Source organism: Neoarius graeffei, chromosome 9, assembly GCF_027579695.1.
Source record: "Neoarius graeffei isolate fNeoGra1 chromosome 9, fNeoGra1.pri, whole genome shotgun sequence".
Classification (NCBI taxonomy): domain Eukaryota; kingdom Metazoa; phylum Chordata; class Actinopteri; order Siluriformes; family Ariidae; genus Neoarius; species Neoarius graeffei.
The window spans coordinates 53,982,180-54,054,268 of NC_083577.1; the positions used below are offsets into that span (position 1 = coordinate 53,982,180).

At 41.3% G+C, this 72,089-nt stretch overlaps 3 protein-coding genes across 5 annotated transcripts; all 3 read left to right on the plus strand.

The window, feature by feature from the left end:
* Nucleotides 1-1,566: 1,566 nt before the first annotated feature.
* asmtl (acetylserotonin O-methyltransferase-like) lies at nt 1,567-12,505 on the plus strand. 3 transcript variants are annotated; one of them, XR_009655370.1, is made up of 15 exons: nt 1,595-1,679; nt 3,210-3,317; nt 3,392-3,523; nt 3,648-3,695; nt 3,779-3,843; nt 4,020-4,084; nt 4,158-4,266; nt 4,690-5,050; nt 7,304-7,475; nt 7,616-7,800; nt 8,608-8,737; nt 8,878-9,018; nt 9,579-9,701; nt 10,050-10,185; nt 12,096-12,180. XR_009655370.1 is itself a non-coding variant. In XM_060929792.1 (14 exons), exons 2-14 carry the CDS (start codon nt 3,225-3,227, stop codon nt 12,308-12,310), a joined length of 1,839 nt encoding a protein of 612 aa, XP_060785775.1. In that variant the 5' UTR covers nt 1,567-1,679; nt 3,210-3,224; the 3' UTR covers nt 12,311-12,505. The 3 variants fall into 3 exon arrangements, 2 of the variants coding, with proteins under 2 accessions (XP_060785775.1, XP_060785774.1); XM_060929792.1 differs by lacking the exon at nt 10,050-10,185 and having other exon boundaries at nt 1,567-1,679; nt 12,096-12,505; XM_060929791.1 differs by lacking the exon at nt 10,050-10,185 and having other exon boundaries at nt 4,798-5,050; nt 12,096-12,505.
* Nucleotides 12,506-17,165: 4,660 nt separating this feature from the next.
* On the plus strand, nt 17,166-32,009 carry slc25a6 (solute carrier family 25 member 6). The gene is made up of 4 exons (XM_060928759.1): nt 17,166-17,346; nt 29,938-30,424; nt 30,544-30,684; nt 30,840-32,009. Exons 1-4 carry the CDS (start codon nt 17,236-17,238, stop codon nt 30,995-30,997), a joined length of 897 nt encoding a protein of 298 aa, XP_060784742.1. The 5' UTR covers nt 17,166-17,235; the 3' UTR covers nt 30,998-32,009.
* Nucleotides 32,010-58,294: 26,285 nt separating this feature from the next.
* On the plus strand, nt 58,295-61,471 carry crlf2 (cytokine receptor like factor 2). The gene is made up of 6 exons (XM_060928760.1): nt 58,295-58,612; nt 59,439-59,572; nt 59,772-59,925; nt 60,071-60,176; nt 60,267-60,345; nt 60,491-61,471. Exons 1-6 carry the CDS (start codon nt 58,531-58,533, stop codon nt 60,761-60,763), a joined length of 828 nt encoding a protein of 275 aa, XP_060784743.1. The 5' UTR covers nt 58,295-58,530; the 3' UTR covers nt 60,764-61,471.
* The last annotated feature ends 10,618 nt before the right edge of the window (nt 61,472-72,089 follow it).

Sequence of the window (72,089 nt, forward strand, 5' to 3'; positions counted from 1 at the left end):
ACTTGTAGGCCTACATGTTGCCTGCCTGATGCGTGCTTCTGCCCAACTTGCACGACAGATTACTTGTTGAAAAGGCCCCTTGGATTAGATTGGCCGCGAGCAGACTGAAATGCATGTTAGAACGCTCTCACCTTTTTTGTAAAGCGTCTTCCAGATCCGAATGGGTAAGGGCAAGTGAAATGGTATAAGGTCTTTAATAAAACTCAGTGTGTGCTTTGACGCATGCATTCGGCAATTTAGGTCGTTTAACAGAAGCAGCAGTCCAACCTTGGAAACCCGCAGTCCTCAATGTCACCACACATGCTGGCTTTCGTTGGGTATACCCAAAGGGGTGGCTAAGACATCTGTCAAAAGTTACGGAGTTGCATTCCTCAAGAAATATTACGGTAGACCAAGATTATAACATTGAAATGGCATGTTTATTATCACGTAACAAAATGTTGTAAACAGTATTATAGAAATAATTTCATTCATTCATTCATTCATTCATTCATTCATTCATATTGTTTCGGTAGAAAACTATGCAATGCAAAATCGTTTAAACACCAGAAAACCAGAAAAGTGCTGGGCCTCAAGATTCTAGATAGAACGTTCGGACGCTTTTTTTTTTTTAGACCCCGGCGAGTATTCGGAACCGGCCTTTATTTGTCACAACACACGCGTATACCCGGCCGTTAAAGGGAACTCGGCGGTTAATTGGAACTCGGCTATTATTTGGTATTTTACGGTATGTGAGTTGTTGCAACTATGTATGCACTGCTGTGCACCTCAATAAACCGAATGGTAATTAGTCTTTTGATTTTTCCGTGAGGTTTGCCTTATGCAAAGAAAGACAGCATAGATGTTTTTTCCTCCCTATAAGTGGGGGGGACCGAACGAGGTGAAATTTAAATCTGGGTGGGACGAATCCCACCCGTCCCACCCTCTATCTGCACCCATGGGTACACCCTGGACAAGTCGCCAGGTTATCACAGGGCTGACACATAGACACAGACAACCATTCACGTTCACACCTACAGTCAATTTAGAGTCACCAGTTAACCTAACCTGCATGTCTTTGGACTGTGGGGGAAACCGGAGCACCCAGAGGAAACCCACGCGGACACGGGGAGAACATGCAAACTCCACACAGAAAGGCCCTCGCCGGCCACAGGGCTCGAACCCAGAACCTTCTTGCTGTGCAGCAACCGCGCTAACCACTACACCACTGCGCTCCCCACTTTGGAAGTCTGTGATTCACGTTCAGTAGCTTTCGGTCCACTAAACAAACACAACTGGGTGTCTGGGAAAATTATTTTTATGACCTAAACTTGACAAATCTGAAAGACAGTCTACCTTTAAAGGTTGTTTTTTTTTTTTTTTATTGTGAGATGAAGTTACTTCAAAAGGTGGCTTTATTCTAGCCTGTTTTTTTTTTTTGTTAAACTAATCTTTACAAGGGGTGCCAATAATTGTGGAGTGCACTGTACATCAGTCAAGACATATGGCGATATCAAGTTTCTGGAAGAGACTCTCCAGTTCAATTGGTGGCGCTAATGTACTCAAGGTAGTTTGCCAACGCCAAAGAAGGAGCAGCAGAAGAAGGAGAGGCTCGTCTCGTTCACGTCATTGCGAGGGAATTTCGTGGTGGACGCAAAACAAAAAGACAAACAAAAAACTGCAAGAAGAAAGTGGTGCAGGTAAATAACGAAAACATGAACGACTGCTTCTTGTTTACGATGCTGTGTTAAAGAGGAGCATGTGAGCCCTTAACCAGTTGTAGGTTTAAAATCTCTGCAAGGTTTTGAATTGTGTGGTAGAGTCGGCGCGTAGTCGTTGGCAGATATACAGCACCTCTATTAAAGTGCTATATTTTAGCTGGATTGCCTTTTACATTACTGGTATTTAGTAGACGCTGTTCTTATTCAGAAGAACGTACAGCATACCCAGAGCAGCCTGGGGAGCAACTGGGGCTTAGGTGCCTTGCTTCACCCATTCCTGCTGGCTCAGGGAATCGAACTAGCAACCTTTTAGTCCCAAACCTGCGTCTCTACCCATTAGGCCATGGCTATATGGATTAAGTTAATCAACAATATGATCTGATCTCAGTATATAGACTTGGTGGGTTCAAGACATGAACCTGCTCTCCTGGACCATCGATCGCAGACACTTGCATGTTTAAAAAAGGTAGAGGATTTATGGACTCCTCTCATTCATCCTGTTCTACAGGGTCGCAGGCAAGCTGGAGCCTACCGTATCCCAGCTGACTACGGGCGAAAGGCGGGGTACACCCTGGACAAGTCGCCAGGTCATCCATCACAGGGCTGATGCATAGATGCAGACAACCATTCACACTCACATTCACACCTACGGTCAATTTAGAGTCACCAGTTAACCTAACCTGCATGTCTTTGGACTGTGGGGGAAACCGGAGCACCCGGAGGAAACCCACGTGGACAACGTACAAACTTCGCACAGAAAGGCCCTTGAACCCGGACCACCTTGCTGTGAGGTGACAGCGGTAACCACTACACCACCGTGCCGCCCTGATTTATGGACTTTACCATTAAATATGACCGACTACTAATCAGCATCTCATCTCATTATCTCTAGCCGCTTTATCCTGTTCTACAGGGTCACAGGCAAGCTGGAGCCTATCCCAGCTGACTATGGGCGAAAAGCGGGGTACACCCTGGACAAGTCACCAGGTCATCACAGGGCTGACACATAGACACAGACAACCATTCACACTCTCATTCACACCTACGGTCAATTTAGAGTCACCAGTTAACCTAACCTGCATGTCTTTGGACTGTGGGGGAAACCGGAGCACCCAGAGGAAACCCACGCGGACACGGGGAGAACATGCAAACTCTGCACAGAAAGGTCCTCGCCGGCCACGGGGCTCGAACCCGGACCTTCTTGCTGTGAGGCGACAGCGCTAACCACTACACCACCGTGCCGCCCTGATTTATGGACTTTACCATTAAATATGACCGACTACTAATCAACATGCTGCATATATTCCACCATCTTTGACAAAATTGCTAATTTTAGATCTCTTCCTGACGGTTTGTAGGTTTAGGCTTCATGAGCCAGAGTACTTGGGGGTGGAGGTGGTGTGCCGCCCCCCCCCCCCCCCCCCCCCCCCCCCCAAAAAAAAAATAACAGGAACTGTGTGACTATAAAGTGCTCAGATCTCTCATTGAATGTCCTGGTTCTCATGTTAGACCTCTGAAGACAAAATGGTGTTGAACCCAGTCATATCCAAGCTGCATGGAAAACTTGTTGTTTTGGCCAGTGCATCTCCACGACGACAAGAGATTTTGATCAACGCAGTAAGTTTAAAACAGTATCACAGTAAACAATATAGCAATGATCAAGAAGCATTATTTACTCTGTCTGTATGCAGGGTTTACGGTTTGAAGTGGTGCCCTCTTGGTTTAAAGAGACTTTGGACAAAGCCTTGTTTAAAATGCCCTCTGAATACGCAGTCGAGACGGCAAAGCAAAAGGCCCTGGAAGTGGCTCGGAGGATGCCACTTGTGAGTCTGTTATTTCTGCTCCCAAAATTAGACCCCATTTTGTTGTGTCAGGTTAATGTTGTCAGGTGTTAATGTGTGTGTGTGTGTGTGTGTGTGTGTCAACCTTCACATGTCCTGGGTGTAGAACCACCTGAAAAAACCAGATATAGTGATTGGGGCAGACACTGTGGTGGTAAGTAAGGGTTTGTTTTGTTCAATAAAATTTGATGAATCATTGGTTAAGATCCTAGTAATTGCATGTTTTTCTGTTTCCAGACAGTGGATGGTTTAATTCTGGAGAAACCTGTGGATAAGAAGGATGCCTACTGCATGCTGTCTAGGTGCTTTTGCCTTAACACAATCATGCTAGATGTAAAAATGTCTCGTACTTGTGTAATATCTGTCTAATATAAGGTATTATACATGTATCTGTTTTATAGCATTTTATACAGTTCTATTACAGTCTTGAGCAACGGTTTTTAGTTGTTTGTTTTTTATTCCATCTGTAAATTTACAGATTGAGTGGAAAAGAGCACAGTGTATTTACAGGAGTGGTCATAGTCCTCTGTCATGAACGAGAGGGTATGTTGTGTAATCTGAATATTTACCTGATTGATATTTCACAAGGGGTCAGCTGTGGTGTTTTCAATTTCAGGAAATGAAACCGAGCACGAAGTGGTGGACTTTTATGAGGAGACAAAGGTGAAGTTTGCAGAGCTGTCTGAGGAGATACTTTGGGAATACATTAACAGTGGAGAGCCCATGTAATTTTTATTTTTCAGCTGCCATACTTGCTATTGATTTGATACAATATAGATTTAGTTTGGTAACAAGACACCAAACGTTGAACTTTGAACCTGTGTCCTTTAGGACAGTTCAATCCTTATGTTGACTTTCATTTCTTAAATAAGATAAAATGTGTAATATTTTGTTTGAATAATTTGGTTACAATATATTGTAACCATGCTTTAATGATTTCTGATGTCAGCTTTTTAAATGTCATGTAATTAGCTAATTTACTGCCACTCTTTGTAAGTAAAAGCCACATACTTTTGTCATTTTATAGGTGACTGCTTTAATATTTATCTGCTAAGACATAATGCTGAACCACAATCATGTGTTTAGTTAAATTGTAAAAAGGCCTTTTGTAAAAACAGTTCTGTGTTCCTGTGCTGCATCTTTGACAGGGACAAGGCTGGTGGTTATGGGATCCAGGCTTTGGGTGGCATGTTTGTGGAATATGTGCAAGGAGATTTTCTTAATGTGGTGGGATTCCCACTAAATCACTTTTGCAGACAACTGGGAAAGATTTACAACAGCTCGCTTGAAAGCCCCGCTCATAAGATAAAGTGCAAGGACGTGGCAGTATGTGATGGGCCGTGCACTTCTGTCAGCTGCCTGGATGAAAAAACTGTGCAACCGGACATCAGCAGCTTCAACCACTCTGACTTGGTGCACAATGTGGTGGGACCTGAGGGTACCAAGAGCAACACTGAGGACTTCCCTCACAGCATCGTAGAACTACTAGATGGATTTAAAGCTTCAAAGGTTTGTAGCATATTGATGTTTGTGATTAACAAGTGGCTAAATGTATAAATAAAATTCATTTGAGGTTTGCATGTTTGTGTCGGGTACGAGGTAGGCGGATGTAAATGCAGAAGTATGTTTATTTACAGTGATCTATATACGTCGGTGAAAACAGACACGCAGGCAAATAGTCCAAATTGGCAGGCTAAATCCAAAATGTAAAACATGCAGAGTCAGGTGAGGTGCAAATGGGATATCAGAGGCAGAGCGAAAACAAGAACAAGGAACAGGCACAGGAAATCGGAAACACGGGTAGTAGGGCTCGGTAATGTGTACTGACATAGTGTAATACTTAGCACTGATTGTGCATCAGCACAATACTTAAATAGGTGCACATATAGCTCCTTAATTAAATTCAGGTGCGTGTCGTTAATGGTGCGCATGCTGGAGTCTGCTTGATGTGCACGCAGCCCGGGGCATGCCTTCAGGTGCACGTGCCACAGTGCGCAGGACTGACAGAAACAACACCACACACACCCACCCACCCAACCGAAAGAGCTCCCTCTGGGAGCAAAAATCCATCCTACTTGGCTCTGGTGGGGGCTCGGGTTCAGGCTCAGGACAAAACTTGGACTCCTGACTTGCACTGGTTTCGGGCTCTGGAGATGATTCTGGTTCTGGACTGGGCTCGAGCTCTGTACTGGACTTGGGCTCGAGGTGTGGAGATGACTCCGAACTCTGGATTGGACACAGGCTCTGGAAATGACTTGAGCTCTATGCAGGAAGCACACTTAGACTCAGGACCTGACTTGGACCCTGGACTTTGCTCGGATCCAGGACTTACAGTGGACTTGAGCTCCAGGCTGGATTCAAGCTCTGGAGATGACTTGAGCTTTGGGCTGGAGTCTGGCTCCAGCTCAGGAGATGACTCAGGCTTGAGCTCTGGATTGGGCTCGGACTCAGGGCTGGTAGTGTGCTCAAGCTCAGGGCTGGACTCAGAGCTGGTAGTGTGCTCGAGCTCAGGGCTGGACTCGAGCTCTGGGCTGGACTCTGGCTCAAGCTCAGGAGATGACTCAGGCTGGAGTTCTGGAACTGGCTTGGACACAGTTCTAGCTGGAAGTGTGCTCGAGCTCTGGACTTGACTTGGACTTTGGACTGGACTTGAACTCTGGGGATGACTTGGGCTCAAGGCAGGAAGCAAGCTTTGACTTGGGCTCCAGGCTGTACTTGGGCTCAGTAGAGTATTGTCCTTTTTCTTCCATGAACCATAAGCTATACATTTCCCCTGATGAATGCCTTGAGTACATCCCAAACAGCAGCCAATCTTTCTGTTGTTCCTCTATTAATATCTAAAAATACCCTGATATCCTCACCAAATTTTGTAGCAAACTGTTCATCCTGCAATAAACTTGTATTTAGTCCCCACCTCCCAACATTACCTTTAGTAGAACGTAAATTCATATGTAATTCGACCAGTACATGGTCTTATTGCTATAACTCCTATATTGCAGTCTACTACCAGGTCAACAAGCGAGCCAGCAACCAAAGAGAGTCTCCAAATATCTACCAAACCTAGTTCCTCCCGTAAAGTATCTATAGCTGCTCCGTCTCTGGGGAATATGCCTGTTCTGATTTTACTGCGATCCAATTGATCATCTAATATTTGATTGAAATCTCGTCCGTCCGTCCCCCCCCCCCCCCCCCCCCCCCAAGATAATCTGACCATCTGTATCTCCCAAGATTTTATTGACCTCATGAAAAAAGGATGCAGTTTCTCCATTTGGCGCATATAGGTTGCAAAGTACTACTTTAACTCCATTAATAAGTGCTTCCACAACTAAGATCCATCCATGAGTGTCTTTAAATTGATTTCAATATGGCTGAACATTTTCTCAATACCGATTTGAGCCAGATTGGCAAATATAGCAGTGTATGTCAGTCCACCATCAACCATTTTAACTTTGGCTCCAATGATGCCAGTTTTCTGATGCCTTTGAGCTATTTCCCTATATCTTCCTTGTTAAAATGCTTGTGTCTAACCCTGCTAGTGACCTATGAATGTGTAGAGAAGTGAGATTTTTGTTTTTTTTTTAAGGGTGCCTTTTTATTTTACTTTTTCACATTTTCTTATTTTACTTTAAGAATGGAAAATGATAATACTGAAATCTACTTCTTTCTGCAAAACAGTCTGTTTTGTTTTCCTTTTTATTTCATAAAGAATATGGATCGAACAGATGTTACATAGATTGTAATTCTTGATGTGCTCTCTGCCAGACTTTGTTCACAGCATCCAAACTAGGTGTGTTTGATGTTCTGAGTGACTCTGGCCTTACAGTGGAGGAAGTAGCCAGTCGAATCAATGCCTCTTTGCTGGGCACTGAAAGGTTACTGGATGCTGCTGTATCCTTAGGGCTCCTACAGAAGCTCAGATGTGACGATAAGTCTGGTGAGTCTTGGAAAAATAGGTTAATAATGCATAAGCTTTGCAGCTGATCGTCAGTCAGTCACCTGTGAAGTTACGTAAAGAAGCTGTATTGTCATGTTGCAGCAGTGAATGCTGTTTGTCCTGATTTATACTGTGTACAGTGTATAGGAACACAGAGCAGGCCAGACATTTCCTGGTATCAGACAGCCCCCTGTCTCTGCATGCATACATCCTGCACTGTAACGATATGATCTGGCCGCTCTTCACCCACCTAGAGAGTGCTGTCAGGGAGGGCACAAATCAGCACGAGAAGGCTCTTGGGACGAAGTCTGAAAATGTGTTTCAGGTAGATGATGATATTAACATAGCTGCCAACTACTACGAATAAATCGTATTTATTACGATTTGTCATTTTGATTACGAAAATACGAATTTACTACAATAAAATACGATTTTGCCAATTTTCATGGGTCATTTTCAAAGTCTATCACCGGTGGGATTCGTATTTGATAAAACACTGCTTCGTTCCAAGCGGCAGATACTACGCTAAATTTCACTGGCTATTGCTTGTTCTCTCAGCCAATCAATGATGCTATTAGATCATCCATGGCACGCTATCGTCTGGCCTTTGTTCACGAAGTTTCTGAACAAAGCATGGCGTTTCAAGCTTTTGTTATGAAGATGTAGCGTAGTACTAATCTCTAAAGAAAGCATGGCTAAGGGGAAGGGCCAGCGCTTCAAGGACTCGTACCGAGAGGAGTTTCCCTTCATTTCTAAGTCAGGTAAGGGCGATCACTACGCATTTTGTGCTCCATGTCGGCGAGACATTTCTATCAGTCATGGCGGGTGTTCTGATATCGTAACACATGTGAAAACCTCCCTTCACAAGGAAAGTACGGACAATGTTTCAAAGACTGCAAAACTAATTTTGTTTTAGTGTGATTTTTCAGGGTAGTTTTGCTAGAAAGCTTTGGCGGCAGGGGGGGCTTTGCCCCCCCGACCCCCCACCAACACTCAGTGCCCAACCTTGTATTACTATTTACAATTTCGGAATGTTGGCAGCTATGTATTAAGGTTGATAATACAGTATAGGCTACAGTACAATAAAATAAATACAAAATATGCATTTTTTGAGTTTCCTTTTTTGTTAAAGGATGACTGTTTCAAAAAGGAAGTGAAAATGCGCTTTATGAATGCCATGCACAGCATTGCTAAAATGACTGGAAGAGATGTGGCCATAGCATTTGATCTGTCCCGCTTCAGAACAGCTTGCGATGTTGGAGGTAACTGTTGAATGAATATATATTTTACAGTTGAAATTAAATTAAAAAAGATGTGCTGCTGCATTCCTGCTATTTAGATGTTAGCCACACTAAGGATTTGGTCCGGGTTGTCATTGTATTTCTGTATTTTATTTTCACAGGCTGTACTGGTGCCATGGCATACGAGTTCACCAAAGCCCATCCTGAACTTTCTGTAATCGTTTTTGACTTGCCAGAAGTTATTGAAATGAGAAGTTGCTTCCAATCTAAAGAACAAGATAGCAGAGTGTCATTTGTTGCAGGTCAGTGCACGTGTGCATACCCTAAATATTTTACACCAATAAGACATTGTGTGTTATAGTCGACAGATTTAACAACAGTTTGTAGCAGAAATGGCCCAATAGTGTAGGCCTGTCTTAAGATAATAGTGAAAAAAATCTAAATCTTACTTCAAAGATTTGCATTTCCCTTTCTGTATGATACAAATATTCTCTAATAACCATTTTCCACCCCTTGGCTTTATACCTGCTTCCAGTTTCTTTAATGTTCTCTGTACAACTGAGCAATGTTTCCCCATATTCTTCCGGACATCTGATTCAGCTCTTTGCCTATGTTTTGGACTGTTCTTGTTTCTTATTTCTTAAATTTCACTTCATGTTTAACTTCTTGGAATTCTTTTAATTGTATTTAAATTGTTAGCGGTCCATTTTCTTTTTTTTTTTTTTATCCCGAAACCATGTGGGATGCAAACCTTTGCATGTAATTGTCTGAAAATTGTGTTGGCTAAGTTATTTGAAGTTGTATGAAAGTTGTATCAGGTTACTTCTATGAAGATACTTTCATTGTCCCTTTCTTTTTGTAGGAGATTTCTTCAAAGATGACATACCCAAAGCAGACCTCTATATCCTTGCACGAATTCTCCATGATTGGTCTGATGAGAAAGTACATGAGCTGTTGAGTAAAATTTCCAAGGCGTGCACTCCAGGTAAGAACATGTCTCTGTAGATCTGACCATTATGTCTAAAATGCTGTATTATTAGCATTATCATCATCCACAAAGTATTTACATCGAGTTGGTTCGGAAAGTATTCAGACTCCCTCTGTTTTTGCACATTTTAATGTGTTGAGTTAATTTAGAATGGATTAAATTCACACTTTGCCATTAATCGGCACAAAAGAACTCCTTACAGAGCAAAACCATGTTTTGAGAACTTTTGTTTTTGTTAATCAAACTAAAATCTCTCCTTTAGATAAGTATTCACACCCTTGCTTAAGGCCGTCCAAATAGAGCACTCGTGCATCCTGTTTGCTTTGATTATCTTGATGTCTCTAGAACCTGACTGGAATGTAAAACCTAATTGAAGTTGACAAGATCTGCCAGGAAGAGTGGGAGAAACTGCCCAAATCTGTGTGTACAGAGATTGTAGAGAATTACCCAAGAAGACTTGAAGGTGTAATTGTTGCTGAAGGTAGTTTTAAAGTCCTGAACAAAGGGATTGAAAACTTTAGATAAGATTTTGTTTTATTTTTAATAAATATTGCAGAAAATCCTAAACTTGTTTTCTCTTTGTCATTGAGTTATTGTGTGTAGATGGATGGGGGGAAAAAAGTAAATTTAGTCCATTTAACAACAGTTTTATTTATCACACGTTTACTTCAGCACAGTGAAATTCCTCTCTGCATTTAATCCATCTGAAGCAGTGAACACACACATGCGCACGCACACCCAGAGTAGTCGGCAGCTTTGCTACAGCACTCGGGGAACAGTTGGGGGTTAGGTGCCTTGCTCAAGGGCACTCCAGCCAAAGACCGCCCCATGTTAACCTAGCCTAAAATAACACTATAGCACAATAAAACATGCAATACCTGAAGGGGCCTGTATACTTTGTGAAACGGTGATTATTCAAAGTGTATAACATATTACTGCAGGAGCAGTCCTGGGGGCGGGCCGACCGGGCAGCCGCCCGGGGCGGCATCGCGGAGGGGGCGGCGCGGGCGCGGAAAAAAAAAACTGGTCCCAAAAAAAAAAGTTCCCCCCAAAAAAACCCCCGAAAAAAAAAAACAAGACGGGGGGTGAACATTTTGGATGGGGAAGTCCAATACCAAAGTTGCGCAGGTGACGTCATCAGTGTGTGTGTGTGTGTACCTAACTTGTCGTAGCCCCATAATATGCACAATCCCGCCAGCAGAATGTTGTACTAGTCATCAAAAAGACTTTACTACCATAGTACTGCACTACTATGACATTACACAGAGTCTTAAGTAATACATTACGACTTGATCATTGCCATTCTGGTAACAGCAAATTTATAATGGGCCGTGTCCGCGACGTACAGCACACGACGAGAAATGCTTAAACAACCATGTAAAGCTGTTAGTGTTGTGACGTTCGCGAACGAACCGATTCTTTTGAACGGCTCCTAGGCATGAACGATGAGAACCGAGTCTTGAGCTGGGGGAGCCGTTCTTTCTGTCGTTCTTTTTTGCCCAAGGACAAGAAGTAGGCTAAACAGCATTTGCCTTTTATTTATTAAAGTTTTATCTGTTTGCCTAATAGTTCAAATTGTTTTGTATATAGTTTATAATGTTGTGTGATATTAATGATAATATTGTGGGAAAACTACTTTGCACAGACGTTCATTTAATTTATTCTTTCATCATTTTGTTTGTTCTGCATGGACATTCATTGAAGCCCTCATTGTTTTTTAATGGTCATTTATGAGCGTTTAGGGGTTACAATAATGTAAGCCTAGGTTGCTTTATATAAAAGGTATGTCCAGAAATATTGATGTCACTGTCTAAGCAGAGGGATCTGGCTTCTTTAGACGCTGTCTTCTTAAAACTGAATAAATATTTAAAAAGAGCCAAATGAGCCAGTCTTTTGAACGGCTCTTTTCAAAGAACGGATCACAAAGATGCGGATCCCATCAAAGAGCCATAAATCCCATCTCTAAAAGCTGTTAACATTCTGTTGGCTAATACAGAGCCCAACGCGGGGGGCGGCGCGGGCGCCAAAAAAAAAAAACGGTCCCCAAAAAAAAAAAAAAACGGTCCCCCCCCAAAAAAAGGTCCCCAAAAAAAAAACCCGAAAAAAAAAACAAGAAGGCCGGGGGGGGGGGGGGGGGGGGGGGGCGCCAGCAGGGGGTTTCGCCCGGGGAGTAAATCACTCTAGGATCGCCACTGTATTACTGTTCTTTAAACTGACTGACCTTAAATCAATAATTTGGACTGTTTTCACAGCTGGTTCATTGGGTCCAGCTGGTTTTTTTTTTTAAAACAGAAGCTGATAACTTCTTGGAAAAGGTTTGCCATATTCCAAAGTTGTCGTACTGGTCATTCGTTTTGTAGAATGAACCATTTGTGTGTTACTGTGATGCAGGCTGCGGTTTGCTGCTGTCTGAGATTCTGCTGGATGAGGAAAGGACCAGGCCGAGTCGAGCTCTGCTGCAGGCACTCAGCATGACTGAAGGAAGGCAGAGGAGCGCTGTCGAATACAGTAACTTAATGAAGAAGCATGGTTTCAGTCCTGTACATACCCAATACACAGAGAACCTCCTAGACGCCATGCTTTTTGTGAAAGATGATCAAAGTTAGCCAGTTTGTTCCTCTGAAAAATATAAAATGTACAAAACACTAGGAATTTGTATACTATCTGGCAACTTTTAACTGTCCAGGAATTTGTCAATGAAACGTTCCAAGCTGTCTGTGGTGCACCTGTAAATTATATTAATTTCTGAAAGATATAAGATCCAATTGTTTTAATAAAAGTGACCACCTACTAAAGTCTTACTTTTCAGTGTCCACAGAAGCTACATAAGGAGGCATGTCACTGTCTAACCACTGTGTTATTGACTGGCAGGTTGTGCTGTATTCATGGGTGGGGTTTTTTTGTGTGTTTTTTTTTTTTTGGTCTGGATCAGGCAGAGTGCAGAGAGAAGCACTTGGCCTGTGTACCTTGCTGAAAATCCAGCTTGGTCTGACAGCTACCAGAGCACAAGCTGAGCTTGTTAAGCTAGTAGGAAGGTAGAAAATAAACTTTAAATTCTAAATTTCTGCTACAAATGCAACATCACAGACAAGTTATTTTAAAAGAGAATCTCAAATACTTACTGATCGATTTCATTAATGATGAAGATGGAAAAATAGCTTACCAGCTGGCAATGATGTGATGGTTTGATCAGTTCAGACTGTGTTTTGGTAGTTGGTCAGACCAGACTGGACTTTTCAGCAGAGTATTTTCATAATTCAGTGTGTCATACAGAGAAACACTAAAATGGCATACAGTCCTGGTCAGAATTATTGGCACCCCTGAACTGGTAAGTACAGAATTTAGAATATATTCAGAAATTAATGCAAAGGAACAGTTATTTAATAATATTTTAATAAAATGTGCAGTTATTAAACAGCAACAAAAATTCATATAGTGACATAAAAAGCACAGACATGAACTATATGCTGCACACAATTATTACCACCCTTTTTATGAATTTAAATTAGTTCCTCAAAAAAAATCACCTATGTTTAATTTTCGCTGTTCACATTAGATTAGATTAGATAAAAGTTTATTGATCCCTTTGGGAGGGTTCCCTCAGAGAAATTAAGATTCCAGCAGCATCATTACAGATAAACAGAGAAAAGAAATAGAGGAAAACTTCTAGATAAATTAAAATAAATTAAGTATTTACATATGCAAATATAAAAAGAATAAGATCTGGGGAAGAGAGGAGGGGGAAGAAGGGAAAGAAAAGAAAAAAGGGGGAGAGAAGGGGGGGCGGCGGCAGGAGAGATATTGCACTTTATATTGCATATTATATTGCATATTGTCCAGTATTGCTTATTGTTAGGCTAGGCTACTGCTCCTTCCCATCCTCTGTCCTCCTGTTAACCCCCCAGAGAGAAGTTGTACAATCTGATGGCATGAGGAACAAAGGAGTTTTTGAGTCTGTTCGTCCTGCACTTGGGAAGGAGCATTCTGTCACTGAACAGGCTCCTCTGGTTGCTGATGACCGTGTGCAGAGGGTGACTGGCATTGTCCATGGTCATCGTCCACCTGACCTGCATTAATCAATGAATGATGTTTTTACTGCATAAAAAGGGGCTGATTGCTTCCATTTTTTAAAATTGTTGACCAAAAAAAGCTGTCTGAGAGCATCAGAAATGCCGTTATCTCATCTCATTATCTCTAGCTGCTTTATCCTGTTCTACAGGGTCGCAGGCAAGCTGGAGCCTATCCCAGCTGACTACGGGCGAAAGGCGGGGTACACCCTGGACAAGTCGCCAGGTCATCACAGGGCTGACACATAGACACAGGCAACCATTCACATTCACACCTACGGTCAATTTAGAGTCACCAGTCAACCTAACCTGCATGTCCTGGGGGAAACCCACACTGACACGGGGTGAACATGCAAACTCCGCACAGCAAGGCCCTCATCGGCCACGGGGCTCGAACCTGGACCTTCTTGCTGTGAGGCGACAGCGCTAACCGCTACACCACCGTGCCGCCCGAAATGCCATTATCAAAACACACAATTCCAAAAGCTAATAAGGCTTTTACCAAAGTTCTTGAAATTCCTCTTTCAACAGTTTGTGAAACTTTTTGATAACATTAGTTATAAAACTGCTGAGATACTTTCAGGATGTGGTGCGAAGAAGAAACTCAATGAGAAAAGTCTACTAAAATTGGTACAGATTGTGGAAAAAACACCACTCAAGACATCTAAAGAGCTTCAGGTTGACCTTGAGGAACCTGGGGTGGTGGTTTCAGCTCATATCATACATTACACATAAAAACAAATGGGGCTCCATGGGCCAAGGAGGATACCGCAATTGAAAGACTGTTTGGTGGAGGGAACAACTTTCATAGATGAGCTGAAGTCTTACTGGGATAATGTTCTATGAACAGATGAAACCAAAGTAGAGCACTTTGGGAATGTAGTGCATTAGTTTGTGTATAGGTGATGAAATAAAGCTCATAAGGAAAAGGTCTCTCTCTCTGCAGTAAAACATGGTAGAGTTTCTATCATGGTGTAGGGCTATTTTGCTGGCCTGGGTACTAAAGGTATTGAATATATCAAAGGAATGATGAAATCAGAAGAGTATCAAGGTATTGTGGAGTGAAATTTGTTACCCAGTGTCAGAAAACTAGGTTTGAGGCAAAGTTCTTGTGTCTTTCAACAGGACAATGACCCAAAGCACACATCCAACAGCATAAAAGATTGGTTGAAAAGGAAATGATGGAGTGTTTAAATTGGTAAGCAGCGAGTGCTAGACCTAAGAGCTGAAACCTGCCATTTCAAAACGACTCCTGCAACTTCAGAGTTTGAACATTTAGTGATAGAAGAGTGGCAGAAACTATAAGCAGATGAGTGCAAGAAGCTTTTAAATGGCTACAAGCAAAGTTTCGAGGCTGTCATTGTTGCCAAAGGTTCTCCAACCAAATATTAGTGAAGGGTGCCCATAATTGTGTCTGGGGTACATTTTGTGTTTTGTATTATTTCTTTTTTTAAATAACTTTTTTTTAAATTTAGTATTTTCAGCATAATATGGAAAAAGCGAACAATAACAGACTGACCAAGAAAAACAATGTGGTGGCACCTCAGCTTGTATTGTTGTGATATCATGACCAGTATCCTTAATTGTCCATTGTATCCCATGTTCAGGTAGCGTCCTCTACCCCTTTGATATAGGCAGTCCATTTCTCCCATTTTCTGAGAAAGATTGCTCCTCAGGACCTCAGGCGAAATGTCATCATCTCCATTGCACAGATTTCTTCAACTCTGTTCACGCACTGATTGAGGCTTGGGAACTCAGCTTTATACCAGTTATTTGGAATTTTTTAAACAGGTCATTAGTAGTATTTTACATAGAAACTAGTCTTTTTTTTTTAATCACGTTATCTTTTAAAAACACAAAAGTACAATACCTCAACACTATTAGGAATTAAATATCCCAAAATCTTTTTAGAGTTAGACATATCCATCCATCCATTATCTGTAGCCGCTTATCCTGTTCTACAGGGTCGCAGGCAAGCTGGAGCCTATCCCAGCTGACTATGGGCGAGAGGCAGGGTACACCCTGGACAAGTCGCCAGGTTATCACAGGGCTGGCACAGAGACGACCAACCATTCACTCTCTCATTTACACCTACAGTCAATTTAGAGCCACGTTAGCCTAACCCAGTGTTTCTCAACCTTTTTTCAGTCACGGCAAATTTTGACAAATTTTGATGATGCATGAGGCGGCAATGATCTACATTAGTGTAACTATCGTTTTTTGGAATTTTAATTCATTTTATTTATTTCAATGTTAGAATATATAATTTTTTGATAGCACCCCTAATGAAGGCGGCACGGTGGTGTAGTGGTTAGCGCTGTTGCCTCACAGCAAGAAGGTCCTGGGTTCGAGCCCCGTGGCTGGCGAGGGCCTTTCTGTGTCCGTGTGGGTTTCCTCCGGGTGCTCCGGTTTCCTCCACAGTCCAAAGACATGCAGGTTAGGTTAACTGGTGACTCTAAATTGACCGTAGGTGTGAATGTGAGTGTGAATGGTTGTCTGTGTCAGCCCTGTGATGACCTGGCGACTTGTCCAGGGTGTACCCCGCCTTTCGCCCGTAGTCAGCTGGGATAGGCTCCAGCTTGCCTGCGACCCTGTAGAAGGATAAAGCAGCTAGAGATAATGAGATGAGATGAGACCCCTAATGAAGCCAGACGGCACCCCAGGGTGCTGTGGCACCCCGGTTGAGAAAGGCTGGCCTAACCTGCATGTCTTTGGACTGTGGGGGAAACCGGAGCACCCGGAGGAAACCCACACAGACACGGGAGAGAACATGCAAACTCCACACAGAAAGGCCCTCGTCAGCCGCTGGGCTCGAACCCGGACCTTCTTGCTGTGAAGCGACAGTGCTAACCACTACACCACCGTGCTACCTGAGTTAGACATATATTTCCCCAAATTATTTGGATTTATGGGCATGACCAGAAGCTGTGGGAGTGGTTTGGCATCCAAGTTTCTGCACCCGCTCCACCACTGTTCCTGTGACTGAGATAGTTTACTTTTAATGTGACGTAAAGAAGAAACAGATCAATTCTTTTTTCCAGTAGGATATGTGTTTTTATTATTTCACTGTTATTTGGGGGGGTCTTTTATTCAGTAACCATGGATATTTTATTCCAATATTCCGATGTATTTCTGAAGATATTCTGAATAATGCAAATGATGAAATTCAGAGATGCTAATAATTCTGATCAGGACTGTATTTGCTTTCAGTCAGCAAATTGGGTGAAGTTGCATCTTTGTACTCCTTGATTGGGATTATATTTTCAAAAGCTCTCTGTCTCTAAGCACAGCGGCCAGTGCGGATCTCAAGTCTCGGCTTTCCTCCTCCTCGTTCTCGCGAGACGTGATGCCGCACCTGCGCGGACGGTCGGAGTCTGCGCACAACGGCCTCTGCAGCTGAGCGTCTCATCACCATCCATTCCACTGTTAAAGCGCGCGTCTAACCAGAATTAATATAAGGTGCCATGGCTGACGCCGCGAAATCATTTGCAAAAGACTTTCTAGCCGGTGGAGTCGCAGCTGCCATTTCTAAAACAGCCGTCGCGCCAATCGAGAGAGTAAAACTGCTTCTGCAGGTGAGAAGAACATTTTGTTCCGCAGCTCCTCATCATCTCTTGGTAGATGCTGTTATTTAAGAAATGCCAGTTATTTATTAATTTGTTTTTACCGCAGCTTGAAATAGCTGCAGTAGGACATGAGTTAGGCGTGTGAGTAGTTCCTGCAGTGACTTTATCCTTGGGAGGCCATGTTGGAGTCCTCTGCAGCATCCCTGCAGCCTCCCGGCATCCGCGTTAGAGGCTGAAACCTGTCTAGGGTGGACCAGATTTCCGTGTAACACGCATTGTAGTGGCATATAACACGTTTTATCTGGGTATTATGCTACACAGAATGTCCGCCTGCGCTTTGGTCGTGTAGACGCAGCGCTCCGGAATAGTAACACATCTGCAGCATTCACTGGCTTGTCCGTCATGAAGCGCACAGCCTGTTTCTTACGGCTAATGACTCGGTCACTGCGAACCGAGCAAAATGATTCAACTCCGAACTGATTCGAAGTTTCGAAGCCTACGCGCGTGACGGTTCGGATACGAGGTGCAAAGTGGATGATGCTTTATAAGTTAGGTGTGCAATATTTTTAAAACGGCATAAGCTTTGCCTATTTGTTCACGTTATTTAGCAACTACTGCTCACATTTTGTCCTAAGAATCAAGCCTGTTATGTTGGTTATAAGCTACAGTGCACGTTGCCATCTCTTACCAGCCCAGTGTAGTCAGTGCAGACCTAAAAGTCGTAAGAAGTCGCCAAATTACGTCACGTCATCGCAAATTAGCATATTCATTTAATTGCTATGATCATTTCAGACATCAAGTTGACTTGCTGACTGAGTTACATGTCGGTCCTGGGATCGAGATGCTGACCTCTTCTGCTCCTCAGACCTGCCTGATCCATCCTGGTGCCCTGTGTCTGGTTGGAGTCTCATCGCATCGCTCCTGTGGAGGGCGGCCCCATGTGGACAGTTGGGGGTCGCGCCTGGAGGACGCTCCGGACTCTTGCAGTGGTGCTTTTGTGGCTGGGGACTGCAGTTGACTTGCTGACTTTGGGACTGCAGTTGACTTGCTGACTTTGGGACTACGGATGTCGTGAATGGTTTTGCGCTCGGGTTTCCGTCGGTGTGGGGTTTATAGCATCAATGAAGCTGACTTCATGTTAGGACTGTTAATGTTATAGTCATGCTGTCTGTTGTTGCCCGGATGGGGATGGGTTCCCTTTTGAGTCTGGTTCCTCTCGAGGTTTCTTCCTCGTGTCGCCTGAGGGAGTTTTTCCTTGCCACCGTTGCCACAGGCTTGATCATTGGGGAAAGATTAGGGATAAAATTAGCTCATATTTTAAGTCGTTCAAATTCTGTAAAGTTGCTTTGTGACAATGTTTATTGTTAAAAGCGCTATACAAATAAACTTGACTTGACATCAAAGCATGTTACAAGAACATAATTTTAAGTATTTTCTGAAGACAATAGCATAGAGTTTCAAAACAGAAAATAATATATTATAAATGATCTCGGGGCGGCACGGTGGTGTAGTGGTTAGCGCTGTAGCCTCACAGCAAGAAGGTCCTGGGTTCGAGCCCCGGGGCCGGCGAGGGCCTTTCTGTGTGGAGTTTGCATGTTCTCCCCGTGTCCGCGTGGGTTTCCTCCGGGTGCTCCGGTTTCCCCCACAGTCCAAAGACATGCAGGTTAGGTTAACTGGTGACTCTAAATTGACCGTAGGTGTGAATGTGAGTGTGAATGGTTGTTTGTCTATGTGTCAGCCCTGTGATGACCTGGCGACTTGTCCAGGGTGTACCCCGCCTTTCGCCCGTAGTCAGCTGGGATAGGCTCCAGCTTGCCTGCGACCCTGTAGAAGGATAAAGCGGCTAGAGATAATGAGATGAGATAAATGATCTCTTTATATTACGGGGTGGTGCAGTGATTAGCACTGTCGCCTCACAGCAAGAAGGTTCTGGGTTCAATCTCGGGGGCCTTTCTGTGTGTTGCTTGCATGTTCTCCTTGTGCCTGTGTGGGTTTCCCCCCACAATCCAAAGACATTCAGTTAGTTTAACTGGCTACTCTAAATTGTCCATAGGTGTGAATGTTTGTTTCCCAAGTGGGCGGCACAGTGGTGTAGTGGTTAGCACTGTCGCCTCACAGCAAGAAGGTCCTGGATTCGAGCCCAACAGCCGACGAAGGCCTTTCTGTGTGGAGTTTGCATGCTCTCCCTGTGTCCATGTGGGGTGCGTGGGTTTCCTCCGGGTGCTCCGATTTCCTCCACAGTCCAAAGGCATGCAGGTTAGGCTAATTGGTGGCTCTAAATTGACCGTAGGTGTGAATGGTTGTCTGTGTCTATGTGTCAGCCTGGCGACCTGTCTAGGGTGTACCCTGCCTCTCGCCCATAGTTAGCTGGGATAGGCTCCAGCTTGCCTGCAACCCTGTAGGACAGGATAAGCAGCTACAGATAATGGATGGATGGATGTTCCCCAAGCCTGGAACTGGGAGGGTTGTGGCAAGAAGGTCATCTGGTGTAAAACTATGCTCCAATTAATATGACATGGATCCATAGGGTCCATATAGCAGTGACCCCACACATATCAGTGGGACAAGCTGGAAGGGGTAAGTCGTCTCTTTATATTATAAATCAGGGGTTCTCAACCTTTTCTACTTTGAGGCCCACCTATTCATACTTGTAATGAGTCGGGGCCCATTAAAAAAGATCCCCAGTGAGTTTGGCTCGTCTATTCTATTAGAATGTAATAATCTATTGTAAAGTGTGTTAATGGAATGCAACATCACTCCCTGTTACAGATGGGAGCCCAGGAATGAAATAAATGCAATAAAAACAAACTGCTTTTAATTGTAGGTATTGTATTTAAAACTGTATGGATGTATAAAACCATGCATGCAGGGCATTCTCAGCCAAAAGGGATTAATGATCCAGAAGTGGAGTCTGGGTGATTAACACAAGAACTTATTGCCATGTTTGTGTATAGAAAACAAGTAAGTTATTAAAACTGAGAAGTACACTCAAAAGAAGTGGATATAGAAACCACTCAGTGGGATTAGATCCTTACATGCTAACAAAGAGGTATTTTTCCTATGAGTTGGAAAATTATCCGTTGAGTTCCCCGACATCTCAAACTACCTGGTGCTGCAGACATTGTTCTCCACGGACACACAGATGAAAACCTGGAAGAGCATGGAGGCAAACAACTTTTTGTATGTGGCTGGGTTAAAGATCTGGGGATCAGGACACTACAAGATAGACGGCGGTAGATGGATCTAAGTGCAGGAACAGCGTTTATTAGCAGGTGTGATATTTACAAAAACAAACACACAAATGAAAGCAAAGTAGAGTATTTAAACAACGTTATAAACATGGTTTGAAACAAATGTGACAGCGATAAGGATGATCCTTCGCAACGCCTCTGTGAAAGCAGTGTCCGTATCTGCTGATTGCGCTCAAATCAGTATCAGGTGTTTCCCATAACAATCGGGTCCCAAGTGTGCACACTATGCACTCCATGAGTGTGTACGGCCACTCGAGCTGCACCAGACTTAAGCATGTGAAGGCGTGACAGTCAAGTGTTCACCTGCTGTGTGACCACAACTTTTAGCTCACGTGTATATCGCTGTGCATCACCACCAAAATGCCTCATTTTCATCAATAACCCATCATAAAGCATTATGAGCTGTAGTGTGACCGTAGCTTAATGAGGCGGATGTGACGTTGGATGCAACCCAGCAATTGTACCCGACTATGAGTAAAAATTAGCTTCAACTTGGAAAAAAATTTTGGGCCGCAGCCCAGTGGTTGAGAAACACTGTTATAAATGATCTCTGGGGATATCTTGGGTCAACTGTAGAAAGTAATGGCGAGTGTGGAAGAGATTGGATTGCAAGCAGTTTGGAATGGATGGAGGAGAGTGTTGGGGTGATTTGTGACAGAAGGGTACCAGCAAGAGTGAAAGTGTACAAGACAGTAGTAAGAGCAGTTATGTTGGATGGTTTAGAGCCAGTGGCACTGACAAAAAGACAGGAGGCTGAACTGAAGGTAGCAGAGCTGATGATGCTGAGATTTTCATTGGGAGTGACAAAGTTGGACAGGATTAGAAATGAGTATATTAGAGGGACAGCATACGTAGGACGGCTTGGAGACAAAGTGAGAGAGGTGAGATTGAGATGGTTTGGACACATACAGAGGAGAGATCCAGGGTATATTGGGAAAAGAATGCTGGAGATGGAGTTGCCAGGTAGAAGGAAAAGAGGAAGACCAAAGATGAGATTTACAGATGTGGTGAAGGAGGACATGAGGACGGGTGGTGTGACAGAAGAAGATATGGAGGACAGGAGGAGATGGAGGGACATTATCCGCTGTGGCGACCCCTAACGGGAACAACCGGAAGAAGAAGGAGATATCTTACAGAAATATGTATTTGGTTATGACACCACAAAGTATTTATGTTTGCAGAAAATGGTCAATACCAACTATTTTTACATTTACAAAATACTATAATTTCAATCAAGAATGCAGATTAAATGAAGCACTGGTAGCGAATAGTTGGGAAAGAGACATGAAGGAAACAGTTATGGATGGAAGAACTTACTTTTATTACTTGTAACTATAGCTAAGAAGAGAGTTTAAGATGAAAACAAATACTTGAGACAACAGTAATGATCAGGTATTGGTTATTGGGAACAACAATGATAAGTGATTAGTTGTTGGTTCATGCACATGCAACTCAATCAGGTGTCACACACTTGTGTTGAGTCACCTGAACTTGCTGTCTCTACTTGCATAACCAACAGCTGTGATGTGAGCTGCAGAACTGTAGTGAGTGTAGTAATGTAGTGTCAGTAATGTCTGTTGAAAAAAATGGCAAAATTTGTTGATAGGCTTTTTTTTTCAATAAAGTGGTTAACAGGGTCCCCAGTTCTAGCTCCAAAGGTTTTTACCCAAAGTAAATAAATATGAGCTAAATTATTCATTCATAATCAAAAATTATTGGCAATGTACTAACCCCATTTCCAGAAAATTCAGGATATTTTCCAAGTTGCAATGAAAAAAAAAAAGATGCCTGCAACACACTCAAGAGTTGGGACAGAGACATTATTACCATTGTATTACATCATCTTTCCTTGTAATAACACTTTTTAATCATATGGGATCTGAGGATACTGATTGTTGCAGTTTTGTAAATGGAATTTTTGTCCATTCTTGCTTGATACAAGACTTCAGCTACTCAACAATCCATGGTCACCGTTGTCTGATTCTCCTCTTCATGATGTGCCATACATTCTCAATATTAGACAGATCTGGACTGGCAGCAGGCCAGTCAAGCACATGCACTCTGTGTCTATGAAGTCATGCTGTTGTAACCTGTACAGAATGAGGCCTGGCATTGTCCTGCTCAAATAAGCATGGACTTCCAGGGAAGAGATGTTGCTTTGATGAATATGTCTGTCTAAAGTCCCAATATATGCACCAATATATCAATGGTACCTTCACACACATGCAACTCACACATGCCGTAGGCATTGATGCACCCCATACCATCACAGATGTTGGATTTTGCACCTTTCTCTGATAACAAACTGGATAGTTGTGCTCATCTTTGGCATTGAGAACTCAACGTTTGGTTTTCCCAAAAACAAGCTGAAATGTGGACTCATCTGACCACAGCGCATGTTTCCGTTGTTTTTTGGTCTATCTGAGATGAGTCTGGGCCCAGAGAAATCGGCGGCATTTGTGCATAGAATTGATGAATGGCTTCCTCCTTGTGTAATACAGTTTCAGACTGTATTTCTGGATGCAGCGGTGGACTGTGTTAAGTGACAACAATTTTACAAAGTACTCCCAAACCCATGTGGCTATATGTCACATTAGCACGACAGTTTCTCAGGCAGTGCCGCCTGAGGGCTTGAAGGTCACGCACACTCAACAGTAGTTTCTGACCTTGCCCTTTATACACTGAAATGCCTCTGAATTCTCTAAATCTTTTCATAATATTATGCATTGTAGATTTTGAAAGACCTAAAATCTTGCATTGAGAAATGCTCTTTTTGAATTGACTAACAATTCTCTCACAAATTTTAGCACAAAGGGCTGAGCCATGACCCATCCTTGCATGCAAAGACGGAATCTTTGGTGCATGCTCCTTTTATACCCAATCATGTTACCAAATAACCTGTTAACTGTGGAATCTTCTAAAATGGTGTTACCTGGATATCCAATAAACAGATCAAATTCTAAATTTGTTTATATTTACAAAATACAATTAAGTTGATCAGGAAAATGATTGAAAATCTTTTCTTTGTACCTTTTGTCAGTTAAATAAAGGTTCATGTGAATTAACAAATCACAGATTTTTGTTTTTATTACATTTTGGAAAATATCCTGTTTCTGGAAATGGGATTAGTATAACTGTGCTTCATGAGGTTCACATTAATTGGCCCCCCTTTGCCTGAAAAAAAAAATCATAGAATTAATTTCATATATGAAATATAATTAATAAATAAAGTGAGTTCGCATTGCAGTAATTTTATGTTGAATGTTCCTCAGACAATCATGGATCAGTACACAAGTTGTGGCTCTCCAGCTGTAATGGGGTCTTTATTCTAAAACCTTGGTCTCTCTCTCTCTGTCAAGACAAACCAATAAAATGATTTGTTTTGTTTCAGAATAAAACAGAATGGAAAAGTTTAAGACTTGTTTCTATCATTGTATCTACCATCACTACTTTTAAGCCATCCATCCATCTTTAAGCTAAACGTATAAAAAATAGTCTGTCAAACCTGTGGGCTGTTTATGTGTAATTACCTCACTCACTACGGAGTAAGCGGGGCAAGGTATTGTTTTCGGTCGCGTTTCTTTGTTTTTTGTTAGCAATGGTACGGGAAAACGGCTGGACCAATCTTCATGAAACTTTCAGGCTAGATGGACATTGGTCTCAAATAGAACCTCCAACATTTTGAGGGTCATCTGGTCAAGGTCAATGTCACAGTGACCAAAAAGATAAAAAAAAAAATTTAAAGCCGCAAGCGGCCTTGACGGGCCCTCGCGCCAGCGGCCAAGGGGGGCGGGGGCATGCGTCCCCGCGAAATACCTTCCACAGCTTCTTCGGCAAGAGACATTACTCCCACAATGGCGACAAAGCACAGAATTGGACACATGGCAACAATAGGGTCTCGCACTGTACGGTGCTCGGGCCCTAATAATAATAATAATAATAATAATAATCCTTCAAAAACAATAGGGTCTCACACTGTACGGTGCTCGGGCCCTAATAATAATAATAATAACTAGAAACTATATGCCAAGCAGGCACCTTAATGCGAGAGGCAAAAATCACAACACGTTAGGGGGCGCTATAGAGGCCCTGAGGCCCGCCTGGATCTGGGCTTCTGGTTCTCAGGAGCGGTGGCAGTCTAAGAAAAAGGAGCCAAATTTTGTGCGTTGTCGACCATGGCAAGCGCCCCAATAAGGGTCTTGTAAAGAGTTTGCTTGCCAAGTTTGACAAATCAGAAGCCGCAATATCATTTTTGCCATAACCAGCACCCCCAGGGGCGAAAGTGCACAAAATTTGGCGTATATGTCAGGTGAGCTATGAAGAGTTTGCGTATGAAGTTTGATGACAATTGAGTAAATAGAAGATGAGATATAGATTTTTGAAGAATAAATTTTTTGGTTTTTCCCATGTCAGTAGGTGGCGCTATGCTGTACATGAGCGATTATGAGTTGGAAAAATAAGTGTCTACAACAGCAACGTACTATCACAAGGTAGTGGTGTGAAGGAAAAGCATTATGGAATTATTTACCAAAAACCCGTTTTGGAGCAATTGCGTCGGCCAAAAACAGCGCCCCCCATGGACGAAAATTCCCAAAATGTGGTATACATGACATGGGAGGTAGTAAGAGGGTGGCCGTGAAGTTTGACCAAATTTGAGGAAAGATTGGATTTTTTGCCCAAAAATAGCGCCCCCAGTGGCGAAATATCACAGAAATTGGGTAACATGTCAGAAGCCCAATGAGTGATTTGCGTGTGAAGTATGAGCAGTTTTGAGCAATTAGAAGATTTGTTATGAATTTTTAAGCATGTAAAATTGTGCATTGAAAATTGATTGACGTATAACTTCTGAACGGTTTATCCTACGTGAAACGTATTTAGTAACTTTTGTCAGCCATGTCTGTAGATGATGTGTATCAATTTTGGTGACATTCCTATGAACGGTCTAGGAGGAGTTGCGCCGTCTTCGTGGCCATGCATTTCGCACAAAAGTGAAATTACCTCACTTCCTGTTGGTCGTGGCTAATGCATTGGCATTACATTTTTGTCCGGCTTAGTGAGATACATATGCGTACCAAATGGCATGCCACTACTACAAACTACATGGCAACCAGGCACCTTAATGCGGGAGGCCAAAATCACAACGACTTAGGGGGCGCTATAGAGGCCCTGAGCCCCGGCCAAGTTTGGGCTTTTGGTTCTGAGTAGCGGTGGCAATTCTTGGAACTGGTGCCAAATTTCGTGCGTTTTCGCCCATGGCAAGCGCCCCGAAAATGGCCCAACAGCGGAGAAAAATAAAGAAGAAGAAGAAGAAGAATAGTGAACTCTTACAAGATCAATAGGGCCTTCGCCCATTCGGGCTCGGGCCCTAAAAAGCTCTGAACTCAGACTGCAGGAGCGCTACTTCGGAAAGACTCCTCCCACAAACACGCTGCTTGGATCACTACCTGCCTCGTTTGCATACGCTATGCTGTCATTAGATGGTTTCTTGGTTCGTTTACATATGCAAAGGAAGGGGCTTTGGCCCCGCCTACTTTTAAACCCCATTGATAAAAACTTCCCCGCTCTGTTGATTTATTATTATTATTAGCTTGCCCGCTATGGACTAGACTAAAGAAATCGCTTTCAGACATATTTATTCTTATTACAGCAGAGGTCTCAAAAGTAGCCAGTCAGCGGTGGCAAATCGCCGTCTGTAGTAGGATTTGCAGCCGGATTTTTCACTGAGTAACAAAAATATTTTTGTTTACATGTCTATTCAAAACTGAGCAGTGCGCAATGTGAAAATAAGTTTCATTCAACTAAATAATGGCCAGGGTTCCTGCTGGCGCTCGTCACACTTGTCACTGATGAATATAATCCATCAGTGATGAAGAGAAAATTACTAGCAGTCGTCACGGTGACGAATGTGTGTCATCATTGTCATCAGTCATCTTTTATAGAAATCCCTCCATTTGATGGTCAAAGCCCCTTCCGTCCCAGAGCACATCGGGCAGTGTCAGTAATACAGGGGTCGGTGAAAAAAAACAACAACACTACACTGAAAGCGCTGTCAGCCGGCAAGCGACCTAAGGGAGCTCCGTTTCTGGGCGATAGCCCCCGGGTATTTTCAGCCTCAAAAAACATAAGAGATTAATAGAAAACACCTGACTGGAAGGTCATCTGGGATTTTGATTGTTGTAATTTAATAATGTAGCTTAGAATGTGTGTCTTTGTGGTCCTAAAGGAGAGAGATGTGAGTGAGAAATGATATTTTTATTAAACTGATGATTAATTTTACTAGTGACATTAAGTCAGTGGACACGTGCCTCAGTTTCTTGAGACATTATGGGTGCTGATGATAGCTTAATAATAAAGAGTCAGCAACTGAAGTGAATGACAAATTTAAAAAGAGCAGTGCAAAAATCAGTGATAAAGATGTCATAACCTGTGAATGTGTGTGGGTGATGATATTTCTTGTAAAGTTAGACATAACCTCGCCAATCTATCTACAGTGGTGCTTGAAAGTTTGTGAGCCCTTTAGAATTTTCTATATTTCTGCATAAATATGACCTGAAAGATCATCAGATTTTCACTCAAGTCCTAAAAGTAGATAAAGAGGACCCAGTTAAATAAATGAGACAAAAATAAAATATAGATTTAGGCACTGCCTAAAAGCGGAGCTCCCGTCTGTTTCTAGGTTGTAGAATTTTCTTATATCATAGCCAGCCTCTTTTGTTTTATTTTTTTACCGGCTAACACTGGTCACTAGGTGGTATGTATGACTGGCAATTACTAACACTGGCCACTGGGCTGTACATAGAACTGGCAATTACTAACACTGGCCACTGGGCTGTATGTAGGACTAGCAATTACTAACACTGGCCACTGGGCTGTATGTAGGACTGGCAATTACTAACACTGGCCACTAGGTGGTGTGTATGACTGGCAATTACTAACACTGGCCATTAGATGGTGTGTATGACTGGCAATTACTAACACTGGCCGCTAGGTGGTGTTTGGGACTGGTAATTACAAACACTGGTATGGTGGTAGGCACGCACAGGACCGAAACCATCAGAAAACAACTCGATGGGTTTCTTTATATATCCACACTCTATGCCTATAGGGCTCTGCTGGCGTGGGCCTTTGGTCTGCGCAGGAGGTCCCCTATTATACTTGGTCATTTATTTATTGAGGAAAATGATCCAATATTACGTATCTGTGAGTGGCAAAAGTATGTGACCCTTTGCTTTCAGTATCTGGTTTGACCCCCTTGTGCAGCAATAACTGCAACCAAACATTTCCAGTAACTGTTGATCAGTCCTGCACACCGGCTTGGAGGAAGTTTAGCCCATTCCTCTGTACAGAACAGCTTCAACTCTGGGATGTTGGTGGGTTTCCTCACATGAACTGCTCGCTTCAGGTCCTTCCACAACATTTTGATTAGATTAAGGTCAGGACTTTGACTTGGCCATTCCAAAACATTAACTTTATTCTTCTTTAACCATTCTTTGGTAGAACGACTTGTGTGCTTTGGGTCGTTGTCTTGCTGCATGACCCACCTTCTCTTGAGATTCACTTAATGGACAGATGTCTTGACATTTTCCTTTAAAATTCGCTGGTATAATTCAGAATTCATTGTTCCATCAATGATGGCGAGCCATCCTGGCCCAGATGCAGCAAAACAGGCCCAAACCATGATACTACCACCACCATGTTTCACAGATGGGATAAGGTTCTTATGCTGGAATGCAGTGTTTTCCTTTCTCCAAACATAACGCGTCCAATTTTAAACCAAAAAGTTCTATTTTGTTCTCATCCGTCCACAAAACATTTTTCCAATAGCCTTCTGGCTTGTCCATGTGATCTTTAGCAAACTGCAGACGAGCAGCAATGTTCTTTTTGGAGAGCAGTGGCTTTCTCCTTGCAACCCTGCCATGCATACCATTGTTGTTCAGTGTTCTCCTGATGGTGGACTCATGAAGATTAACATTAGCCAATGTGAGAGAGGCCTTCAGTTGCTTAGAAGTTACCCTGGGGTCCTTTGTGACCTCACTGACTATTACATGCCTCGCTCTTGGCATGATCTTTGTTGGTCGACCACTCCTGGGGAGGGTAACCATGGTTTTGAATTTCCTCCATTTGTACACAATCTGTCTGACTGTGGATTGATAGAGTCCAAACTCTTTAGAGATGGTTTTGTAACCTTCATCAGCAATGCTTTTTCTGAGGTCCTCAGAAATCTCCTTTGTTCGTGCCATGATACACTTCCACAAAGATGTGTTGTGAAGATCAGACTTTGATAGATCCCTGTTCTTTAAATAAAACAGGGTACCCACTCACACCTGATTTAAATCAATGGGATAACAAACACCTGACTCTAATTTCACCTTCAAATTAACTGCTAATCCTCGAGGTTCGCATACTTTTGCCACTCACAGATATGTAATATTGGACCATTTTCCTCAATAAATAAATGACCAAGTATAATATTTTTGTCTCATTCGTTTAACTGGGTTCTCTTTATCTACTTTTAGGACTTGTGTGAAAATCTAATGATGTTTTAGGTCATATTTATGCAGAAATATGGAAAATTCTAAAGGGTTCACAAACTTTCAAGCACCACTGTATGCCAATCACCCTTAAAAAAATGCAAGCCTCGGGAAAACTGGACTGAGCCCCTGGTCTGTTCAATAGTTCGAATAGAAACAGACACTATTTTGCTGTTTACAATAAATTGGAAATTCCTCCCCAAAAGCCTTGAAACTGTGTCTCAGATAAACCCAGTTTTCCATTTTTCTCGCCTATGGTTCACGGTGAAGGGCTTCAGCCTTTTTAATTGTACCCTTCTACTCTCTGCCTTGTACCCTTCTATTCCCCTAAACGTTGAGACCATTGTTACAGAGGGAAAGTGTGTTCCACTGAGCTCTAGCACCAGGCCATTTCCGGGAAATAAGAGTTTGGGTCATGGTGACAGCGTGTGTATGTCAGCCTCGGTTCGGAGGTTTCAGTTTCAAAAACTGTAAGAGGTAAGAGTAAAATAATATAAAGTACAGACACTTGGTATATTTTACTTCTGTGATTTTTAAATTGTTCATTTTTGGATTACGCTTCATTTTTGTGGCTCCTCCCTCAGAGTAAATATATATACTATATTTACTGTATGGACATGGTATCAGAAAACAATTTTATTTATAAGCAGTCGCCACATATACCCATAGGGTACCTAATTTTTTTTGCGGTATCTTCATATTCATCATAAGTGCTACCGGGCGAGGTTTGTTTTGCCTGGCAACACTTGTTTAATAATAGACTGCAAAATACATGGCAAAATTCTTGACAGTGTTAACTTAGTTATTTCACCATGCAGGTACAACATGCCAGCAAACAAATCAGCGCTGACCAGCAATACAAAGGAATTATCGACTGTGTCGTAAGGATTCCCAAAGAGCAAGGCTTTGCCTCCTTCTGGCGTGGCAATCTAGCCAATGTCATCCGTTACTTCCCCACACAAGCCCTCAACTTTGCCTTCAAGGACAAATATAAGCAGGTCTTCTTAGGTGGTGTTGACAAGCATACTCAATTCTGGCGCTATTTTGCTGGAAACCTGGCATCTGGAGGTGCAGCAGGAGCCACATCTCTTTGTTTCGTCTATCCCCTCGACTTTGCCCGTACCCGTTTGGCAGTTGATGTGGGAAAAGCCTCATCTTCCAGAGAATTCACCGGCTTGGGTAACTGCCTGACTAAGATCTTCAAGTCTGATGGATTGCGAGGCCTGTATCAAGGCTTTAGCGTCTCTGTGCAGGGCATCATCATCTACAGGGCAGCATACTTTGGGATCTACGACACAGCCAAAGGTAAAACCTTTCCCGGGACATCTCCACTATTAGCACGACAGAAGTGAGCTTTGTGTGTAATCCATGCTCGCATGCTTATTTATTTACATGTGTTGATTCTTGTGCATGGTGGCGGACAGGCATGCTTCCTGACCCCAAGAACACCCACATTGTGGTTAGCTGGATGATTGCACAGAGTGTCACAGCAGTAGCTGGTGTGGTTTCTTACCCATTCGACACCGTCAGACGTCGCATGATGATGCAGTCTGGACGCAAAGGAGGTACAGCTCTCAGACATATTATTTACTTGCACACACAGTTGTAATATGGAGAACAATAGATTATAACACTGTAGATTGAAAAGACTGAGTGACTTCCACGGCTCCCCATAATGAAAGCATTCATATGAACTCAAGTCTGTGTTTTGTTCTCACAGCCGACATTATGTACACTGGGACACTCGACTGCTGGAGGAAGATTGCACGCGATGAGGGCGCCAAAGCATTCTTCAAAGGAGCTTGGTCGAATGTTCTCAGAGGCATGGGAGGTGCTTTTGTGCTTGTGCTATATGATGAATTCAAGAAATTTGTTTAATCACGCCAAGCCAGTAGTAAGAATTAAAAAGAAAAATCATATAATAGATCTAATTGCTAAAGTATATCATGCTTTCCCCAAACATTGTTCTCTTTGCAGTGTGTAGCTAGTTATCTATGTAAAAGTCCAATATAAATCCTGTATATTATTTAATCTGTGTAGCATTTATTTAAACACAATGTGAATTAGTTTCTATTGGCATATAATACTGCACAAACCTAAATAGTAGTTTATTTTTGTTGCTTATCTTTAATAAAATTGGGTTATTATGGAATGTTATTGTTTTGTTGTGTATGAACACTTGGCACAAAATGACTAAAAATAAGACTAGATCGTGTAATAGGTTTTGAAAGTATTAACCAATGTCCCAGGCTCGAATGTAATGGCTAGTATATAGCAACGGTTTATCTTCATTCCATAAAATTGTAGGAAAATTGAAAAATGCTACTTAACTCTAATAACAAGTATATAAAACCAGATAAAGGATCAAACACAACAGATTAAAATTTGAGCCATGAATTTCCTTTTCATTTCTGTCCAAACTTGGATAAGCATAGGCTTGGCTGGTTCAGAGATGGATTCAACATGATGCTTTAATTCCCCTCTTTGCGAATTGGAAAATGATCAGCACAGTAAATGGCGCCAACACTGTTACTACAGAGCCAGAGAAATGGCCTTCACATTCAGAGCCTGGGTGACATGACGAGTAACCTTTTTTGTGGAACACTGCTAAAAGTATTTTCCTTCTCAAGCAATGAAGGAAGTTATATTTTCATGGTGATTTTCTTGTCAGTATGTCAAGTTATGCCAGACTGATCTCGATTAATAAGATCTCATTATAAGGAATGTAAACGTCCAGGTGAAAAGGACAACCGTTTGTGTCCACATGGGACAGTGTAAAGAGACATCGCCCATCGTGTGAAATATGTTGTAGACAGACATTGAGAGAAAACACATTCGCAGAGATGTTATTCTTGACTAAACAGCCGGAATGCTTGTAAACACAATAAAAGTAAATACCTCAGATGTTTAAAGGTGTCCTTCTTGACTTCAACACAAAGAATCTAATGATGACTCTGCCATAAAATCACCTTTATTTATTTCCAACCAAATCTTTCCTAATTTTCCTAATATTCATAGACTTCGACTCTAGTGATGCTATATTATCAATATGTGAATATTGGTACACTGTTATATTGATATTATTGCATAGTTTACTGAAAATATCTGTGGTTTACCTGATACTGTAAACTGATCCACTGTCCTCAGCATGAGAGGTGAATTTAAATAAGAATCTTTGGCTAATAAATGAAAAAGAACAATAATAGTTTGAACCAAAGTTTTTCAAAGCATCTGTAATCAGGCTGGTCTGAAATCACAGCTGGCCACACTCAGTCCATAATGTCTCCCAATTGTTTATCAACAGAGAGATTTTGCAAGTCTATGTAATGAAAACCACACAAGTCATGCAACGTATGTCGAGATCAAAGGCCAATGTCAATTACTGAAATGACTGCAAAACTGAGCAATCTTCTGTAATGTGAGCTGCCTTGTCTGACTCCCATCATACTGTACATGTCAGATAAATATTAAGTCATTTTTTTCTCCAGTGCAGCTCTAACAAAGGCCTGGGATTGCCAACCTGCAAGTAATTATAGTCCGAGTGTTAAGTGCTTTGATATTAAAATGACTGGTTTAAAACCATTAACTGTTCTCAGATAGCAGCAAATTTACAACTGCTTCCATATGTTGCTGGTAGGGAAACTTGGATAGCATGTGGAAACCTTATCTGCTTTTTACTAGAAAGCTGTTTTTTTGCATTAACTACTTGTAAAGACATCGTTTATGCATTATATAACAAATATATTTTGTATTATGTATAAATCTAAATTTGTTGAAGGATTTTTGTCCTTTTGTAAGGATTTATACTAAACCCTGTAGAAAATGAAGTGATTTCTAAAATGGGTTCTGGGGACGATGGTGCAGTTACACGGCAACATCCACATGATGGCGCTGTTGAAAAGGAAATTGACACATCAACGAACACGTCACAGAAATCAGTCCTACTGACAAACATCATTAAATTTCAAAAGGAACTGCAGTATTCAGACACTTGTCTGAATCCTAAACATTTTAATAATGTTAATTCACCCCAACCCTTCCTGATTTGTAGTTTAGTGAAGTGTCCCTATTTATCACATCTGTGCCATCAGTGTTAGCTTTTGGTTGTAAAATATCTCATCTCATCTCATTATCTCTAGCCGCTTTATCCTTCTACAGGGTCGCAGGCAAGCTGGAGCCTATCCCAGCTGACTACGGGCGAAAGGCGGGGTACACCCTGGACAAGTCGCCAGGTCATCACAGGGCTGACACATAGACACAGACAACCATTCACACTCACATTCACACCTACGGTCAATTTAGAGTCACCAGTTAACCTAACCTGCATGTCTTTGGACTGTGGGGGAAACCGGAGCACCCGGAGGAAACCCACGCGGACACGGGGAGAACATGCAAACTCCGCATAGAAAGGCCCTCGCCGGCCACGGGGCTTGAACCCAGGACCTTCTTGCTGTGAGGCGACAGTGCTAACCACTACACCACCGTGCCGCCCGGTTGTAAAATATGGCTAATTTAATAAGAATCTATAGTTTTGAGGTAGAGTTGGGGGTTTGAGCCCCAGCACTGCCAAGCTGCCATTGTTGGACCCTTGAACAAGGTCCTTCTGGCTCAACCTATCTACATCAACCTCACATGGAAGTGGGGAAAAGATCTAACAAGAATAGGAATCTATAGTTTTCCGAAAGTCTTTTAATCCTCACTTGTGGAAGAAGAAGGCTGTCCAGAAGAAAATATTATTTGCTTTTTCTAGTGTCTATAAACATGTTCAAAAAAGAGCACATTTCTCCAAAACAAAGAGTTAATGAATGCTTCATCCAGTCACAGTTTACTATGACATCTACTACGTTTTAGTATTTTTGGTTGCCGTCAACTGTCTTGGTTAGGGGTCAAGCTAAGAGATGTAGTGCCAGCATCTCAGTATGCACAGAACATCAAACCTTGGAGTGGATGGGCTACAACAGCAGAAGACCACATCAGGATCCACTCCTGTCAGCCAAGAACAAGAATCTGAGGCTATCATGGGCACAGTTGAAGCTGAAGATGGCAGTTGAAGATGAGAAAAAAAATCACCTGGTCTTTTTCCAGTTTTCAAGTGTCCAGTTTTGGTGAGTGTGTACCCCTAATACTGAGATGCAATATTGTAACAATATTGCATGCTCATTCCCCATTGGTTACAGTTCCGTAATATGTGGAGGATTGATATAACAATATTGCATGCTATCAGTAAACCCACTAGAGAGGAATAGAATACATGTTTTTATTGCATGGAAAAAGTGTCCTGTATGTATAATAATTCCCAATATTTCACTCCAATAACTTCACTCACAGTGTTTTATTGCTGACTGGATGCGCGTTGTCAAAATGGCAAACCAGTTCAAAATTAAAATTCTTTTGATTAACTTGTGTATTTTTTGTGGATGTGTCCATATGATATAAAGAATATATGGTGGTGCAAAGATATGAAGTTTACTGTATCTTCTCATGTTGAAAAATATATCACTTGTTCGCGTTGCTCACTTGCGAAATATACATTCACTGCTTGAAGAAAAACTTCATATATTTACGCCACCGTGTAATATCCTCTATATACGCTCATGTTGGGAACTTTATTAATTTATATGTTTTCCTTTAGGCTGCACAGTGGTGTAGTGGTTAGCACTGTCGCCTTACAGCAAGAAGGTTCTGGGTTTGATCCCAGCAGCTGACGAGGGCCTTTCTGTGTGGAGTTTGCATATTCTCCCTGTGTCTGTGCGGGTTTCCTCTGGGTGCACCGGTTTCCCCCACAGTCCAAAGACATGCAGGTTAGTTTTTTTTTTCTTTTTTATCAGACATCTAGTTTTTGGGTTTGTTTACCTGACATGTTTCGACGTACGACTGTCGTCTTCCTCAGAGTGTCACCGGATGTTATTGGTGACGCGTCTTTTATCAGCTGATGTTTCTGAAGGCGTGGCCTTCCTGTCTGGTTTGACAGGTCGGTCACGCCTTCTACTGTCTGTTCGTCCCCTGCAAGATGGCACTCCAGGTGTGGGAGAGCATGTATGCTCCCTCATCCCGGTTGATGGTCCTCGGGCTTCGCTTACGGATCTCCATGGCCTCCCTGATCCAGCGCTGATGTTTGTTATCTTCTGTGCGGATGACTCTGGCATTCCCCCAGTCCATAATATGATTTTCCCTTTTGCAATGATCTGTTATGGCTGACTTATAATTTTCCTGTTGTGCCTTTTCTTTTATTGTTCGGGTTTGTCTTGTAGCTGTCTCCTTTTCGCACTCTTTCTTATGTTCATTTTTTCTTGTGTTGAAACTCCTTCCTGTCTCCCCAATGTAAGTTTTATTGCATAATTGACATGGAATCTCATATATGGTGTTGCATCTGTTGTCCGGATGTATTCTGTCTTTGGGATGAACCAGGATCTGACGGAGTGTTGTGTATGGTTTGACAGGTGTGTTAATGTTGTGTTTCCTCATTGTTCTTTGAATGCGTTCAGTTATTCCCCTAATGTATGGTAATGTAACTACTCCCCTGTGTTCTTGTTTGTTGCTTTGCTTTTTCTCTTTCTTCTGTGTTTTGTTGTTCTTAACCTGTTCCACCCCTTTGGATATTGCCCATTGTGGATATTGACATGCCTTCAGTGCATGTTGTATATGTTGTTCCTCCTGTTCTTTGTCCTGTGGATCTGTAATTATTGCTGTGCGTTCATGTAATGTTCTGACTACTGATATTTTGTGCATTATGGGGTGTTCGGAAGTCCAGTTTAAATATTGGTCGGTGTGTGTGGGTTTTCTGTGTACTTTTATTTTGATGTCCCCATCTTCTGTGTGATGTATTTTTAAGTCCAAAAATGCTATTGACTGCTCCGTTTCCTCTTCATGTGTGAATTTTATATTGCCGGTATTGTCTATGGTGTTGAGATGGTCGGTGAGTTGTTGAGTGTTTCCCCTCTTCACTTTTTCTAGTATGTCATCCACGTAATGTTTCCAGAGTGTTGGCCTGTATTCTGTTGGTATTGTAGTGAGTGCTTTCTGCTCCAGGTCTTCCATGAAAAAGCCGCACATGATGGCTGATAGTGGGTCTCCCATGGCAAAACCTTCCTTCTGTCTGTAAATTGTATTCCTGAACTGAAAGTATGTGGATGTGGCGATGAATTGAAGGAGCTGAGTGATGTCTTGTACAGTGAGGTTTGTGCGTTTCTTGAGCGTCCTGTCTGTTTTTCATTTTTCTTTTACTATCTGTATGGTGGCTTCCGTGGGTGTTCTGGTGAACAGAGATATGACGTCGTGTGATATGAAAACTTCGTCTTGCTGCATTTTTATGTTTTTTAGTTCTTCTGCCAGTTGTTTTGAGTTTTTGCAGTGTTGGTCTGTGAGTCCTAGTAATGGTTTAATTATTTCGGTGAGTGCTTTTGATAAGTTGTATGTAACTGAACCAATGCTATCTACTATGGGGTGTAATGGTGTTCCTGGTTTGTGTATCTTTGGTGTTCCGTAAATCCTGGGGATGACATTGGTTGTGGGTACTAAATGATTGTATGCCTGCTTATCTATTTTATTTTCATTGAGTAGTGGTTTGAGTAGTGCTTTAAGTTTCTTTTTTTTGTCTTCTGTTGGGTCTTTTTTTAATATTTCAAATGCGTTGTCACTGAGTAATTCAATCATTTTCCGTTCATATTCATCAGTGTCCATAATAACTGTTGTTCTGCCTTTATCTGCTGGGAGGATTGTGATATCTTTATTTTTTGCTAATGTTTTCATAGCTTTGGCTTCCTGTTTTGTGATGTTACTGGGTGGTGGTTTGGCCGTTTTCAATATACCAGCTATTGTGTTTCTTAGTGCTGCTTTTTGTCCCTGATCCTGTATTTTCTCACATGCTAATTCAGTTGCCAGAATGAAATCATCGTGAGGTATATTGTTCGGTGTGACAGCGTAGTTGAGTCCTTTTGCTAATATACTGCGTTCTGCTTGTGAGAGAAGATAACAAACATCAGCGCTGGATCAGGGAGGCCATGGAGATCCGTAAGCGAAGCCCGAGGACCATCAACCGGGATGAGGGCGCATACATGCTCTCCCACACCTGGAGTGCCATCTTGCAGGGGACGAACAGACAGTAGAAGGTGTGACCGACCTGTCAAACCAGACAGTAAGGCCATGCCTTCAGAAACATCAGCTGATAAAAGATGCGTCACCAATAACATCCGGTGACACTCTGAGGAAGACGACAGTCGTACGTCGAAACATGTCAGGTAAACAAACCCAAAAACTAGATGTCTGATAAAAAAGAAAAAAAAACTAACTATATTTAATATAAGACATAATGAACGTAATCAAAATGACATGCAGGTTAGACTAATTGGTGGCTCTAAATTGACCGTAGGTGTGAATGTGAGTGTGAATGGTTGTCTGTGTCTATGTGTCAGCCCTGTGATGACCTGGCGACTTGTCCAGGGTGTACCCCGCCTCTCGCCCGTAGTCAGCTGGGATAGGCTCCAGCTTGCCTGCGACCCTGTAGAAGGATAAAGCGGCTAGAGATAATGAGATGAGATGAGATGAGATATTTAATATAAGACATAATGAACGTAATCAAAATGACATGCAGGTTAGACTAATTGGTGGCTCTAAATTGACCGTAGGTGTGAATGTGAGCGTGAATGGTTGTTTGTGTCTCTATGTTTCAGCCCTGCGATGACCTGGCGACTTGTTCAGGATGTACCCCGCCTCTCACCCATAGTCAGCTGGGATAGGCTCCAGCTTGCCTGCAACCCTGCATAGGATAAGCGGTTACAGATAATGGATGGATGGATGTTTTCCTTTATTAGTAGTATGCATGAGACTTATCAGTATGGGAAGTACAAACAACTACAATCATTCTAAATCTTACAATGTTGCACATTAATTATTCATCATAAACTGGTCAGTAAGAGTGGGAATGTTTCACAATGAAGAGATTATCTTGATGTAGGCACCAGTGGCGGCTGGTAGTCTTTCAAACAGGGGAGGCTGGTCGGTTACAATATTTCCAGATTTTAAAAGAAAAAACACATCAATTTTGCCCATACTCTTGCCTCTGATCTGGCTGATTGTTGGCAGGGTCACAAACTGTGAAATAACAGGTTCTTTTGGCCCATTAGCCTACTGTCCAATATACATGATGGTGGTGTTGGGGGGGGGGGGGATATTTTAACATTTTATATTTTAAAATTGTGGCATGTTGTTTAAAAATTGACCTTGGCTGTGTTTTTGTTTAAAAATGTTTTCCAAATTGTAGCGGTGTTTAATTCATATCCAGAAAAATATATATTCCAATATAATATACTCAGCATAAACATTTTAAATAGATTCTATATTTTTGGTCCATCCATGACATATTACTAAAGTAGCCTATTTACTGTTGTTGATGTGGGTCACTTGCTGTTAGCCAATTCACTTTCTCGTACCAGGAGAGCTGAAAGGAACGAGTATTATTCCCTACCTTTGTCACCAAGTCAATTTGAGGCGTTGGTCTACCCTGCTCTTTAATTTTAATTTTTTCCTCGAAAGGAAGACTGGCAAATGGCTTCGCCAAAATTAAATCAGCAATGCTTGGCATCCGTGCGCAGCTTTCTTGCTAGCTGACTAGCCCCCTCAAGTTCAAGTTCAGTCACTCAAATAAACGAAATTTCTGGAACTAAGATAGCAAACTTGACAACACTATATTTACACTTTATTTACAATGAAAATATATGCAAACTAAAAAAGCTGGTAGAAACCGTATGTAATGAATTAAATCGAAATGTAAGCTGATCTCTTACAATACACCACAGCACTTGCGAATCCGCATGGGACTGAACTGATGTTGCCAGATACTGCTGACGTTATCCAGCCCAAAATATGTTCAAAACCCACCAAAATGCACTTAAAACCGCCCAATTGGAAACCGCCCAATCTGGCAACACTGTACCGCTGCCTGTCTATAGTTGAAATGAGCTGTCAATCAATGAAAATATCCGGCCACTTTCACCAATCACCAGTCTCCTCACGGAAACTGCCATGTCCCTCCCATGTGAGGCTCGGAGTCCGTGGGCGGGCATTTTCGCAGTATTTGTCCAATAACCGTCTTGCATTTTGAGATTGAAAAGTGCATAGCTCCCAAATGCCGTTGAAGTCCACTGAGGCTGGGAGTCCGTGAGACTCCGTGGGCGGGCGTTTTCGCAGTATTTGTCCAATAATCATCTTGCATTTTGAGATTGACAAGCACGTAGCTCCCAATCCACTGAGGCTGGGCTGCATCGTGCTGTCACGAGGGGGAAAAACTCACGCACACATTAGGCGAACTGGGGAAAGTTTTATAATGGAATGATTTCGCACTGTAGTTGGGTTGAGCACATATATTTCTATGATTCTGGATCTGAAATAGCAATGTTATAAGGTCGGCTATAACAAAAGCCTAGCACAATTCATCCTACACGATGTTCGTCATTTTTAGAGGAGGCTGAGCCTCCCTCGTTGTCTTAGAGCAATCGCCCGTGGTAGGCACCTGAACCACCATATATCCTGATCTGCTGGTTACATTACACTTGGCTAGCTACCTCTGAAAGACTGTCCATTATGTTTGGCTCACTAGCAAGTCATTTTTAAGTAGAATAGAATTAGATATGTGCCTCCTTCATTCACTATGAATTTACTATGTACCGCTCACCAACACGGTAATTAAAAAAATATCTATCTGATGACATTACCAAAGATATTCCCATTCATGTTAAATACTATATGGTCTAAAATGTAAAGGACGACTGTTCTTTTTGTAAGAATGTAGGTTAGACATATTTAGGAAATCCACTGAAACGTTGCCGTCAACTGTCTTGGTTAGGGGTCGAGCTGAGGGATGTAGTGCCAGGGGTGTAAGGGGAATAATGTCCTGTGATGCCACCCCAGAAACAACAGATTGATAATCAGTTTGAATTTTGCAGAACAATTGCTATTCATTTATGATTCATTTTTCATTAATCAAACAATAACACCAGCAACTTGTTCATAAATGAGTCTTTTTGCTTTTCATTTTAATATGTCCACAAAAAGAAAAGGTAATAGTGTTGGAGGGGATGCCATAAAACATGCATGCACCTGTGGCAGTGATGGTCAAGAAGAAATCATGGTTGCTGGATTGAACTGACTCTTCAACCAAATCATAGTTTAAAACCTGACCAACTGATTGCATTGTCCCAAACTGTGACCAAATATAAACTAAATAATGGTCTATATCAGCACAATGTTTGGGCGATAATAATAATAATAATAATAATAATAATAATAATAATAATAATAATAATAACTTATATAGTGCCTTCTCACACCCAAGGTTGTGTAATATGAATCTGAGATTATTAGGGGTACACACTCACCAAAACTGGACACTTGAAGACTGGAAAAAGACCAGGTGATTTTTTTCCTCTAATCTTCAGCTGCCATCTTCAGCTTCAACTGTGCCCACGATAGCCTCAGATTCTTGCTCTTGGCTGACAGGAGTGGATCCTGATGTGGTCTTCTGCTATTGTAGACCATCCACTCCAAGGTTTGATGTTCTGTGCATACTGAGATGCTTTTTTGCTCACCACGATTGTAAAGAGTGATTATATCAGTTACTACTATATATCTTTCCTGGTAGCTCAAACCAATCTGGCCATTTTCCTCTGAACTCTTTTATGAACAAGGTGTTTCCATCCACAGAACTATCGCTCACTTAATCTTCTTTGGTTTTCGCACCATTCTGTGTAAACTCTAGAGACTGTTAGTCTGCTGCTAGTTTGTTTATACTGCTTATTTCATGTTTCATGTTTACCTGCTATACCTCAAGTGCTCTTGACTGTTTGGTTATTTGAACCAATTTGTGTGTGTGTGTGTGTGTGTGTGTGTGTGTGTGTGTGTGTGTGTGTGTGTGTGTGTGTTTAGTCTACGTCTAGTTCATATCTAGAGTTTATATTGTCTGTCTGAGTGTTTAGTCTGTGTGTAGTTCTTGTTTACACTGTTTATATTGTCTGAGTGTTTAGTCTATGTCTTGTTCTTATCTAGTGTTTATACTGTTTATTTATACTGTTTATATTGTTTGAGTGTTTAGTCTATGTCTAGTTCCTATCTACACTGTAAAAAAAAAATCCGTTGTTTTTACGGAAAAATACTGGCAGCTGTGGTTGCTAGAATAATCCTGTTAAAAATACAGTGAAATGTAAACAACATTACAGAATAACTTGTACATTTCACTGGGATTCTATGTACAATTAATGATAACTAAATGTAAATTTTACAGGTATTCAATGTACAATAATCAATACATAACTGTTAATTTTACGGATATTCATTGTACAATAAATAATGATTACATGAACATTTCACTGGGATTCAATGTAAAATGATGGTTACAAGCAATGATCTACTAGATAGATATTTTATTTGATTTAGAGTTTTACGAAATGTGCTGGAGAGCCTCTACTGACATTTTTTTAATTTTTTTAACAGGGCAATGATGTAATTTTAACTATCACATTCTGTTTTAGTATTAACGTTTGTCTGTGTTTAAACTACAACAATTTGTAAATTCTACAAAAAAATATGATCAATTCAACATATTCTTACTGTTAAATTAACAGTGGTATTTGGTTAGGAGTTTTACAGTATATTGATGTAAATTACACACTGCTTCATTGTTTTTGTATGTACAGTTTTTTATGTCCCCTCCTAGAACTGCCACCTTATTGTGGTGGAGGGGTTTGTGTGCCTGAATGATCCTAGGAGCTATGTTGTCGGGGGCATTATGCCCCTGTCAGGGTTTCCCAAGGCAGACAGGTCCTAGGTGACAGGCCAGACCAAGAGCAGTTCACCAAAACCCTTATGGAGAAACCATCAAGGACCGTGACGTCGCCCGGTATGGCGCAGCCGGGGCCCCACCCTGGAGCCAGGCCTGGGGTTGGGGCTCGTATGCAAGCACTTGGTGGCCAGGCCTTTGCCCATGGGGCCCGGCCGGGCTCAGCCCGAAGAGGTGACGTGGGCCTGACCTCCTGTGGGTTCACCACCCACAGAGGTAGCAGTAGGGGACGGGTGCAGTGTGGATTGGGTGGCAGTCGAAGGCAGGGGCCTCGACGACCTGATCCCCGGACACAGCGGCTAGCTGTTGGGACATGGAATGTCACTTCACTGGGGGGAAAGAGCCTGAGCTTGTGCGGGAGGTTGAGAGGTACCGGCTAGAGATAGTCGGGCTCACCTCCATGCACAGCTTGGGCTCTGGAACCCAGCTCCTCGAGAGGGGTTGGACTCTCCACTTCTCTGGAGTCGCCCATGGTGAGTGGCGGCGGGCTGGTGTGGGCTTGCTTATAGCTCCCCAGCTCAGCCGCCATGTGTTGGAGTTTACACCAGTGAACGAGAGGGTCGCCTCTCTGTGCCTTCGGATTGGGGAGAGGGCTCTTGCTGTTGTTTGTGCCTACGGGCCAAATAGCAGTATAGAGTATCCGGCCTTCTTGGAGTCCCTGGGAGAGGTACTGAAGGGTGCTCAGACTGGGGACTCCATTGTGTTACTGGGGGACTTCAATGCTCACGTGGGCGACGACAGTGACACCTGGAGGGGCGTGGTTGGGAGGAACGGCCTCCCCGATCTGAACCCGAGTGGTGTTTTGTTATTGGACTTCTGTGCTAGTCACGGTTTGTCCATAACGAACACCATGTTTGAGCATAGGGGTGTCCATAAGTGCACGTGGCACCAGGACACCTTAGGTTGGAGGTCGATGATAGACTTTGTTGTGGTTTCATCTGATCTCCGGCCCTATGTCTTGGACACTCGGGTGAAGAGAGGGGCTGAGCTGTCAACTGATCACCACCTGGTGGTGAGTTGGATCCGCTGGTGGAGGAGGAAGCTGGACAGACCTGGCAGGCCCAAACGTATGGTGAGGGTCTGTTGGGAACGTCTGGCCGAGCACTCTGTTGGGGAGGTCTTTAACTCCCACCTCCGGGAGAGCTTTTCCCAGCTTCCGAGGGAGGCAGGGGACATTGAGTCTGAGTGGACCATGTTCTCTCCCTCCATTGTGGACGCAGCTGTTCAGAGCTGTGGCCGCAAGGTCTCTGGTGCCTGTCGTGGCGGCAATCCCCAAACCCGGTGGTGGACACCGGAAGTAAGGGATGCTGTCAAGCTGAAGAAGGAGTCCTATCGGGCCATGTTGACCTCTGGGACCCCTGAGGCAGCTGACGGGTATCGGCAGGCCAGGTGTGCTGCAGCTCGGGCAGTTGCGGAGGCAAAAACTCGGAACTGGGAGGAGTTCGGGGAGGCCATGGAGGACTATCGGTCGGCCTCGAAGAAATTCTGGCAAACCATCCGGCGCCTCAGGAGGGGGAAGCAGTACTCTGCCAACACTGTTTACAGTGCGGGTGGGGAGCTGTTGACCTCGACTGGGGACATTGTCGGGCGGTGGAAGGAATACTTTGAGGATCTCCTCAATCCCACCATCATGTCTTCCATTGAGGAGACTGAGGCTGATGACTCAGAGGTGGACTCGTCCATTACCCAAGCCGAAGTCACTGAGGTGGTTTGCAAGCTCCTCGGTGGCAAGGCACCGGGGGTGGATGAGATCCGCCCTGAGTATCTCAAGTCTCTGGATGTTGTGGGGCTGTCTTGGTTGACACGCCTCTGCAACATCGCGTGGCAGTCGGGGACAGTGCCTCTGGAGTGGCAGACTGGGGTGGTGGTCCCTCTTTTTAAGAAAGGGGACCGGAGAGTGTGCTCCAATTATAGGGGAATCACACTTCTCAGCCTCCCGGGGAAAGTTTACTCTAGGGTACTGGAGAGGAGAATTCAACCGATAGTCGAACCTCGGATCCAGGAGGAACAATGCGGTTTTCATCCTGGTCGCGGAACACTGGACCAGCTCTATACCCTTCATAGGGTGCTCGAGGGTTCATGGGAGTTTGCCCAACCAGTCCACATGTGCTTTGTGGATCTGGAGAATGCATTCAACCGTGTCCCCCGTGGTATTCTGTGGGGGGTGCTTCGGGAGTATGGGGTTCGGGGCTCTTTGCTAAGGGCTGTCCGGTCCCTGTACGAACGGAGCAGGAGTCTGGTTCGCATTGCCGGCAGTAAGTCAGACCTGTTCCCAGTGCATGTTGGACTCCGGCAGGGCTGCCCTTTGTCACCGGTTCTGTTCATAATTTTTATGGACAGAATTTCTAGGCGCAGCCAGGGGCCGGAAGGAATCCTGTTTGGGAACCACAGGATTTCATCTCTGCTTTTTGCAGATGATGTTGTCCTGTTGGCTTCTTCAAGCCAGGGCCTCCAGCATGCACTTGGGCGGTTTGCAGTCGAGTGTGAAGCGGCTGGGATGAGAATCAGCACCTCCAAGTCCGAGGCCATGGTTCTCGACCAGAAAAGGGTGGCTTGCCCTCTCCAGGTTGGTGGAGAAGTCCTGCCTCAAGTGGAGGAGTTTAAGTATCTCGGGATCTTGTTCACGAGTGAGGGAAGGATGGAGCGTGAGATCGACAGGCGGATCGGTGCAGCCTCCGCAGTGATGCGGTCGCTTTACCGGTCCGTCGTGGTGAAGAAGGAGCTGAGCCAAAAGGCGAAGCTCTCAATTTACCGGTCGATCTATGTTCCGACTCTCACCTATGGTCATGAGCTTTGGGTAATGACCGAAAGAACAAGATCACGGATACAAGCGGCCGAAATGAGTTTCCTTCGCAGGGTGGCTGGGCGCTCCCTTAGAGATAGGGTGAGAAGCACAGTCACTCGGGAGGAGCTCGGAGTAGAGCCGCTGCTCCTCCACATCGAGAGGAACCAGCTGAGGTGGCTCGGGCATCTTTTTCGGATGCCTCCTGGACGCCTCCCTGGGGAGGTGTTCCAGGCATGTCCCCCCGGGAGGAGGCCCCGGGGAAGACCCAGGACACGCTGGAGGGACTATGTCTCTCGGCTGGCCTGCGAACGCCTCGGTGTTCTTCCCGAGGAGCTGACCGAGGTGTCTGGGGAGAGGGAAGTTTGGGCTTCCATGCTTAGACTGCTGCCTCCGCGACCCGGTCCCGGATAAAGCGGAAGAAGACGAGACGAGACGAGACGAGTTTTTTATGTCATGATTTTACATAAATTCACTGTTAATTCTACGGACATTTTTACAGTGTGTTTATACTGTTTATTTTGTTGTTTGTTTGTTTGTTTGTTTATTTTTCAATTATTCTATTTTTTATTTATTGCATTGCCTGTTTGCACCATGGGTCAGAGAGGACTGATATTTCATCTGTGCTGTATGTCGAGCATGTATAGCATATTTGACAATAAAGTTGACTTGACTTGACATTTCCAGATCAGCAGTTTATGAAACACTCAAACCAGTCCATCTGGCACCAACATCCATGCCACAATCAAAGTCACAGAGATCACACATTTCCAGCATTCTGATATTTGATATGAACATTACCTGGAAGACTTGGCCTGTATCTGCATGATTTTTTGCATTGCATTGCCGCCACATGACTGGCTGACTAGATAACTGCATGAATGTGCAGGTATACAGGTGATCCTAATAAAGTGGATGGTGAGTGTTTATCATGAAAATGCATGATTCTTATAACATGATAATGATTCTCTGAGATGCTTCAGGTTATATTTCTTTTTATTCCTTCCCTTGTGGACAGAAGAAATACAGTAATCTGGAAACATCTTGATAGTTGTTGAAATGCTTCTCTGTAAGCAGGCTTACTTGGAAGTGAATTTCTTATCAGTTAACTATCAATTGCATCTCAGTCAGCAAGCAAAAATGTCAGTTCACAAGTGTCAGTTCTGCTCTTCCTTTCATCTACAGTATCTCTTTGCCTCACTGGTCAGTTAAGAGTCCAGTGACAAATTTAATGTGTTTTCTAGCCCCCCCCCCCCCCCCCCCCCCCCAAAAAAAAAAGAAAATCTGACATGTATTGTAAGGCTGCAAAACCAGGTAGACCTGCACTGCATGTGCCTAAGCGATAAAAATCTTTGATAAAGATGGCCTCAAAAAAATTCCTGGCAGAGAGAGAGAGAGGAAACTGGTGTGGTTTTGTTTGACAAACATGTTTTTTTTTCTTTAAAAAAGAAGCTAGGTTCATAGTTCCCCTGACCACACATACAAACTCCAGAGAGATTGTAATGATGACCTAAATAAGTGATTAACCAAGTGTGACCTAGAAAAAACAAACAAACCATGCACCCCTGTAATCATAACACAGCAGCGAGAATAGTATTATCACTAACCATCAGTTTGATCGTCACAGCATGCCACTAATTGGAAAATAATCCTACAGCAGTTTAATCTTCGATAATGTGGGTTGATCGTTTACTGGGCTCTGCTTTTCTTTAAAAAGTAAAGCCACAGTAATGCACAGTTAATTAATTTTTTTTCTGTTTTATCTTTTGCAGTTACGACCATCTGATATGTAGCAATAAGTGTGTTTCATCTACTTCATAATTCCTCTAATTTAGTATTTATCTTAGGTATATTTTTTCATATATATATATATATATATATATATATATATATATATATATATATATATATATAGTGCCTTGCAAAAGTATTCATACCCCTTGAACTTTTTCACATTTTTCCACCTTACAACGACAAACTTAAAAGTTTTTTATTGAGATTTTATGTGATAGACCAACACAGAGTAGCACATAATTGTGAAGTGAAACGAAAATGATAAATGGTCTTCAAAATTTTAAACAAATAAAAATCTGAAAAATGTGGTGTGCATTAGTATTCAGCCCCCTGTCCTCTGATACCTCTAAATACAATCCAGTGCAATCAATTGCCTTCAGAAGTCATCTAATTAGTTAATAGAGTCCTACTGTGTGTAATTTACTTTCAGCATAAATATACTTGTTCTGTGACGGCCTCAGTGGTTTGTTAGAGAACACTGAAGAACAAACAGCATCATGAAGACCAAAGAACTCACCAGACAGGTCAGGGATAAAGTTCTGGAGAAGTTTAAAGCAGGGTTAGGTTATAAAAAAAAATATCCCAAGCTCTGAACATCTCAAGAAGCACTGTTCAATCCATCATTCAAAAATGGAAAAACACAACTGCAAACCTACCAAGACATGGCCGTCCACCTAAACTGACAGAGCAAGCAAGGAGAGCACTGGTCAGAGAAGCAGCCAAGAGGCCCATGATCACTCTGGAGGAGCTGCAGAAATCCACAGCTCAGGTGGGAGAATCTGTGCACAGGACAACTATAAATTGTACACTCCACAAATCTGGCCTTTTTGGAAGAGTGGCAAGAAGAAAGCCATTGTTGAAAGACAGGCATAAGAAGCCATGTAGGGGACACAGCAAACATGTGGAAGAAGGTGCTTTGGTCAGATGAGACCAAAGTTGAACTTTTTGGCCCAAATGCAAAGCGCTATGTGTGGCGGAAAACTAACACTGCTCATCACCCTGCACACACCATCCCCACTGTGAAACATGGTGGTGGCAGCATCATGCTATGGGGATGCTTTTCTTCAGCAGGGACAGGGAAGCTGGTCAGAGTTGATGGGAAGATGGATGGAGCTAAATACAGGGCAATCCTGGAAGAAAACCTGTTGGAGGCTGCAAAAGACTTGAGACTGGGAAGGAGATTCACCTTCCAGCAAGACAATGACCCTAAACATACGGCCAGAGCTACAATGGAATGGTTTAGCTCAAAGAATATTCATGTGTTAGAATGGCCCAGTCAAAGTCCAGACCTAAATCCCACTGAGCATCTGTGGCAAGACTTGAAAATTGCTGTTCACAGACGCTCTCCATCCAATCTGGCTGAGCTTGAGCTATTTTGCAAAGAAGAATGGGCAAAAATTTCAGTGTCTAGATGTGCAAAGCTGGTAGAGACATACCACAAAAGACTTGCAGCTGTAATTGCAGCAAAAGGTGGCTCTACAAAGTATTGACGCAGGGGGGCTGAATACTAATGCATATCACATTTTTCAGATTTTTATATGTTTAAATTTTGAAGACCATTTATCATTTTCACTTCACAATTATGTGCTACTCTGTGTTGGTCTATCACATAAAATCTCAATAAAAAACTTCGTGGTTGTAAGGTGGAAAAATGTGAAAAAGTTCAAGGGGTATGAATACTTTTGCAAGGCACTATATATATATATATATATATATATATATATATATATATATATATATATATATATATATATATATATATATAAAATGACCATCTGATATGTGCAATAAGTGTGTTTCATCTACTTTATAATTCCTCTAATTTAGTATTTATCTTAGGTAAAGTATATATATTTTTTTACTTGTAAGACTTGATATGTCCTCTTCTGCTGCTATCCACTGTGCTGCTGCAAACAAGAAATTTCCCCTTTGTGGTATAATAAAGGTCTTCTTATCTTATCTTATCTTATCTTAAAATAGTTTTGTAATGTAAAAGAAATTTGTTAAATTACCTTACACTTATCATATTTGAATTCTGAATGAATGTAAAATGTAAAAGTCAGTATTTTTTTTTCATTTACTTGCAGGTCAAAAAATTTGTTCAATGTATGCTTGTTTGGCTTTATGATACTTAAAACTTCTTGTTTAACTCTTTCAGAGACACCTGATATAAATGAACTAGCAGGATTAAGCCATCCCTGTTTTTCAAAGATAAAAGACTATATAATATAAGATTTATTATTTTTTTGCAATCACATCAAATTATTTGCTGTGAACAAATACAGCGGTCTAATTGTGAAAGGGCAACACAGTGGTGTAGTGGTTAGCACTGTCGCCTCACAGCAAGAAGGTTCTGGGTTCGAGCCCAGTGGCCGATGAGAGCCTTTCTGTGTGGAGTTTGCATATTTTCCCCGTGTCTGTGTGGGTTTCCTCCGGGTGCTCCGGTTTCCCCCAAAGACATGCAGGTGAGGCTAATTGGTGAGTCTAAATTGACCGTAGGTGTGAATGGTTGTGTGTCTCTATGTGTCAGCCCTGCGATGATCTGGCGACTTGTCCAGGGTGTACCCTGCCTCTCACCCACAGTCAGCTGGGATAGGCTCCAGCTCGCCCATGACTCTGCACAGGATAAGCGGCTACAGATAATGTATGGATGATTATGACAGGTATCACAATAGAATTTTGCTCCACATTACTGTTATTATGCCTTTGATGAGACCTTGTGTTATAATGCATTGTTCAACCTTAATCGTTTCGTTGTTGAGCAATTGATGAATATTAAATTTTAGCCCTAATTGAACAACCCACCATCACTGCGTATCACTGTTAGGTGCATGGAAAATGTCACTGAACTCCTCATTCCAAATGCAATGCATTGAATCCCTCCTCCATATAGTGGACTTTACCTCAACCTTCATGCCCATTTCACTGATTCTCTCTCTCTCTCTCTCTCTCTCTCTCTCTTTCTTTCTGCCAACTATATCAATAAATTGCCCAACATCAGAAGGCACAGAAGAACAACTAAAAAATGATATGCATCTCCTGCTGCTCCCATGGCAGCCATGTTGACTTTTCTGCAGATTTTCTTTGATCCCGTGACGCTTTGATTCACTTTTCATTCGCTCTTTTAGCTAAACATATCATTGGAATTTTACTCTTTGTCCTGACAGGTCTTGTCTTTCCTCGACACAAACACCCCTTCCCAAAGGAGGATCGTATAACATAGCTGGTGTGGAATTGAGCATTTCTTAAAGAGTTCTCCTGGTTCTTTGAGTCTGCCTTTCCTTTTCACTCTATGTCTTTCCCAGTCTTGAATGGACAAGGCATTTCAGCTTTAAAAACTGTATTTCAAGATGATAACATGTTGATTGGACAAAATGGATGCCAAGATTTTACCCAATGATTTAAAAAAAAAATACATTCATGATTTTAGTAGTGCATGTAATTGACATATTATTAATGTATAATATCATTAAATCATTGATTATCCATAATTGATATCTTAGTCAACTAGTCATTAAGCACCTTGAGACTCATGACAAAAACCTGTTCATTAAACTTTAGCTACTTTTAAGTTAGAGATTAAATATTTCACAATCAGTAATTGAGTACATCATTAACATATTTAATTTAGCCATAGTTATAGATTGATAGATTAATTAGCTAATGATTAGCTGAGTAATGCTGTGGCTTAGTAATTCGGACTCTGGATTAATGATTGAAAGGGTACATTTTGAATCTCAGCACAACCAACCTGCTACCACTGGGACCCTGAGCCAAACTCTGACTACTCAAACTAATATTACTCCGTATTAATCACACTGAATTAAAGTGATCCAGCAAAAGAATAATAAATGTATAAGAATCCATCCATCCATTATCTGTAGCTGCTTATCCTGTCCAGGGTCGCAGGCAAGCTGGAGCCTATCCCAGCTGACTATGGGCAAGAGACAGGGTACACCCTGGACAAGTTGCCAGGTCGTTGCAGGGCTTATAAAAATACATGTAGATGTAAATTCTAAGAGCAAGCCAAATAATAATAAACTAAATAAATTAAAACAGTTAATAATGAATCTGATAAATAAGAAATTGGTCATTTGAAGCGAAAGCTTAGTGAATAAATGGTTCTCATATCATCTCATCTCATTATCTCTAGCCGCTTTATCCTTCTACAGGGTCACAGGCAAGCTGGAGCCTATCCCAGCTGACTACGGGCGAAAGGCAGGGTACACCCTGGACAAGTCGCCAGGTCATCACAGGGCCGACACATAGACACAGACAACCATTCACACTCACATTCACACCTACGGTCAATTTAGAGTCACCAGTTAACCTAACCTGCATGTCTTTGGACTGTGGGGGAAACCGGAGCACCCGGAGGAAACCCACGCGGACACGGGGAGAACATGCAAACTCCACACAGAAAGGCCCTCGCCGGCCCCGGGGCTCGAACCCAGGACCTTCTTGCTGTGAGGCGACAGCGCTAACCACTACACCACCGTGCCGCCGTTCTCATATCAATAATGAGTTATACAACACATAATTAAATGTATTACCCTGGATTCAAACCTTTTTAACAACTGACATGTGTCTGTAAATAAAAAGAGCATGTAAAAAGAATGCTGACATAAGACTGATATTGTATTCGATCAGTTTGGTTTGTTGCAGGGTTGTCAGTGTCTGCAACTGTCTGATAGTAATTCAGATAAATGTTTGAGCAGATGTGAGTTCCAGTTATATTGCATACTCTTGTACTAAAACACAGCCATAACTTTTGTTTCTGAGAAACACATTGGTCTGGATCTTTGGAAAAGGATATATCTGCACTTACAGTGGTGCTTGAAAGTTTGTGAACCCTTTAGAATTTTCTGTATTTCTGCATAAAGATGACCTAAAACATCATCAGATTTTCACACAAGTCCTAAAAGTAGATAAAGAGAACCCAGTTAAACAAATGAGACCAAAATATTATACTTGGCCATTTATTTATTGAGGAAAATGCTCCAATATTACATATTTGTGAGTGGCAAAAGTATGTGAACATTTGCCTTCAGTATCTGGTGTGACCCCCTTGTGCAGCAATAACTGCAACTAAACGTTTCCAGTAACTGTTGATCAGTCCTGCACACCGGCTTGGATGAATTTTAGCCCATTCCTATGTACAGAACAGCTTCAACTCTGGGATGTTGGTGGGTTTCCTCACATGAACTGCTCGCTTCAGGTCCTCCCACAACATTTTGATTGAATTAAGGTCAGGACTTTGACTTGGCCATTCCAAAACATTAACTTTATTCTTCTTTAACCATTCTTTGGTAGAACGACTTGTGTGCTTAGGGTCATTGTCTTGCTGCATGACCCACCTTCTCTTGAGATTCAGTTCATGGACAGATGTCCTGACATTTTTCCTTTAGAATTCGCTGGTATAATTCAGAATTCATTCTTCCATCAATGATGGCAAGCCGTCCTGGCCCAGATGCAGCAAAACAGGCCCAAACCATGATACTACCACCCAGTTAAACAAATGAGCCAAAAATATTATACTTCGTCATTTATTTATTGAGGAAAATGATCCAATATTACATATCTGTGAATGGCAAAAGTATGTGAACCTCTAGGATTAGCAGTTAATTTGAAGGTGAAATTAGAGTCAGGTGTTTTAATCTATGGGATGACAATCAGGTGTGAGTGGGCACCCTGTTTTATTTAAAGAACAGGGATCTATCAAAGTCTGATCTTCACAACACATGTTTGTGGAAGTGTATCATGGCACGAACAAAGGAGATTTCTGAGGACCTCAGAAAAACGTTGTTGATGCTCATCAGGCTGGAAAAGGTTACAAAACCATCTCTAAAGAGTTTGGACTCCACCAATCCGCAGTCAGACAGATTGTGTACAAATGGAGGAAATTCAAGACCATTGTTACCCTCCCCAGGAGTGGTCGATCAACAAAGATCACGCCAAGAGCAAGGCGTGTAATAGTCGGTGAGGTTACAAAGGACCCCAGGGTAACTTCTACACAACTCAAGGCCTCTCTCACATTGGCTAATGTTAATGTTCATGAGTCCACCATCAGGAGAACACTGAACAACAATGGTGTGCATGGCAGGGTTGCAAGGAGAAAGCCACTGCTCTCCAAAAAGAACATTGCTGCTTGTCTGCAGTTTGCTAAAGATCACACGGAGAAGCCAGAAGGCTATTGGAAAAATGTTTTGTGGATGGATGAGAGCAAAATAGAACTTTTTGGTTTAAATTAGAAGCATTATGTTTGGAGAAAGGAAAACACTGCATTCCAGCATAAGAACCTTATCTCATCTGTGAAACATGGTGGTGGTAGTATCATGGTTTGGGCCTGTTTTGCTGCATCTGGGCCAGGACGGCTTGCCATCATTGATGGAAGAATGAATTCTGAATTATACCAGCGAATTCTAAAGGAAAATGTCAGGACATCTGTCCATGAACTGAATCTCAAGAGAAGGTGGGTCATGCAGCAAGACAATGACCCTAAGCACACAAGTCGTTCTACCAAAGAATGGTTAAAGAAGAATAAAGTTAATGTTTTGGAATGGCCAAGTCAAAGTCCTGACCTTAATTCAATCAAAATGCTGTGGGAGGACCTGAAGCGAGCAGTTCATGTGAGGAAACCCACCAACATCCCAGAGTTGAAGCTGTTCTGTACATAGGAATGGGCTAAAATTCATCCAAGCCGGTGTGCAGGACTGATCAACAGTTACTGGAAATGTTTAGTTGCAGTTATTGCTGCACAAGGGGGTCACACCAGATACTGAAGACAAATGTTCACATACTTTTGCCACTCACAAATATGTAATATTGGAGCATTTTCCTCAATAAATAAATGGCCAAGTATAATATTTTGGTCTCATTTGTTTAACTGGGTTCTCTTTATCTACTTTTAGGACTTGTGTGAAAATCTGATGATGTTTTAGGTCATATTTATTCAGAAATATAGAAAATTCTAAAGAGTTTGCAAACTTTCAAGCACCGCTGTATGTTGCGGCAATCAATGGCATACAGTACAGTAGCAGAGTAGTATTGCAATACTCCAGTAATGTAGCAGTACAGTAATAGTAGCATTTAGTGAAATTATTTAGCAAGTGTGAAAAATTAAAATGAAATGATATATATTACCATCTTGTATAATCTCATATTATTGTGTATATGTATACCTCATAGACCTCTGATGATTTCTCATGACAGCATTCATCATGTTGACACATTTCATAATCCAACATCCTATTAACCACATGACTGATCTTCGTGAATGACACTACAGTACGGTTTGATCTAATATCATGAATGTTTCATTCCATGCGGTTATAATGAGTCACATAGCCACAAAATACCCAGCTGTATTTCTCAGTATTATATACAGGAAAAAAAAAAATCACTAGAGCATGTGTGTGTGTGTGTGTGTGTGTGTGTATGTGTGTATGAAGCCATAACCACACAACACAGGAAATGGGCTTAACAGTGTAGTAGTGAACTTAAACTTTTTATTTTTTTAAACCCATGATGTGCTAGTTTGTGAAAAGATCAGCAAACATTTTAGTGAAAGTTTCAGTAATTGAAAACCTCAGTCTTTGCAGTAGGACATGGAGAGAGAGGTGCACAATAATGGCTTCCAGCTCCAGATCTGGAACTGCTTAGTTGTAGTTGACAAGCCTCGATTAGCAGGATGTACCATTGCATAGACATGCTGCACCACTAAACCAAAATCAGCCTTTCTATTTTGGGGGAGAAAAGAATGTTTCCAATGCTCTCAGTAGCTTTCTTCTAGTGAATAATAGAAAAAAAGCCCCGCAGAGGCAGGATTCATTTCTTTTTCTTTCCCCGTCAACATTTCTTAGATGGTAAAAAAGATAAAGAGTGGTGTAACTTTATGTTTCTGATATTAGCACTTTCAGAAATGACACTCAGAAAAGAACAGTCATGACACAAATCTTTTTTAAAAATAAATAAATAAATAAACCCTTTTCTGAAGCACAGTTTCCATATCTCTGCTAGTAAACTCAATTTCCCATAGCGTATTTCTATATTTCTGATATTCACATGAGAATCCTGATTGATTTTTCAATGCCCACATCACTGTCTTGTGGTGAACAGCTATGACTTTTACATGATACAGTATGAGCCAGAAATTAAAAAAACAAAACAAACTTTACTCTGAAAGCAGAGTATTCTGTAGTTAAATATTTGATGGATTAAGCTGTTGAGACAGATGAGTATTGTTCTGGGAACTCAAGATGAGCAATCAGATACAGAGTAAGTAAAGGTCAGCATAATAATTAGTACAGAGGAAGTACAAAGGTAGTTCCCCATATCAAAGGATGTAGCTTTAAACGACCAAATAAAAACTTTATGTTAGCACTTAAGTAAGTAAGTAAGTAAGTAAGTAAGTAAGTAAGTAAGTAAGTAAGTAAGTAAGTAACTAACTAACTAACTAACTAACTAACTAACTAACTAACTAACTACTGTTTACCAAAGTGTGTTTCCTGGTGAGAAAGTAAGTTGTTTTTAATTTCTTATATCTACCAGATAATTCTATAGATAGAATAGTTAAGTGATAAAATCACTTTTAATATCTATCATATGGAGTAATTTATCATATGTCCCACTTTATATTAATGTTAAAAGGAGGTATTGATTTTTGGCATTATTACATTCAATTTTTTCTTTAAAAGGTTTTCTTAAGGGTTCTTTGGATAGTTAAATATTATTAAATGTTGTTTCCTTCTCAGGGGAAAAAGGTTCTTTGACAATATAACCTTCATTTGTAGGGTTCAACATAGAACCCTTGAGGGACAAATTGAAGAGCCCTTAATAGAGCTAGATTTAATCTACATTTTTTTAAAAAGAGTATGGACATGAAAATGAAGTTGGTAGATTTTTCTACTTATAGGTATAAAAGTTAGCTTGCTGCTGCTAATATAGACAAGCATTACGATCTTCAGAGTATCATGTCCATTACAATTAATCAAGCCTGTTAATTTTGTCTACTTTCTGGACCATGATTTATAATATCTGCTGAATTACACAGAAATTTCTCAGACTGGTTTGTATTTAACTCCTTAATTGCAGGTTTATTATCTATCAACCCATTAAATAATCATTAATATATGTCCCAAATATATAATATATAAAGCAACTGCAAGATTTGTTTGTTTGTTTGTTAATTATATAGACATGAGTGTTTTATTGGGAAATACACCACTTGTATTTTTCATATGAACTACATCCAGAACATTGAGTAACATATTTTCCAATATCTTCACTCATGAGGAAATCAATGAACTGTTTTGATAAATTTGGGTACTTTTTTGTTTGTGAATATGTCTATATAATAAAAAGAAAATCACATGTTGGCTTGAAGATATGAAGTTTATCTTCTCATGTTGAAAAACTTGTATTTTTCATACAAAATACATAGCAGATCTGAGTGACATATTTAAATAATATTGGCTGGCTTTTTTCATGGTCTATCAGATATATGTATAATAATAACATTATTATTATACATACACACTCTCTTCATATCAGCATTCTCGAAGGCCAACACGAGCTTACCTGCAACTCGGTGCTGTTAGCATGGCAGTCCAGTTACCTTCTAGCTAGTGTAGTGTTAGCGCAGGCTAATGCTAGCACAGTCAAGCTGATTATTATTATTATTATTATTATTATTATTATTATTATTATTTTCCCTGTGTAATTTACTTAGTTACTTTTAAAATCAACATTGGCAACTACACACAATGGAGTGACCTGGCAGCCAAAATTCTCTCAAAATCTTCTGCTTTTAACGAAGCAAACCTCGTAGCCATGTTTGTTTACAAACTGTTAGTCACTCACTAGTGCGGAAGTTTTACATCTCCGATGTGTCTCTCTTCCAGTTTTTCAATGTCTGTTGATATGTTTTTCTCTTGTAAATATGCATGAAGAATATGTAATTAAGTTTTGGTAGCCTTTCGGGTGTTCAGCACGTCTTTAGTTTCAGTTTTTAGTTCATTTATTTAGTGCTTAATCCTAGCAGTAGCACTGGATTAGTCTCATTTTCTCTCTTTCCCAGACAACAAAGAAATGATTGTGTGCATGCTCAGCAGAAAACTTTTGTCATTGGATCTTTGCATGAGCATCAATGTGTGACATTGTGTTGTCTTGACAATGTGCAATATTGCAACAATACTGCATGCTCATTCTCCACTGGGGAGAGTGGTGTAATACGTGGAGGATAAGCGATATGATAACAATATTGCATGCCATCAATAAACCCACTAGAAGAGAAAAGAACATATGTTTTTATTCCATGGAAAAAGTGGCCCGTGTGTATAATAATTCCTGATATTTCACTCTGATGATGTCACTCCCAGCGTTTTCCTGCTGACTTGACATGCGTTGTCAAAATGGTGAACTGGTTCAAAATTAAAATTCTTTCGATTAACTTGGATACTGGGCGGCACGGTGGTGTAGTGGTTAGCGCTGTCGTCTCACAGCAAAAAGGCCCGGGTTCGAGCCCCGTGGCCGGCGAGGGCCTTTCTGTGTGGAGTTTGCATGTTCTCCCCGTGTCCGCGTGGGTTTCCTCCGGGTGCTCCGGTTTCCCCCAAAGACATGCAGGTTAGGTTAACTGGGGACTCTAAATTGACCGTAGGTGTGAATGTGAGTGTGAATGGTTGTCTGTGTCTATGTGTCGGCCCTGTGATGACCTGGCGACTTGTACAGGGTGTACCCCGCCTTTCGCCTGTAGTCAGCTGGGATAGGCTCCAGCTTGTCTGCGACCCTGTAGAACAGGATAAAGCGGCTAGAGATAATGAGATGAACTTGGATACTTTCTTTTGTGGATGTGTCTATATAATAAAAAGACCATTACATGGTGGTGCAAAGAAATGAAATTTATCTTCTGGTGTTGAAAAATATTTCACTCGTTCGCTTCGCTCACTCATGAAATTTACATTCACTGCTCACTTTGCTCACTTGTGAAATATATATTCACTGCTCAAAGATAAACTTTATATCTTCATGCCACCATGTAATATCCTCTATATATGCTCATGTTGGGAACTTTATTAATTTATATTTTTTCCTTTATTAGTAGTATGCATGAGACTTATCAGTATGGGAAGTACAAACAACTACAATCATTCTAAATCTTACAATGTTGCACATTAATTATTCATCATAAACTGGTCAGTAAGAGTGGGAATGTTTCACAATAAAGAGATTATCTTGATGTAGGCACCTGAACCACCATATATCCTGAGCTGCTGGTTACATTACACTTGGCTAGCTACCTCTGAAAGACTGGCCATTATGTTTGGCTCACTAGCAAGTCATTTTTAAGTAGAATAGAATTAGGTATGTGCCTCCTTCATTCACCATGAATTTACTATGTACCGCTCACCAACACGGCAATAAAAAAAATAATAAATCTGATGACATATTACCAAAGATATTCCCATTCATGTTAAATACTATATGGTCTAAAATGTAAAGGACGACTGTTCTTTTGGTAAGAATGTAGGTTAGACATGTTTAGGAAATCCCCCATTGAAACCGCTCTTGTCTGTGATGACCACACTGCTGCATGGCCTGAACTTTTCTCTGAATTAGTGTATTTTTGGTTACTATGCTTACATTGTGGCAGCTTCAGGCTTTACATATGATCAGATTATTGATTACTTTTTTAATATCAGTGGAAAAACATCCGTGATAATCACCATTCAAAAAACTCACACAGGTTTTGATTTAGAAAAAAAAAAATCACTACTCTGAGAAAAATAATTTAAAATGTCAGACAAAAAGAGAACTTATTGTGTCAAAACCCTTATGTGAAATTTATAGACTGCTGTATCTTGGCCAAATTTACCCAGTTGAAGTGAAGATCTTACAGCAGAGCATGAGGAGGAGGAAGTGAGTGTGGTTAAGTGGTAAAGACTATATAGTCTCACTGCATTTCTTACTTCATGAGAGAGTGAGCGCATCCATTGATGAAGACCGGTGATGAAGTGCTGTACTTACAGTGTGCTGCTAATCTTGTCTGTTGTGCTCTGCGCTCAATCCAGGGTCAAATGTTCTTCAGTGGGTAAGTGGCTTTAGTTTGTTGTTGTTGTTTTCCTGAAATTATCATTTTTCATCCCATTAAAAATGACCAAAATTTAGTGCCAGCTTGATAAGGACTGTAAAGACAAATATGTATGAATAAACTGTAATGGTGTAAATTAATATATTAATTGGAGCTTAATAATGATAATATGATCATGATAATATTAAGAGGTTATAATAATAATAATAATAATAATAATAATAATAATAAGGGGTTGCAGGGTCGCAGGCAAGCTGGAGCCTATCCCAGCTGGCTACGGGCGAAAGGCGGGGTACACCCTGGACAAGTCGCCAGGTCGACCCTGTAGAACAGGATAAAGCGGCTACAGATAATGAGATGAGATGAGATAATAAGGGGTTGTTATAATAAAACTAATACTTGATCAATTCAAATTAATAAATTCAAACTATTAAACTTTTATAATTAAACAAACTAATTATTCATGAAGCATATGACATTCTCATACATGGCATTTGCACTCCCCAACATAAAATGCTACAGGCTCAGATTTACATGGGGTTTGGATAGGGCATATCTATGAAGGCACACATTACCACAGAGACATGACTTTACCTGAGAGCCTCACAATGGTAAGTGCGTCATGGCAAGTATGCTAACACTGATTAAGGAGCCACATCAAAAGTCACTGCAGCATAACGTGTCACCCACGGTAGCTCATAAATCCTGTGCAGGAAGAATAAAAAAAAACACTTACCACAATATGATGGAATATGTTAAATTGTAAAATGTATGTTGTCTCTCTCTCTCTCTCTCTCTCTCTCTCTCTCTCTTTTTATCTATTTAGACACTTTTAATATGATGATTAACAACACAACAAATAGCATAAATTTGTCCTGGGAGAGGCCAGATCAAAATAAAAGTAAGCTGTGTTACAAGACCCATGTGCAGTACAGGAGCCACTGTGACACTTCCTGGAAGGTACTGCACATCTGAATTCACTGGAACAATCCTGTAATATATAACCACCTGTTTTAATTTATAACCATATTGACTAAGCATTTAAGAACAGAAATCTTGGGGGGGGGGGGGGGGGGGACAGATGCTTTGGTTCTTAAAAAAACCAAGGATTTTATTTAATCTGAATGTACCTTCTTGTGTTTATTCATATTCTTTACAGAATTATTCTGAGATTCCAGGCTTCTCCTTTGAGCTGCCTGCTCCAGATATGAAGAAGAATTATGCTTTCAGACTAAGGATGAGGCTAGAATGTACCCAAAAGAGCTGGGGAGAATGGAGTCCAGTAAAGAACTGGGGAAGTGACACACATAAAGGTATGTCTACTTTTTGGAATCCATGACTTCTAGTTCTGGACAAATATGTTCACTAGAATAGATTTGCTACTGTATGCCTTGTTCTACTGGATATGTATTTTTTGACACACACATACCCCTCCCCCTCTCTTTTTTTTATTTGAAGCACCCTGCATAACAAAGACCTCATCATTTACTGTAAAGGATTATCTGTTGATAACGATGCTACCACTGACAGGTTTCATGCTTGTCTATGCATTAACACATGACCGGTGAGTCTCACAGACTTTTTCAAAATAGTTGTATAGAAGTTCAGAGTAGCTCAAAAGAGCAAGGCTTTCTCTTAATCTCTTTCCACAAAGGGTAAGAAGACTTGTCCTTCCTATAATTCCAGATCCAAAGCATACCCAAGAGAGAATTTTAAACATTGAACAGATTCAGGTAAGGTCAGTTAAGTAAAATCAGTCTCACCTACCAACATAACATAACATAACATAACATAACATAACATAACATAACATAACATAACATAACATAACATAACATAACATAACGGTTTAGATTGCTTTTCTCTTTCTCTTGAAAGTGGTGGAGCAACTTTGCACAAACTTGTGAAGACTGCAAGATATCAGAAATAAAGATCTGTGACAGGGAGGAGGAGAAGACTGATATCACTCTCATCAAGAGTGATCTTGATGAACAACCCCCTCACACTCATCCTACTCATGCGGTTCCTGGAAAGCAAGGTTTTCAGCTTGCCACAAATAACAGCATGTACTGCATTTACTCTTCAGATACATCTGAGGACAACATTGTTGCACAGTGTACAGCTATCAGACCAGGCTACATCATTATTTAAACACTGACTTTGCTTAATTAAGCATGGATGAAGGAGAGAAAGAGTGAACAAATGTGCCACGATGCTACTGTGCAATTGTCTTAAGTTTGTCTACCTATTAAATACTTTATAGATATGTTTGTACATAAACCTGCATATTTCATGACTGATCTACCAGGCTGCCAAACCTTTTTTTTTTCTTTTAACCCAAACACTTTTATTCTTTACCAGTGAGTATTTAAACAAACCCAAGCCAGTGAGTTGTCTTGTGCCCGTGTGCAATATTACAGCTGGGCAAAAGAGGGCACTCTTACTATTCTGACGAGTTTGAAGATGGTTGAGGTGTATCAAAGGCAGCGAGGAACACACTCATCATCATCACAGCTCACCCTAAAAGGAGGATATAGGTTAATTTGAATGCTGATTTAAAAGATTAATGTAGCTGCCTGCATAATAGATGTGTAGTTTTAGTGTGATGGCATCAAAAAGCCAGGGCAGGAAGGATCTGCTTCTGCAGTGTGCTCCTTGCCTTGACTGATGAGGAAGGAGAGCAGGAAAGTAAACACGAGCAGGACAGGATATTCAAAGACTCATTAAGAGACACATATAATGTTAATGACTCCGGTTTGTGTTTAAGCCTTCACAGGTTGACCCATGTTTATATCGCATGTTGTCAGTTTAGTATTTCTCTTCATGCACACAGAGCAGACATGGTGCAGGCAAGATGATTGGTTCCACTATTTGTGTCTTTAATTATGAGATTTACATCTCATAGCATTTACAGATCTATCTTTGGTTAAGAAATGTTTTGGTGATTTTAATGCAACTCATGAGAATTTTCTGAATGCTACATCGCATGGTGAATAAACCTTTCATGAAGTGTGCATCTTGCTATATTTGACACAACAAAGAGCTTCCCTGTCACATTCAAACATTAACTTTTTTTTTTTACACTAGCATTTACTCCAAGAGTAAATGTGACCACTTTCACTGGCAGGTTTTTTAGGTAGAGTGAGAACCAAAGGAATCTGATTACAATGAAAAGCCTTGTGAAGACATCTGCACAAAAGAGGAGCTCTTTCTGAAGCTGCACAGAGCAATACACTCATATTCCAGAGCAACAGCTTTCTAAAGCTGCCTTATATTACATGCTATTTTATACTATTATATCAGTATCATTATATCATAAAGATAATTGTTACAAGACATTTTATAAAATTGTAAAAGGTGATATGGAAATGCTCTGTGAGGACAGTGGAAGAGATCATGCAGCGTAAAAGGTGTTTCATAGAAAGAAAAGGTGTGTGTGTGTGTGTGTGTGTGTTTTAAGCAGCAGACTACACAACTCATGCTTAGGTCATCTCCATACAGGCTGTGTTTCATAATCATGTAAACTGGCTCATTTAACCACAGTGTTAACCACAATGTCTAATAGCTTCTCATTATATTTATCATAGCTTGAATACTGTTTCTCCTGACAAACTTGCGACTAACTGTAATTAAGCTTTTGAACTCCTCAAAACCACAGCGCTTCTGGAGAAAAAAAATCTTTTTTTTTTTCAAATCATGTTTCGTCTTTTTCTTCGAACCAAGTGCTCCATGGTGTAAACTCTCTTTGATGCACAAACCTACAGCCTCGGGGTGGATGTGATTGAGCCGAGCTGAGCCAGAGAGGCTGTGCAGTGTTCCACTGTAAGCACCTGAGCACTAACCGAGGGGGGCATGCAAACTGTGACCACAAAATTCTTGTGAAAACAAAGAAATTATCTCACAGTTAGGGAATTGCACAGTGAACAAAGCAGCTGTGCACAATTGAGGGTGAGAGGGAAAAAAGGGTTATTTAGGAGAGCTGTGAATAATCAGAACTGTTGTCTGGCTCTTACGTCTGTCTTGGCAGTTTTATCTTTCAGCCTCTTCCAGCACCCAAACACTGGATAAAATAAATATGTAGGCCTAGTTCTGATATTCAGGAAATATGAAAAATTAAAACTTCCATCAGGTAACTGATTAACATCTGTTGTATCGAATAAATTCCTTAAAATATTGTTTCTACTGCTGGATGAAATATACACAATGCAGCTGGCATGAGATCAGCAAATATTTAGCTTAATTGCTTAGAGTTATGGTTCCTTAGTTTTACACACACAAATTATATATATATATATATATATATATATATATATATATATATATATATATATATATATATATATTGTATGTGTGTGTGTGTGTGTGTGTGTGTGATTGAGAAAGGAAGTGTCTATCATAAAATGAGCAAAATCCCGCAGTTTTATATGCACACACACACACACACACACACACACACACACAGAGCAGATCAAACTCTTTGGAATGGCATGTTTTATTTATTGTAATGTTTTAGTAGGGGGAAGATTCATTATCATAAAGGCCCGGAGACATTCCACACAAAGAGCAAACCGACTCGTAGTCTTTACCAGCCGCCTAAAGAACATGCAGGTGGAGCAGTGACTTGAGCTGCGCCATGATCGAAGACTAACTGCGGCAACATGACAGAAGTTGACAATGTCAAAGAGCCGTTGTATCTAGCAGATAAACTGTCCCTGAAGCAGACACTTATAGGAGATGTAAAACAGCACAATCTCTTTTCCATCAGTATTGTTTTTAGTTCCATCAACTTGTTTTTAATATGCTAGGTCGAGTTTGTCAGAGGCCTCAGGCAGCAAATGGTAGACGACAAACGCTACTGTTGGCAAACCCACTGGAGGCTGACCAAATTGTACCTATGCTAGACTTCTTTACAGCATTTCAGTTCAAAGAAATGAGGAAATCCATTCTGGTTTGGTGTCAAGCCTGCTCCTGGGTGTGGGCGTGAAGGTGTGTAAGTGTGCAAAAATGTGGGTGTAGGATTGTTGCATAAATTCAAACTCTGCAGAGGCCTTCTCTTCCATGAAATTGTTTAAATAAAAAGAGGCACTGCTATCAACATCTGCTGAAACTCACTGCTCAGGACAAATATATAACATTTATACAGTTATTTCACTAAACAGGGTAAAGAGCAAAAAATAGAAACCAGAATCTCAGCTCTTTCTATTCTCATTCATAGCCCTGCTGAAAATTCTCCAGTCCGAAATCTTCCTTGCTAAATGAATTTTTGGTTGTTGTATTAAAATAATTTTTCTCCATGCTCGTCTCTTGTCTCCCGTCTCTAGAGGAGGCAGCAGCAAAAACCTTCTTCCACCTGCCACTATTTAATTTTTTTAAGCCCAAAAAAGAGAAAACTTACACCCATCCTACAGGCATGTCTAAACTCTTCGCACTTTGGCACTTGATTGCATAAAAAGGTGTCACTGCCAAGCACGGTGGTAATGCCTTTAATTATGTTGAAGTCAAATAAATAAATTATTTGCTTTTCACCGGGTGAGGGTGACAGGTTTGCCAACAACTTGACAAATGGAAGAATCACTTGCAAATGCAACGTGTGAACATAAAGTACAGCTGCACAAAGAGAGCAGACAGGGTGAGAGCTTGACAGCTGGAGTTTTATCCCCTCCTGTGTTAATAGTCTCACCTCTCGGTGCAGAATAATGCTCTATTTGAGGAGTATGGGGTTCAAGTTGCTCCGTGGCTGATTATGCTGTGGCTGATCTCATATGCATTTGCCATTATTGCTTGTGACCCCACCTGCTCATTGGGCCTGTCACAATTACGTTTGCTACTCTATTTTAAGCAGCTCTCAGACTCTTTTGCATGCTCACGTAAGCAGACACCAGACAGACAAATTACACAAAGTCAAAACTTTCAAAAGATTGCACACATTATCATCAGCTTAGCACATTGATCTACTGCATGTCTGCAGCAGAGGTCATCAATTTCAGTCCTGAAGGCCTGGAGTGCAGCACAGTTTGATGATTTCCTAGCTCGAAAACACCTGATTTAACTCACCAGTTAATTAACAGGCTTAGTAGGTGTGTTAAAACAACCAAATTGTGCTAGACTCTGGCTCTCCGGGACTGGAATTGATGACCTCTGGTCTATAGCTGTAAAGGAAGACACATAGAGATGGCTACTTTGGCTTGGATATTGAAAACAAAAGAAGGTTTGATGTGTGTAAGTTTGTTGAAGTGCTTGCCACTAGCATATATGAGAAGTCGTTCTCTCAGTGGAGGAGAGGAAGCTGCAGGACAGCAGTGGGAGAGCTAGCTGAGGGTGGCTATTACCTCCACTGATATCTAAAGGTCAGTCTCCTCCTGCACAGTGTTTATACAGTATGTAGGCATATTTTTTTCCAGGCATATTTTGAATCAGGTTACTATATTACAGGTTATAGTCAGGTTACTATATTACAATATATTTAATAAGAATTTTAGTAAAGCAATATTAGTAAAGGATTTGTCAGAAATATAGCATTATTAGTAAAGGAATTATAATACAACAAGTGCATGATAATTAACTGAAACTCCTACAGATTGTTTACCTTTCAGAGGACCTGCTTAGCAGAACTCTTTCAGAATGTTAAGACCTCTTAAATAGCCAAAGAACCCTTGAGGAACTTTTTTCCCCCTAAAAATATAAATTGATTTGTCTTTATAGATGGACATTGCTTTGTGAGAGGCCATTTATGCACGTTCATTCAAAAAAAAAAAAAATCAGACCAAAATAAACACCAAACTATATCAGCCTTGTGCAGAGAATATCCGTCTGCTTCATAGGTGCTCTTATAAATATTTCCAAAAAGCAAATTCTGAGACGGATTTCTTTCTCGACATCTGAAACATGTGAGCGGCATCACGTCAGCCCTGACTTGCAGACATCCCAAAGATGCACTCACACACACAGACAGACACATGTGTGCCATTGTCTGCAGTGGGTGATGCCTCTCTCTCCTGGCTGTGCTGGAACACTCATACTCACTCTGGAAGTGATGTTTGTGCGGCTGACACGTATGATCCTTTAATCTCAGGTTTAGCTTGTTGAGCATCAAATTGAAATATCCTGAACAGATGTAAAAACACATGTGAGCCTTGGCGCGCAAGCTGCGCCGAGCTTTGTTTCATCTGCTGATGATTGGGAGCCTTAAGGAGATCTTTTTAAAATTTCATCACTATTCAAAAGGATAATTAATACGTACCCCCAGGCTTTGATTATGCTCCACACAGTGTGTTCGGCTGGTGTGGAGATAATGAGATGCTCATCAGGCGCTGCCGGTGCTTCCCAACAAACACATTCATGGTTTGCATAAAAATATTTAAGATTCTGATGAGGTAGTGTTGTGAGATACACACAGTCCCACTCTAATTTGGATCACAATGAAGCCAAGTCAGTCTGTTGATGTGCTACATGTGCTGGGGTGCTGCCTTTACATGGAGACACCTGTCAGACCACAATAACGCATTCCTCTTCCTGGTAGCACGTGTCCCTGCTACTTTTCACCCTTTCCTTCATGGGGACAATGGAGGTGGGACTGGCAGGGTGCTGAGATGATGAGGCCAGGGTGGACGTAAAGGAAGTTTCAGAATGACAGGTGTCAGGGCGGGATTCTAATGAGCACTGTCAGTTGGAATGATGTGGAGCAGCCATTTTCTGTTCCAGTTTTTTTTCCCAGGTTATAAAAAAAAAAAACTCACCCCTGACCCTGGTGTTCCCTAAACAGCTGAGTTAAGAGCAATTATTGGGCCATTCTGTGTGACAGCTGCTGCTTTCTGACTTGAGCCAGACGCTGTAAAGTGGGATGCTCTAGCATTGTAGACAATCTGAGGGGAATCACGGTGCTACATGGACTTCTCCCTGGGGAATGCTATAGAGCACGTGCAGGAGGTAATGACTCCATCTTACCCAAATAATTTCTGTACACAGATAAGAAACATGGCTGTATTAGATGAAAGGATAGTTGACTTTTTTTCCTTGAATCATGCCCACAGATGTCCGTGTCCACTCCTTAGTGACGCAGCAGGGAACAAATGGATGCGGAAATAAAAGCTTCACATGTATGCAAGATGCCAAAGAATTGGATCTAATTGTATCATACATTGTCAGTGATGGAGGAGTATAATATTATTTCGTGGCCTTAGTATTGTAATTTCTCGTTCGTTCTTAAACCAGATAGAACCTGAGATTATGATTCTAAGGTTATAGTTTCTCAATACGATATACTATTTTTCTGAGCCATGTCATGCTTTGGTTTAACACAAGACCAGGGATTTGTTCTTATATTTAATCTTTAAACAACTGAGTTCCTCAATGAGGAGTTTTCTCCTTGTACAGAGAAGTCATTCAGCATTACATGAAAGGTTAAAAAAAAGTTGCATAAGAGAACATGGTTTGAATGCTTTTTTTTTTGTGGAAATTTCTTCATGGTTTAAAAAACCCTCTCAGCATGGTGCCCAAACATACAATAGGTACCTCTGTTTGGGTAAAAGATGGGCTAATTAATTCCTGTGGGTTAAAGAATGCACGTAATTGTCAATCACTAGAGACTACAGAGAAAGTCTACCGCATACTCACACATGCACATATTGCCCCCTGCTGTGAGCTCTTTCTGCTCGTGCTGCAGATGCAGGATAAAGAGGCTGGGTATGTGTTCAGGTAGTCATGCAGTGCTCAGCCCTACATGAGGAAGAGGCTGACACAAACATTATCTACTCAACGTTTTCATTTCCTGGGCCATACGGTGCAACGTCTTAAAGAGGACCTCTGTTGGTTGTGAATGTCTGTGAGGGATCCTGAGTGGAGGATAGTACATATGTAGTCCATGCAGAAAACATGCATATTCAGGCTAAAGAGAGCTTGGAGAAGGTAAATGCTAATGAAGCTAGTGACTGAGCAACAGAAGGCCGGTCCCAGTGAGACTTGCTCAGTAGCCTCTAATGATACATACTCATTGATGTATTTATGTCAGATATATTTACGTTTTAACCAGCATACACAATGGGTTCTTTTTGCTTTTTGTGTACTTGTTCAAAGTATGCTATCCTCTCAATTATTAAATAAGTTGATGCTGCCATTACATATCTAAGACCAACCAAAGTGAAATTGTTTCAGAAGACAGTAGTCAAGCATTAGAGCTGACATTCACAGAATGCACAATAGATTTATTGATGTTCAAGCTCATATTTGCTAGGGTCCCCCATGGCGATGTTTTTGTTATACTTTCCCTTGTTGTTCTGCTGTACTGAGCATAGAAAATGCCACCGCATCATCTGTACGGCTGCTGCTCTCCCATGATGCTTCTCTATTATGGATCTTGCAGGCATCTGCGGCAGTAATCATTCTGAACTTCACAAGGGCTTTTACACAAAAATAATTTGATCCTAGCCATCTGCCCCTGTGTGATGGATACATGTGTAGAGACATGCATTTCTGACAACACAGTGTCCTCTCTCATCCAGACTGATAATAGTGTGTCAGTGTCACTGACTAGAAGTGCTACATGTTAGTCCTTGGCTAAAGTGACATTTCGGAGGGTCTGGGGACCTGTGAGCAGTGGCTGCTAAGATCCAAGGGTTCTTCAATTCAATTACTTAACATCAGTCAATATTAGCTTTGTACACAGTATATGATATACATATAGCACAGAGAACTGCATCCAGTTAGGGTTTCACAATGGGCTTCTATTACAGAAAGCATAAAAATAGTCCTCTGGTTGTTGCCGGAAGGAAAAACAGTCTAGCAGTAATTCACTAGGATTAGACTTGAAGGCACAATGCTGATATCTGTGCAATCTACATATTATGTACAGATTCTACAGTTTTACTCTTTGTGTATGTACTGTGTAAGCCCATGTTTCACATGAAATTATTTTCAGCAATTGTGAAACTGCATTTTTCACTAAAGTTTACTCAATCTGAAACATTTCAAACCTCTTGGTTTGGCTAAACTGACAGTTCCAGGATTTCTGAGTGGCGCAACAGAAAAGCATTTGCCTTAACGGCGATTGCGAGTTTGAATCCTGTTATTGCCACAAGAAAGCCCAAGAGAGCAAAACTGGCCATGCTTTCAGGAAGGGAGCTCTCTCCCCATCAATCACAATCAATCAGGTTCTGGGTCTCTCTCACCGATCAATCACAAGTGACACAAACCAATCATGGAGGTGGGTGGATAGCAATTTCCCAAGTTTTTTTACACCACTCCTGATATTGCCTGAGCAGCAGTTTGAAAAGAAGCATGTGATAGCCTTCGCCCTCCCTGGTTGGTAGCTGTCATGTGATGGGGAGAGTTGTCTGGTGGGTGGGAACTGGCCGTGACTAATTTAGGGAGAAAATCCAGGAAAAATAAAAAAAAAACCACACACACATAAAATACCTGACAGTTCCACTGGTTCAAGTTTAGGTCTCTAAACCTTCTTTCTCTGCACTCCTCTCAGCCTGAGTGACAAAGACTGTACAGAGCCTCTGAGCTGTGGGCCAGATCGGCCCTAATCCTGCTACCCTGCTCTCTCAAGTCAATGAGTGTCAATCAGGTCTTGGCTAGTGCTCACATTGGCAACAAGTTCCGCATCCTTAGAAAACAATTATGATTGGGCTGTTGTGAAAATTGATTCCCGGGTTGACGAGCCTGACGTGAGCATTCTTCTCAGGCTGGTGGGGTCCTGCCATGGGAAGCAATTACCGCTGAATGCCAGCTGACAGCCTCATTCCAGAGTGAGTCAGGCCTGGCTTGATCCTCAGGCACTCTCTAGGCAAATTGTATCCTCACACTCATCTCAAACCTCTTACCAACTGTTGGCTTCTATCAGGAAAATAGATTGTTCCCTTTGTTCCCGCAGCATGTTGGAGTATGGGGTGGACATGTCGTTTCAACAGTAAGGAGCTTATTTAATTTTAATGGCCTGAATATAATGCTGTGGCTGAGGGCTGCTGCAATGGGTCAGAGTTAAGGCTCTGGGGCTCCAGTCATTGGACTTGGAGAAGGCTGGTGGTAGAGAAGATCTCCATGAACTTGACAGGCATCCTGTCTCTAAAGAGCAAAGAGCAACTCTTAAATCTTCACAAATGTTATTGGGCATTTGGTTTGTCTAAAATGATTTGACTGTAGATAATAACCCTCAAAGAGTAGTCCCCACACATACACAATTAGAAAAATGTGGTTCAGCAAAATGTGACATATTTCACTAATTTAAATTAAAATTTGGCAGCAGAAAGAAACACTTTTCTAGACTTAATGTTTACCTGATTATAAACAAGTAAACATACTCTAAAATGCCTGGAGGCACACATTCATAATGAAAACTCTGTTAGAAATGAAAGAGTTCTGCTGTATCCAAACTTGACTTGAAACACTTCCTCAGAGTTTCTAAGCATTTTAAAAATGTTCTGTTTGAAACTTTCTGAAGGAAACCTTTAAGGGTCCCCACAGGGACAAACTGAAGAAGAAAACTTTAGGACTCTGTGCAATTTAGAGTTTAGTGAACTGAAGAATGTTCATGATTTTTCTGTTAGTATCTGTATAAGTGTATTTGTATTAAGTTGTCTGAATCATGCTACTCACACTTGAATATGGATACATATACATTAGTGGTGCTCCCTGTGTGTGGAGCAGAGCCCCATATTTAAGAGAATATGGTAATGCATCACCCTGATTTTTGATTGCTTTTGACCATATGATGAACGTGTACCACTACAGGGAACTTGACTGTAAGTGCAAGGCAACATATCTCAAACATCTGACCACTGGACAATGAAATCTGTATCTTTTTATTTACATAGATGGGTTTTTATCCAGCGCTTATTTTTAATTTGCTTTTTATGTTTGTTTATTTAAAAGGGACAGTGTACATTAACATGCTCATTTACATCAGCTATTAAATTTAGCCATATAGACCATCTTTAGTCCCTGGCAGGTTGATGTTAAAAAGAAGAGGAAACAATAATAGCACACAGACATGTATGAGAAGCATAAAAGCAAGGACACTGACATTTAACACAGACAATTAGTACACAATTAACATGGGCAAAAGCACATATCACATAAATGATAAAAAAAATAATAAAAATTAAGACAACAAGGACATAACCTTATGCCAGAGTAGTAGCATGAACGTACCAAAGACATATAGATGCTAGACGAAACACTCTCTTACACAGAAATTGGTAAAATTAAATAGAGAAAAAAAAACAGTTTGTAAAACAATGACATAACCATTATTCCAGATGATGGATGACATGTTTGAGTATCCGACAACCATTGTTTTAAAGATTTGGAGAAGGAGTTAATAGTTGTGATGTTCCTTAGTTCTACTGATATGGTGTTCCAAGCATGTGCTGCTTGATAAGAGAAGGCTGACTGTACAAACATAGTTTCTGTATGGTACTTTGCAGTCCCCTCTAGCAGTAGCTCTTGTGAATGTATTTTGGTTTTGTTTAATTAACTCATTGAGCGGGGGTGGGGATAAGCCATGAAAGATTTTATCTCATCTCATCTCATTATCTCTAGCCGCTTTATCCTGTTCTACAGGGTTGCAGGCAAGCTGGAGCCTATCCCAGCTGACTACGGGCGAAAGGCGGGGTACACCCTGGACAAGTCGCCAGGTCATCACAGGGCTGACACATAGACACAGACAACCATTCACACTCACATTCACACCTACGGTCAATTTAGAGTCACCAGTTAACCTAACCTGCATGTCTTTGGACTGTGGGGGAAACCGGAGCACCCAGAGGAAACCCATGCGGACACGGGGAGAACATGCAAACTCTGCACAGAAAGGCCCTCGCCGGCCACGGGACTCGAATGAATGAATGAATTGAATGAATTAATGAATTTATTTTTATTTCGAACATGTATAAAAAAATGTATTTGTACATACAAAAGAAAGAAAACGAGAAATTAAAAAAAAAAACATAAAGAGCTAAGACATTACAAAACACCACACATTGTTCAAACCCGGACCTTCTTGTTGTGAGGCGACAGCGCTAACCACTACACCACTGTGCTGCCTGAAAGATTTTATATACAAGCAAAATATCAGCAAACTTGATCATGTTTTCCCAATTTAAGAAACCATATTTAGTTAAAATCTTAGTGGTGAAAAGCAAAAAATAATGTGGGATTATTTACTCACGCATTTTATGGAAAATATTGATGACTGTTTCATGTAAAACTCATTAACAGTTTTATTATTCCACTAGCTTGTTGGACAATTGACAGTTTCTGTCATGTAAGGGTGATAGATGGATGTAAGTGCAGGAAGACCCTGGTGAAAAATAAATGTACTTTATTGTATTTAAAGTATATTCATATTTTCAATAGTATATTGAAAATGTACTTACACAAATTGTACTTTTTGTAAATATATAAAAAGTATACTAACATCACGCTTTAACGCTAACACTTTTAACACACTTTAAAATAATTATACTATATTACACTT

Excerpts from the sequence above, each read along its gene's own strand:
- slc25a6 (XM_060928759.1), top strand. The coding sequence starts at position 17,236 with ATGGCTGACGCCGCGAAATCATTTGCAAAAGACTTTCTAGCCGGTGGA. Across the intron at positions 17,347-29,937 it reads GAGTAAAACTGCTTCTGCAG|GTACAACATGCCAGCAAACA; the intron begins GTGAGAAGAACA and ends TTCACCATGCAG. Across the intron at positions 30,685-30,839 it reads GCAGTCTGGACGCAAAGGAG|CCGACATTATGTACACTGGG; the intron begins GTACAGCTCTCA and ends TTGTTCTCACAG.
- crlf2 (XM_060928760.1), top strand. The coding sequence starts at position 58,531 with ATGAAGTGCTGTACTTACAGTGTGCTGCTAATCTTGTCTGTTGTGCTC. Across the intron at positions 59,573-59,771 it reads ACTGTGACACTTCCTGGAAG|AATTATTCTGAGATTCCAGG; the intron begins GTACTGCACATC and ends TATTCTTTACAG. Across the intron at positions 60,177-60,266 it reads TATGCATTAACACATGACCG|GGTAAGAAGACTTGTCCTTC; the intron begins GTGAGTCTCACA and ends CTTTCCACAAAG.
- asmtl (XM_060929792.1), top strand. The coding sequence starts at position 3,225 with ATGGTGTTGAACCCAGTCATATCCAAGCTGCATGGAAAACTTGTTGTT. Across the intron at positions 3,844-4,019 it reads GCCTACTGCATGCTGTCTAG|ATTGAGTGGAAAAGAGCACA; the intron begins GTGCTTTTGCCT and ends GTAAATTTACAG. Across the intron at positions 9,702-12,095 it reads TTCCAAGGCGTGCACTCCAG|GCTGCGGTTTGCTGCTGTCT; the intron begins GTAAGAACATGT and ends ACTGTGATGCAG.